The 72,089-nt window shown below is 42.8% G+C and overlaps 1 protein-coding gene across 1 annotated transcript; it reads left to right on the top strand.

Annotated features, from left to right (window-relative positions):
- The first annotated feature begins 21,518 nt into the window (after positions 1-21,518).
- Positions 21,519-62,957, top strand: DUSP10 (dual specificity phosphatase 10). The gene is made up of 4 exons (XM_069545390.1): positions 21,519-22,935; positions 25,129-25,982; positions 57,684-58,055; positions 61,692-62,957. The coding sequence occupies exons 2-4, from the start codon at positions 25,172-25,174 to the stop codon at positions 61,955-61,957; spliced, it is 1,449 nt and encodes a 482-aa protein (XP_069401491.1). The 5' UTR covers positions 21,519-22,935; positions 25,129-25,171; the 3' UTR covers positions 61,958-62,957.
- Positions 62,958-72,089: the final 9,132 nt, after the last annotated feature.

Genomic DNA, 72,089 nt, shown 5'->3' with positions numbered 1-72,089 from the left:
TGATCACCCCACATGTAAAGGGGCGTGTGTTCAGTGAAAAATGAGACAAAATCCCTGACCTCATGCCGTCAGAAACCCGTTTCAGTAGAAAGAAACAGTACAGATTATTGACAGGTAATTTCAAAATTTTATTTTCCATGAAGAAAATAAACAGGGGGCTATGATGCATAATAAGAGGAGGGCCTAATTTTTAAAAAAAACCTGCAAGTGAAGTGATATCTAAGCTCAAACTAGAAGGAAGAAAAGGAGTTCAGTATGCAAAGAGCTGAGGATGAGCCTTCTGGGAAGGAAATGGCTCACAGACATACACTCAGGCTGGAAAGAGATCAGCTTCCTCCCGGATCTGACAGGCTGGAGTTTAGTGGGAGAAAGAAAAGGGACATGGTTGAGGCTGTGCAGTAAAATGGGAGCCAGACCCTACAGGGCATTCTCTGTAGGCCCAGGGAAGAATGAAAGTGAAAGTGAAAGTGACCCAGTCTGACTCTTTGCCACCCCATGGACCCACCTCATGGACTATACAGTCCATGGAATTCTCTAGGCCAGAATACTGGAGTGGGTAGTCTTTCCCTTCTCCAGGGGATCTTCCCAACCCAGGGATTGAACTCAGGTCTCTTGCATTGCAGGCAGGTTCTTTACCAGCTTGCCACATGGAAAGAATAAGTTGTATTCAAATGGCAGAGAAAGCGCTGAAGTATTGGGTTGGCCAAAAAGTTCTTTCAGATCTTTTCACTGTGTCTTATGGAAAAACCCAAAGGCAATTTTTGGCCAACCCAATATTTTTAACAAGAGAGGACTGCTTGAGACTTTCCTCTTTTAAAGAAAAGGAAATTCTTCTTTTAAAGGAGAGTTCTGTAAGGGGAATATATTGGGAGGGGAGGTCATAAAGGAAGCTGGGAGACCAGTTATCTGGGTGGAGAGCTGGTTTCACCATTTCCAGACCAGGTAGGCTTGGGTAAGCTATTTAACCTCTCTTAGCCTCAGCTCAAAGTTGGGGTGGGGTGAGAAGCTGGCCCCTCAGCCTGCCCTTAGTGTACCCATGGAGTCCTCTGCTGAGACACAGACCGCCCAGGAGGCAAAAGAGTGGTGGGAATTTCTGATGTTCCAGGTCAGGGTCTGTCTCAGCCCTGACTTTCGTCAGTGAGCCAGCCTCGGTATCGAGTGAACAAATGAATAGGAGGCCATCTCTCAAAGAGAGGTCAGGAGAATAAATGAACTTTTATTTACTTTGCTGTTCTTGTGTTCATAGCAAGAATAGCAAGGAAAGGAATTAACTCCTTGAACCTCTTCAATAATTGCATTTTAGTCAGTCATTTGAAGTTCAAGCTACATGAGAGGCTAGGAGGGGCTCCAGCTTTGTATGCGGGCAGGCAGCAGTCGGCCTGCGGATGGCTGAGGGGATCTGCCAGACACCTGGGATACGCCCAGTGTCAGAGTTATGTCTGTGGTAGAAATGATAAAGTTATCCCTGTGGTGGAAATGATAAAGCTACAAAATAAGAGAAAGGCCATGAGTTCACATAGTCTGGGGACCATACCTTTGTCTGGGGGATGAACAGAGCTGATCGGGAAATTTGCTTAAAACATCCAGACTCTTCCCCTAGATTCTCTTCCCTGAGAAGCTTAGCATTTAACTCCCTCTTACTCTTCTGTCATCTCTTCCTCTTTCTCTAATTCTTCATTGTCTCCCCTCCAAACTTGCCTAATTTTCAACCACCTCCTCATCTTTACCCAGAGCCTCTTTGCTTCCCCCGTGACATATCTGACACTCTCTCAGCTTTTCCAATTTGCATGGCCCTCCTCTGAAAATAGCTCACCATTTATTTTTTTTCCACTCTCAGACACATAAACATTTAGTGAGCATGTATAATATGTACCATACGTTGAGTAACTTTTCACATTTAAGTTTCACTTCTACCCTATGAGCTAAGTCCTGGTATTTTCCAGATTTTACCAATACGAAAACTGAGGGGTAGCGAAATGAAGCAAATTGACTGGAGGAAGTAAAGTTTGCCAGACTTGACCTCGTGTTGCTCAACTGCCAACACCATATTCTTAACTATTATGCCATCCTGCCTCCAAGTGACGGTGATAAAACCTGTAACCTCTGGATGACCTTGGCACAAGGATGGATGCGTGTTCAAGGTAACAGGGGTCATGGGAAACCAAGCTGTACCTGCTCATAGAGAGGGCAGCTCCTCTGTTCCTTGGAGGGCGGAATGGGGCCAGGGGACCTGCCATCCACGGTGGAAGTGGCATTTGGACTCAGCTTTGGATGGAGGTGTTCTCCCCGAGATAAGGGATGAAGAGAGTGCCCTCATCTGTTAGGATGGGCCTGAGTGGATGGCTCGCAGCAGGAAAAAGAAAACCCTCCAAAGAAACCTGCCAGATGGTCTCAGGAGCTGGTACGGAACACAGGAAGTAGATCCAGGAAAAAGATGTGAAAGCCAGGCCATCTTAGGTGTCAGGGCAACAGGAAAGCAGCCTCAGGCAGGAGGGGCATCTAGGAAGGTGCTATGCTATGACAGAAGCGAGTCAGGGCCAACAACTTCCTTTTGGAAAATCAATGCATCTATTTAGTCATCAAATACTTGTTGTGCACCTCCTGTGTCCCCAGCCCGAGTCTCAGGACGGGGTGTTCATGAGTGAACAGAATTGATCAATGCCTCTGCTCTGCGGAGATTTAATTGATGCCACTCTTGTAGCAAAGTGACCAAAATTCGCTGGATGATGACAGTGAGAAGAGTATGCCAGGCCTGAAGACACAAACAGTTAGAGCTGTCAGAAGAATGAATCACCCAGGACGGGGGTCTGGTGGGAGGCTGCAGGGGGTGCTGGAAACTCTTACAAGTTCTGCAAAGAATTGGCTGCTGATGGAGGAAACGTGTTTCTTCTGTTGAACTGGGCTCCATGACAAGTTTTGACTGGGATGGTGCAGCTTCTTTAGCTTATGACTATCTGGGGGGGTTGTGCCCCCGGTCAAGGCCAATGATCCCTTTTCTTTGGGCCTCCCAGCTAGTGGGGCAACCTGGCCAAAGGGCCAGGGACTCTGTCCCAGGTGTCCTGGAGTTGAGCTGGAGGGAAGACTCTAGTTCTGGCCCAGGGGAATTCAAGACTGGCAATTTCCATGAAATTTTTATTTTTTATGAAAAAAAAAAAAAAAAAGAATCAGGCAACAAATAATTATTGTTGCAAACTTCTTTGCTTCACAGAAAGAGTTTACTCTGAAACACTTTCAAATACATACTAGAGAAAACTCTCATTATGTGCAAAATGGAATCTAAATAATCAAAATTGTATTTATGATCAACTTTTCCAAAATTCGCCTCAGACAGGTCAGGATGTCCCAGTGAGCAGGTACTAATAAGGTGGCCTAATTTCTGTGACTGATGCTATGATACCAGTTGAAATTACTAGTTTTGTAAGGCGTGTGATAGTAAAGCTATTCCAAACATTTAAATGAACAAATGCCTATGGCAAGGACCAAAAATTAGAGTCTCTAATATTAATTGTGTAACTAACCTCTCTTGTGACCTTGAACAAATCATTTCACCTTTGTAAACCCCAGGCTTCTTTCCTAGTAAAAGAGAGAGTACGTTCAACAATTCCTAAGTTCCCTTCCCATCCTGACGTAGCATTTCTGCAAGGTTCCATGAAGAAAATCACTAGGGGATTTGCATGAATGTAGTGGGGCTAAGATGCCTACCAAGTACAGAAGAAGAAAAGACACACATCAGCCAGAGGATCCCAGCTCTGAGAGCCTGGATCTAGGCATCCTTCTGTATCAGGAGGATTGCACAGATGATGATACTGACTGTGGGCATCACTCACTCCGGAGAGATTTTGTATTCCTCTCTGTGGCCTAAGGGACAAGTTGTGATCATGTAGATCAAGACTAGAGGGTCTTTAAGAGTAGTTGCATGTGTAGGCGGCTCTTGGGAGAATGAGGTGCTTTGCACGAGTGAATTCCCAGATAAATCCCAAGTATATTTCTGCAGCTATCAACACTACTTTCACTAGGTTTAACCTATTTTCCTCAGGGCTAGTGTGAAGAACAAGCACTGTTATTCTGTGTTACCTGATAGGCTGTGGCTGGTTTAGGAATAAAGTTCTGACTCCGGATGACTGAGTACTCTCCACCTTTAAAGCTTCTGTTTGTTCCTTTGCGTCTTTGTTTTCATTCTCTCTGCGGTCCACTCTCTGCTTGTCCTTGCTTCTTTTATCTTGATCTGCATGTGTCTGTTTTATACAGAACTACCTAGCAGAGGGCATGAAGGAGATGCCTTGCTTCCCCTATGTAGTTCATCTCAGCTTCCTGATGGCTCCTTTCTCAGAATGAGGCTTTTATAACTTTCTATCAGAATGACAGAGCTACAAGATTGATCTCCATCAGTTACTCAGGTATGAAAATCTGTATTTAGAAGTCAAGAATCAATTCATGAAATAAACGATGGTTTGCAAGGCAATGGGCATTGTGGGAAATTTAGACAGAGTCCAATCAGAAGAGGATTCTTGCTCTATGAAATGTGAAAACATCACTGCCTCTTGAACTTTATGCTCTCTTATCTGCAACATGAGACTAGGAACGCCCACTATGGAACTGTTGTTAAGTTCAGATGTGATAGAGAGAGAAAGTGAAAACACTTTGTAAAGGACAATGTGAAATTCAATTCTTACGACATAGCATTGCACTATTATTTGTGGGCCCATCTCATCCTCTAAACTGTAATTTATTTTAGGACAGAACGTTTGCCTTATATCCAAGGGTGACATGCAAATATTGAACAACTGGCAGGGTGTCAGCCAATCAGGTTGGACCCTGGCCTAATCAAAGCAGATGTTGGTTATAAACAGCCAGAGTGACTAAGCCTGCCCTTAGATCAGCCCTGCTCTAACCCATGGGAATCTTCCAAAGAACTAGTACAGTATCTTACACGTAAGAGATGCTCAGTGAATGAACCAAGCGGCTTTGTTGCTTTTTATCCACCTTGTGTAACTCTACTTGCAAAAATTTTAGAGGAGCGTTCCTCGTTAAAAGAAAGAAAGAAAAAAAGAACTGCATCTCTCTCTCTCTCTCTCTTTATTTCCCCAAGATTTCTTAGGGGCATGTGATCTGTCTCTGCCCTACTTGACTTCCCCACAGAATATTTTTTTCCAAACTCAGTTCCAGGCACTAATCCCTGAACACCTGAAGCCTCTTTTCTTTTACCTGAGTGTTAGATTCATTAACCCAGACTTTTTAGAAATGTTATTATTAGAACTTTAATCACCCATGTCCTCCTTTTAAGTTCTTTCTAAAATTACTTTCTGGCAATAATAATTATGTCAATCAGGGGCCAGCCAAATATAACTGTGGCCCTCCAGGCAAATCAAGACGGGAGTTTCCAGCCATAATCTATTATTTGGCTCTGAACGGTTGTGCTCATTTTCCTCCACCCCCACCCCACTCCCAAACTCCGTTCCCTGTCCTACCTGATATTCTTTGGCGTAAAGTGACAATAATAACAAATGGGGTCCTAAAGACTAGGGTAGAATGTTAGAATTGGATCTGCCTTAGCATCTATTGCTTATGTTGGAATCTGGGGCCAGATTCTGCCGTCACATCTTAAAGGAATGTGAAAAATGACATCGTAAGTAAATAGGGTCAAAGTCAAGGGCAGAGGCCAAAATAGTAGTGGAATTGCTGGGGGCGGGGCAGGGCTTGGAGTGTAGTGATATTTGGGTTGGAAGAGAGAGGAACCAGAGACAGACAGACATGAAGAGAAGACACAAAGTGTGCGGGTGGTAGGACTCCCATTTTGCAAGGTGGTCTCAGCCACGGGTGCTGCTGTTGTGATGCAGGAGAGCTGTGGCGAATGGATCAGATGCAGACAGAGAAGTCGCCACCAGTGGAAGCACGTTAGCCATGGTTCACGTGACTTCCCGCTTTCCTACCCTGCCATTTCTGTGGCCAAAGTTCTGTGGAGTCCAGGCTCGGAGCCCACTTTGACCATGGCCACGCGGCATTTCATGACCCGACTTTCACCACCTTTGCTCAGCATGAGGCCAACAACGTTGTCCCTTTCTGCCTTGACTTCATTTATTCATTCAACAAACAAGCTCTGGGAGCCGACGCTTTCCCAGACACTGCGCTGGGTGTTGGTGTGGCAAAGATTCTATTTCTAGGGTAAGGCATTGCGGTGACAAGACCCAGAACCAAAAATCACACTTGAAGGGAGCAGTGTGTTTGAATACTCAGAGGTCAGATAAAGGGCAGATGCCAGTATTTCAAAATGCCCAGCTTGGGAGGTGGGGTCTAGGACCATTCCAGGGTGTTTCTGTAGATGAGGAGGGACCGTTGATGGATTAGCCCAGGAAGTGAGGTGTTTAGATTTGGGTGTGGACAGCTCATTGGGGTAGCAGTGTTGAGGGGTGGCTTGCCCAAGGTTTGTGGTAATATCCAAGCCCAGTCTTGGTAGTCTGGACTAGATGGCAAACCTGAGATTGGAGAGAAGAGGGTGGATCTGAGAGCTAAGTAACAAGAGTATTGAGGAGTCTGGTGAATGACTGATCAAGGAGGGTGCTGGAGTTCTAGGATAAACTGCCCTCCCCCATGTTTCTGTCTTGGAGACCTGGTAAATGGAGGTACCAGCTCCCTGCAGAAGACAGTCAAGGAGCAAAAGTTGGTTTAGGAGGTGAGGTGATGGTGAGAGGTCTATGGGATATTAAGGCAAAACTGTCAGTAGGAGATGTTACCCAAAACTATCTGCTCTGTACACCAAGATGAGCAAGGGAACCCAGCCAGAAAGTCAATGAATACTCTGCTACTTTCAAAGACGGAAAAATTTCAGCTGCACGGAATAGCATGCTTAGTAATTTTTTTTTTTTGCATCTGACATAAGCTGCTTCTCTGAATTGAGACCAACAACAAGCAGCCTGTGGTCCTACGCTGGTCCATGGACCACACTTTGAAAAGCCTGGGTCAGAAAAGTCTGGGCTGGACACACAGGTAAAATGCCAGCATATTATCCCCTCCTCACCCCCTTCTTTGTCCTGCCTCCTGCTTCACTTCTTAAACAGTTCTTCTCTGCCCTCAATGCTTAATGGAAAGTTTACTCACATTTCCTTTTCATTTCTGGAGGAAAGGATCCCCGGGATAACGACTGTCCCCATCCTGCTGGCCCATTCCTCTATCGTCCTGCCTCCAGGGCTTCTTGCTGACAACTGCTCTCTTCCTCTCTTGTACCTTCAAGCAGCAACTCAGCTCAGCCGCCAAAACACCCAACCCCTGCTTTCTGAAACAGAGTTCCCTGGTACTTCTGCTTCCTCCATCTAGCCTTTTATCTCATCCCTTTCCTTAATCATAGCACTTCTTGAAGGTGGAGTCCTTGACACTGTCACCTCCATTGTCACCTGCCTTCTTCTTCCCTATGTCTCTGCCACTCGCTCCTAGTTGTCATGCCCAAGTGTCTTCTCTGACCTCAACCTACTAAAATTCCCTACAGCGCCAGACACACTGTTATCCTCTTTTTTTGAAAGTCCTTTCTAAGCTCCTCTTTCTCCTGATCTTCCCTCATTCCTCTGACTGCTTTTCCACAAATTCTTTCTTTCCCCACAAGTGCCTAGCAAATAGGATCAGTGTATTCTTTTTTAAAAAAATTATTTTTAATTAGAGGATAATTGCTTTGTAATATTTATTGGTTTCTGCCATACATCAAGGACCAGCATATTCTTTTCTAGAACTGCTATTGAAAGTGTATTGCTGGGTAAGTTGCTTCCACTCTGGCTACTGGTTTTTTCTGCAAATGAGGAGCTTTGTATGAGGACACTTGCACTGTCTATTTCAGGAGTAGTTTGATTCCAATGGCTATTTATTGGCTAGTTCTTATGTGCAAAGAATGGTTTGGGGAAATGTACTCAATAAGTTGGAATGACATCGGAAGCCAAAGTTACTCTACCATCTGTAATGTGACAATGACCTAACCAGCTACTGCAAACACTTAGTGGAATGAGACAGTGTTAGGGTTCCACAGAAAAACAGAACCAATAAGATGTGTATAGAAGCATATAAGAGGAGATTTGTTATTTGAGTTGGCTCATATAGTCATGGAGGTGCCAAAGCCATCCCCACCGCCACCACCGCCCCAGTCTGCAAACTGAAAAACCCGGACAACCAGTAATTCAGTCTGAGTCCAAAGGCCTATAGACCAGGGGAGCTGATGGTGCAACTCCTGGTTCAAGGGTAAAGTTCTAAGGCATAAGTCCCAGAGTCTAAAGGCCAGAGAATCAGGAACTCCTATGTCCAAGGGTAGGAAAGAGGGAGAGAATTTTCCCTCTTTTACCTTTTTGTTCTCTTTGGGCTGTCCAGGGATTGGCTCATGCCCGTGCACCTTTTTGATCCCCATCTATTTGCTATGAAGTGATGGGGCTGGATGCCATGACCTTAGTCTTTAAAAGCTTCACGGCAAACAGATGGGGAAAAAATGACAGACTTTATTTTCTTGGGCTCCAGAATCATTGTGGACTGTGACTGCAGCCATAAAGTTAAAAGACGCTTGTTCCTTGGAAGAAGCTATGACAAACCTATTAAAAAGCAGAGACGTCACTTTGTTGACCAAGGTCCGTATAGTCAAAGCTATGGTTTTACCAATAGTCAGGTATGGATGTGAGAATTGGACCATAAAGAAGGCTGAGCGCTGAAGAATTGATGCTTTTGATCTGTGGTGTTGGAGAAGACTTTTGAGAGTCCCTTAAATAGAAAGGAGATCAAACCCAGTTAATTCTAAAGGAAATAAATCCTGAATACTCATTGGAAGGACTGATGCCGAAGCCCCAGTACTTTGGGCACCTGATGCGAAGAGCTGACTCGTTGGAATAGACCCTGATCCTGGGGAAGATTGAGGGCAGGAGGAGAAGGGGTTACAGAGGATGAGATGATTGGATAGCATCATCAACTCTATGGACATGAGTTTGAGCAGACTCCAGGAGATAGTGAAGGACAGGGAAGCCTGGCATGCTGCAGTCCATGGGGGTCCCAGAAAGTTGTGACTCAGCAACATGCACATTGGTGAGGGTGTCTTCTTGACTGTGATGATTCAAATGCTTCTCTCTCCAGAAACACCTTCATAGACCTCAGATAGAAATGATGCTTTACCAGAGCTGTTTTGCTTAACATAGAAACAGGCAGCATACAAATAAGCAAACAAATAAATATGATCAGCCTTGCTCATCTTTATTTAGCTAGCTAGCAACTGTTCATTGAACACTTATTCTGTGCCAGATATTATGCTAGCTATACAAATATAGTCATTGTTTATAATCCTTACAGAGCCTCAGAAAGCATTATTATTCCTATTCCAAAAATTAAACTGAGGCTCAGAAAGGGAAATGAATAGTCACAGAGGAAAAAAAAGAGAGAAGTTGGGATGGTATTTTGTAATCTGCTTCTTCATGTACTTTCTGACAATGTCTATTTTCTCTTCTAAACTGTAAACTCTTTAGGACAGAGAATATGCTAACTCTGTTCATTCATGGATCCCTAGCAGTAGTGTCCATTGGTAGTCAGACACGACTGAGCAGTTTCACTTTCACTTTTCACTTTCACTTTTCATTTTCACGCATTGGAGAAGGAAATGGCAACCCACTGCAGTATTCTTGCCTAGAGAATCCCAGGGACAGGGGAGCCTGGTGGGCTGCCGTCTATGGGGTCGCACAGAGTCGGACACAACTGAAGCGACTTAGCAGCAGCAGCAGCATCTAAAAGAGAGGCGCGGGGTAGACTATAAGTTAAGTAATAAATTGATCAAGTTAAACTCCTGGGTCTCTTGATTCCAAAGCCCATGCCCTTTTTGTCAAGAGACATGGTCTTTTATGAATGCTATGTGTCACAGACATGTATGCATGTGTCACAGACTTTCGGGACAAAGGAGAGTCCCATTTATGAATTTGGGGGAGGGTTTCTGTGTCATTTTTGGCTTGGCCTTGCTAGAGAGTATACAGTCTAAGAGACAGGACCCAAGATGGCCAAGCAGTGTTGGGATTGACTTTAGAATGGGTGGGCAGGGGGTGAGAGACAACACTACAGGAAAAAGTTCTAAGGAGTTAAGGAGATGAATTCAGTGTCTGACAAAGAGTGATCAAAGGAATCGGAAACTCACTCCCTTACAAATGCCTCTAGGGCCAGCTCTGTTGACCTGGAACAGCATTATCCAACGGAAATGTCATGCTAGCCACATGTGCAAACGATGGATGTAACTTTAAATTATCTAGTAACTCCATTTTAAAAATGTAACAAGGAACAGGTGGAAGTAGCTTAATAGTATGTTTTGTTTAATCCTGTATTTCTAAAATGTTATTTCAAGATGTTCTTAAGAGGAAATTATTCATGAGGTATTTTGTCTATATCTCCTATTGAATCTTCAAAGTCTAAGCATGCATTTTATAAGGACAATAGGCATTTATTCATTCTAGCCACAGTTCAAGTGCTCAAATAGCCATGTGTGGCTAGTGGCTATCATATTAGACAGTGTGGGTCTAGATATAAAGCATGGTCTGTGGACCAGCTACATCAAAGTTTCTGGAAAGTGTGAGGGAATGCAGAGGCTCCAGTCTCACCCCTGACCCCATGAGTCAGAATCAGCAGTTTAACAAGATACCCTGGGGAATCTGTGTGTACTTGAAGCTGGAGAAGCTTTGGTCTAGAGAGCAGGCAGGAGCTTCCAGTCTGCTAGAAGCCAAGGAGGATGCAGCAGAGGGCTGTATATTCACAGTCAAGCGCTTCACACATTCCTGATAAAGAGCCAGGAAAACCAAAAACATTAGGCAGCTGCAAAAATACAGTACATTTTTATGTCCCATGTGGTTTTGTGAACTGTGACCTCTTCATTTTGCCAAATCCACTCCTTAGGCCCTTATGCTGAGATCTTGTAATAATTCAACTGTAGGTCGATTAACTTGGGAAAGCAAAACAAGGAATAAATAACTGCAACAAGATGTCACCATTAATTCTGGGATTTAAAACAGCTTTCTTAATACATGATAGAACACTGGGAAAGCAATCTTCATTGACTGTGGAAGCTCCTGATGGGCTCAAAATTCAGGATGTTTAGATAAAGATTAAATATGCATTTGTGGGGGAAAGCAAAAATATTCAGCTTTCTTCCTTCAGGCTAAATGGACACAAATCAGAGGCTTAGAAACTTATCTCAGGTTTATTTTTGTATTTCCAATCTCTAGATTGCTTTAGATTTCTAAAACTAGAAGCCTTACTGCTTTTTTCTGCTTTCTCCTAATAAATTATAGTGGGGGAGGGCAGGGGGATTTGTTTTCCTTCATTAATAATCATAGCTTAGATTTTCAAATTTTTTTTTTCTATCCTAGATTTATTTACTGTGTAGTCATTACCGTTTCAGAGTAGTTTTACACTCTTGGAAATGAAGGCATTCAAAGATGAGGTACACTCAATTTAGTGTGTCTTCTGTAGTGCAGGAAAGGAATGGAGCTGTGTTAACACTCAGTAGAATGCTTATTTCCCAGGTCTTGCTCTGCTCTGTCTCCAAAAACGAAGAAGGTTGTATCAGTGTATTCGTCAGGGTTTTCATAGAAATAGAACCACTAGGATGTATGTTTGTGTGTGTGAAGCAGGGAAGGGGGGAGGTTGTTTTAAGGAAACAGCTTTTCTGGTCATAGAGGCTGGCAAGTCCAAAATCTGCAGAATGAGCTGTCACTCTGGATACCTAAGATGAACCAATGTTGTATTTTAAGTCCAAAGGCCATCTGCTGGCAGAATTCTTTCTCTTGTAGGCAGAGGGGGAGATTAGTCTTGGTTCTATTGAGATCTTTAACTGGTTGGATGAGGCCCACCCATATTATGGAAGGCAATCTGCTTGACTCAAAATTCACTGATTTAAACATTGGTCCCACCCAATGAAAGACCTTCACAGAAATAGCCAGAATACTGTTTGATCATCTATCTGGGCACTATGGCCAAGTCAAGTTGACACTTGAAATTAACCATCACAGATGGAGATCACAGCAGCTCAAAAACACAAGGGAAAAGCTCTGCATCATCATGAGAGAAGGAGGCATAATCTGTTCCTCATACTATGGGATCAGAGAAACTCATCTTTGGGGTTCTCCAAGGTTTGAGTATAGTGTCTCTGGGCATGTATTAAAACTCAACATTCAGAAAACTAAGGCATCTGGGCCCATTACTTCGTGGAAAATAGATGGGGAAACAATGGAAACAGTGAGAGACTTTCTCTTCTTGGGCTCCAAAATCACTGCAGATGGTGACTGCAGTCATGAAATTAAAAGATGCTTGCTCCTTGGAAGAAAGGCTATGACAAACCTAGACAGAATGTTAAAAAGCAGAGATATTACTTTGCTGACAAAGGTCGGTCTAGTCAAAGCCATGGTTTTTCCAGTAGTCATGCATGGATGTGAGAGTTGGATCATGAAGAAAGCTGAGTGCCGAAGAGTTGATGCTTTTGAACTGTGGTGTGAAGACTCTTGAGAGTCCTTTGGACTGTAAGGAGATCCAGTCAATCCTAAAGGAAATCAGTCCTAAATATTCATTGGAAGGACTGATACTGAAGCTGAAGCTCCAGTACTTTGGCCACCTGATGCAAAGAACTGACTCGTTGGAAAAGACCCTGATGCTGAGAAAGACTGAAGGTGGGAGGAGAAGGGGCCGACAGAGGATGAGATGGTTGGATGGCATCATTGACTTGATGGACATGAGTTTGAGCAAGCTTTGGGAGCCGGTAATGGACAGGGAAGCCTGGCGTGCTGCAGTCCATGGAGTCGCAAAGAGTTGGAAAAGACTGAGCGACTGGATTGGGCATGCATTTGAACTCACTAAGCTTCCCCAAAGGCTGCTACCAGATTCTCTCATACTTGATGCCCCCTTGTCTGGCATAAAAACAATCAGCTTTTGTCTGGGTCAGAGTTGCCCCTCACAGAGATGCAGCAAGACCAGCGGCGTGACTGCTTCCCTCCCACCCCATGAGTGTGGGCCCAGCATCTGCTGGGGACAGCCAGACTGAGCTTCAGTGCTACCTCATTTTTGGCTGCAAAGATTTCAACAACTCCTTTCTGTGGCCAAATTCTGTTCTAGTCTGTTTATCTCATGAAAACAAAAATGTTTGGAATTGGCAACATTTCTTCGGCTTGACCAGTCCTTGCCCCTCTCTGCCCAAATGTACCTTTCCCAGTCTCATAATCAAAAGTACAAAGAAATAATTTATAAACAAAACAAAACCCCAGTCCTCAGAGTATATCCAGAAAAAAACTCTTATTTGAAAAGATACATGAACCCCAATGTTCATAACAGTACCTATTTACAATAGCCTAGACACTGAAGCAACCTAAATGTACATTACTGGATAAATGGATAAAGAAGGCATATATATATATAATGCTGCTGCTAAGTCACTTCAGTCATATCCAACTCTGTGCAACCCCACAGACGGCAGCCCACCAGGCTCCCCTATCCCTGGGATTCTCCAGGCAAGAACACTGGAGTGGGCTGCCATTTCCTTCTCCAGTGCGTGAAAGTGAAAAGTAAAAATGAAGTTGCTCAGTTGTGTCTGACTCTTAGCAACCCCATAGACTGCAGCCTACCAGGCTCCTCCGTTCATGGGATTTTCCAGGCAAGAGTACTGGAGTGGGGAGTCATTGCCTTCTCATATATATATATATATATATATATATATATGTATATGTATATATATATATATATACACACATATTACTTGGCCATAAAAAATAATGTCACTTTCAGCAACATGAATGGACTTAGAGATTATCATATTAAGTGAAGTCAGACAAAGGAAACAAATATCATATGATTTCACTTATATGTGGAATCTAAAACAAGATACAAAAGAATTTGTTTACAAACTAGAAGTAGACTCATGGACCTAGAAAACAAACTTCTGGTTACCAAAGGGGATAGCAGGGCCAGGGAGATATATTAGGAATTTGGGATTAATATGTATACACCACTATCTGTAAAACAGGTAAACAACAGGATCTACTGTATAGCATAGGGACCTACACTCAATATCTTTTAATAACTTATAATGGAAAAGAATAAAAAATAATGCATATTATATATCACTTTCCATGCACTTGAACTAACACAGCTTTGTAAACTAAATATGTGTCAATAAAAAATTTACTATCTAATATAAAAAAAAGGCAAAAGAAAACAACAAAAATTTCCAGTCCTCTCAGTCTTCCTTTTTTCTTCTTTTCTTCCTTCTTTTGATTTCTCCCTTATTCCTCCCAAAAGTAATCTTAACAATTGGAAGACAGGAAATGGGAAAGAAAAAATTGGAACTTAAGGGAAAGCAGTAACAAATTCTATATAGGCTAGAAACAACAATTGGTAAAATATTCTGGGTCATCTTGGAGAGTGTCTAAGTCTCTAGCTTTTCTAGTTCCTACTTTGGAGAACTCACATAATATATGAGGACTGGGATTGTGCATTGACAAGAGAATCAGAATTTTGTTGTCATTTCTGTTCTGTGCATAATACAGGGAAAACGGTTCATTGGACTGGTTGCTGTCAGTAATGCAATTTACAGTTCAAATGAGAAGTTTATCAAGTAGCAGTAGCTTTCCTAGTTCCTGAGAATGGGGGAGAAAAAAAAGCAGAGACATTACTTTGCTGACTAAGGTCCCTATAGTCAAAGCTATGGTTCTTCCAATAGTCATGTATGGATGTGAGAGTTGGACCATGAAGAAAGCTGAGTGCCGAAGAGTTGATGCTTTTGAACTGTGGTGTTGGAGAAGACTCCTGAGAGTCCCTTGGACTGCAAGATGACCAAACCAGTCAATCCTAAAGAAAATCAGTCCTGAGTATTCATTGGAAGGGCTGATGCTGAAGCTCCAATACTTTGGCCACCTGATGTGAAGAACGGACTCATTGGAAAAGACCCTGATGCTGGGAAATATTGAAGGCAAGAGGAGAAGGGGACGACAAAGAATGAGATGGTTGGATGGCATCACCGACTCAATGGACATGAGTTTGAGCAAGCTCCAGGATTTGGTGATGGACAGGGAAGCCTGGTGTGCTGCAGTCCATGGGGTCCCATGGAGTCGGACATGACTGAGAACTGAACTGACCTGACTGGAAAGAGAGGGGAGACAGTTGTTGGTTCATCCATACCCGCTATGTCACAGGTTGGTCCATGCATCAGTAGTTGAATGAAACAGAGCTCCAGCACTCCATTTGGCCACTCTTTGATCCCATCTCTCTCTTTTAAAATTCTGAATTTTTGTGAGCTGAAAGTTTATGGCATCCACTCCTCCATCTTAAAAGTTTCAACTTGAACTAAAAATGTCATCAATTCCAATAGAGACTTTTCTCTTACCTGTTTAACACCTTGAAGTGATTTGACCTGACCTGACTTGAATTCATTTGAACACCTACTATGTGGTAGCGGTGGTACTGTAGGCCTAGTACTCAGCATATAGAGAATACTTAAATTCACCCATAAAAGGACTCATCCACCACATTTGTACGTTCTTGGCCCTTGCAAGCCAAGAGTGCAAATCTACAGTGGTTGCTTTATCAATCATGTAAATCAGGGGACCTTGCTGAACATTCTGCCTGGGTAGGAAGTCTAGTGGGCCACAGGCCTCCTTCACAGAACAATGAAAACAGGGCTTCTCGGAGTGCTGCTTGCCATCTTGCCCATAATAGAGAGGAGAATTTCCTTTCAACACCCAACTCCCAGGAATGTGAAAAATGAAGTTTCCAGGCACGGGTCTTGATGAAATGCCTCTTTCTGAAAAAAGCTGTTTATTGACATCGGTCTCATGTTGGACAATAAACACTGGCCAAGCCCTCTGTTGGGCTTCCCTGGTGGCCCAGTGGTGAGGAATCCACCTCTCAATGCAGGAGACAGAGGTTTGACCCCTGGGTTGGGAAGATACCCTGGAGGAGGAAATGGCAACCTACTCCAGGATTCTTGCCTGGGAAATCCCATGGACAGAAGAGCTTGCGGGCTACAGTCCATGAGGTCACAAAAGAGTTGGACACGGCTTAGTGACTAAACAACAACAACAAAGCCCTCTGTTGGGAAGCTGAACACAAGGAAACAAATGCCTCGAATACTCTAAAATGGAAGATGTTAAAATGGAAAATGAAGATACCTTCATTCTGTTGAAACAGTGAAACTAATGAGGGATATTTTCCTAAATGTGGAAGATGAACATAATGTCAATAGTGCTGGCAAACGCAAAAATGCAACTATTGTGTGGAATATAATGAGAAAGCTAATATTTCCATAGGTGCTAGTGGAAAAGAAATTGGATCTAAACTGCAAATGGGATAATATGGTAACAAACAAACAAGAACGATGTGTAAACAACAGGGATCCCCACAGACAGATGCTTGATTAACATCTGCATGAATCATGCAGGAGAGGATTGAAGTTAGGGACTTCAGAGGTCCCTCGAGTTTCAGCTACCAGGGAGAGGGCAAAATGAGGAACTAGGAAAGTGTCAGATGAACCCGGGTATGCAGCTGAAAAGCCCAACAGTTCATGGCACATATAAGAAAAATGCTATTCATTCATTCATTCATTTGCTGACTCACTCATTCATTTATTCAACGGAGCTTCTGCACTCACCCTGTGCTAGCTCCCATCCTATGTTAGGGATGGGGCAGCAACAAGACGCAGTTGGCAAAAGAGAAGTCATTGGCCCTTCCTTGACTCTGTCAGTCGAGCCTGCAGTGAAACCCTAACGCTGACAAGTTTACAGCACTATCTGAGAGGACTCTGGAAATGAAGTAGAAGTTTAATAGATCCCAAGCATGGAGGATGCAGTGGTAAGAGAGACCGCACCAAGACATAGTGGACTCTGGGAAGTTTGGGAGAAAGTAGAGGAAAAAACAGTGAATTCTTCCAAAGAGGTGATTAAAAATTGCCTGGCAGTCTGGAGGCTGAGGGGGGTATGATAGAAGTTTATAAAATCATAGAGACCGTGAATTAAATGACACAGAATTGTTAAAAGCAGATGCTCTGGGGCCGGATTGTCTGGGTTCAAATGTTGCCTCTGCTGCTTTCCAGCTGTGTGACTTGGGTCAGATTACTTAATCCGCCTGTATTTCTGTTTCTTCATCTTTCAAGTAAGGCTAATAAAAGTACCTACTTACAGCATCCATTCGGATATGAAGATTGAAATGAGTTCAGGCCTGTGAATCTCTTTCAACAGTGCTTGGCACAAAACAAAACACTAAAAAATGTTACCCACTATTATTTTTTTTCCCTTAGAATCAATTTAATCAATGTTTAATTGTGAAGGACATAAAACTCAAGACACACTCAGTCACCTAAAGGGAACTGTAGTATCCAGAAGTGGTACTGTCTTAATCCACTAGGCTATGCTGAGAAGGTTAGATTAATTCCTTCATGTTAGACCTGCAACAAGTCCTACGGGGGTTTAAGAATGCTAAAGTTGTGTGTTTATCTCTTATCTTTGCTTCCCACAATATGAACTATGAACAACACAGCCTGACATAGCCTCCTGGGGCTGAAGGCCTCTGGGCCTGACAGCATTTCTTAATGAGAAAATGATTGCTCAGTTTGGCAAAGGGGAAAATGTTAAGTTTTTGATGTAGCAACACATAATAATAATAAGCCATCCACTGCAGAGCAAGGCATTGCCAGAGACCTAGGGCCAATGAGTTAGTGTTTGTTATTTTCACAAGGAAATAAGTTGGTGTCAAGATCCACACACTTGGGCCTAGTCAGAACCCTCTTGACAAAGAACAGGAGGCATGTGTGAGCCCACAGATGGTGTGGAACATGGGGGAGGAGTAACTAACTACAGAAAGGACATTTCTCACTGCACTTGAGACAGCTGTTGGTTAGTTGCTAAGTCTTGCCTGACTCTTTCGTGACCCCATGGATGGTGGCCTGCCTGGCTCCTCTGTCCATGGGATTGAGAGCTTCTTAATTCCCAAGCCAACAGGTCAGTTACCTCCTCTACTGCCAGGCTGGACTTTGAAATGAGGGCTGATGTCAAGCCTGGTGTTGGGCCCTGCCCTCTGCATTCTCTGGGCCTCAGATTGGTTTGCAGGTAAAACAATGGACCAGGATTAAAAAAGAAAGAAAAAAAGAACAAATAAAATAGCCAGAATCTGCTGTTTCCTTCCAGTGAAATCTTACTTTGGAGTTTCAGGAGTAATATATGTAGATACATCTTAAGAGTGGAGCAGTCGGGGCAGGGGTGAGTGGTGGTCTTAGAGCGCCACCAGCTCTCTGCTGCCTTGGATTTAGTCACCCCCACTTGCATCACATCCCTCCTCCCTCTGGCTCATCCTAACACAGTTTGAAAACCACTGGCCTAGATAAGCTCTCAAGTCCCCTCCAGGTCAATGTTAGACCAGCTCTGTGACTCTGGAGCCTTTGGCACCAAAGTGACCTCAAATCAAAGGAGCCATTTCAGGTTCTAGAAGAATACTGTCCAATAGAAATGTGTAAATGGCATAAGTCATCGAACATCTTCTAATAGTCATATTCTAAGAAAAAAAATAGGTAAAATGAATTTTATTAGAATATTTTATTTAACTCATATATTCAAACTATAAACAATTGAATATTGAAATGTGTAATGGACATAAAAGTAACAGAGATACTTTACCTTGTTTATATGAAGTTTTCAAAATCCAGTGTAAACTTAGAGCACATCTCCAATCAGATTTGTCAAGTGTTCCACAGTCACATGCAGCAAGTGGCTATCACACTAGTACATGCAGATAAAGAAACTTCAGTGCCTCAGAACATTTTCCTGAGTCCCAAGTGCACTTACTTGTTTCAGTTGCTAAGTCGTGTCTGACTCTTTTGGGACCCCACAGACTGTAGCCCGCTAGGCTCCTCTGTCCGTGGGATTTCCCAGGCAAGAATACTTGAGTGGGTTGCCATTTCCTTCTCCAGGGGATCTTCCCAACCCAGTGATCAAACCCGGGTCTCCTGCATTGTCAGGTGGGTTCTTTACCACCGAGCCCTCTGGGAAGCCCCAAACTGCATTTTACCCGTGATTTTAATGGGAAAGATCTGCAGGCCTCCTGTGTTCAAAACTCAGAGACAGTGAAAAGTGTAGATGGGCCCTCTGTTTCTGTCACCCCCACAAGCCCTGCGGTGGCCCACTCTTTCAGGGGATCCTTCTTCTTAGCCTTCCTCAAGGCCCAGAAGTGTCACAGGATATTTCAACAGGCTGGTCTCAATGGCTTCTGCTCGTCACCTCACTTTTCTATCCCACTGCTCATCCTCCCCTGCTTATTGATTTAACGTCACCTTTATCCTGCAATTTCCTCTTTCTAAATGTCCTCTAAGCCTTTCTCTGCCTTAATTCTAGTATCTTCAGGAATCCACTTCAAACTTGAGTATTTTGAGAACCTAGCTCTCACCAGTCCCAACCTACTACCATCACCCCACATAAATTAACCATTTGTATGCACATAAAAGCAGTCATTTAATTAATACATCCTTTTTTTCTTTTGGTCAAGCTGCACAGCATTTGTGACCCTAGTTCCCCACCAGGGATAAAACTTGTGTTCCCTGCAGTGAAAGTGTGCAGTCTTGACCACTGGATCACCAGGGAAGTCCTTAATACATTTTTCAATATTATCCATATTATGTCTTATATACTGGCTTAAGTTAGCTTCACCTTTTTGCTTTAACACAGTGCTATGCACTGAAGGAACTCATATTTTTCTCACAATGTTTGTCAGAACAAAGATACAGCTCAGTAAAATCATGTTAGAACACTCAAATGCAGTGAAGATGCTTCACTATTTCTTTGGGACTAAAATTGAACATTAAGGCTTTGCCAGATATTTGTATACAGATCAGGTTCACAGCCATTGGTTGGCTGGTATTACTAATTTAAGGGTAGTACTTCAGGTACTATTTCCTCACTTATGACTCAAAAAATGGAACAAAATCAACTCTTTTTTTGTACAAAAAAATCTTTTTTTCCCTACCAATATGATTTGAATATAAACTATACACTTAGAGATGCTTAATTTAAAAAAATTACATCTTTGTATATGTTAATGACATGTTTATTCCAAGTTTTAGGCTTGATAGCTGATGAGGAATTTTGCCATCTTTCCCAATTTTGCAGTAGAACTGGCTTAGAGTCTTAGTCAACTAAATTATAATAATCCACTAGTTTGAAACTATAATAAAATAATCATGTCATTAAATGAACTGCATTTCCTTTTGAAGTTACTTTCCCCTCTGGGCCTTGTAGAAAGGCTGTTAAGAAGTATTCCTCAATTGCATAAATTCCTGCTTTGTTTGGACTTAGATACTGAGGTGTCAGCAATGGATTCATAGCTTATAGATGGTGAGTACTTTTAACTAGAGGCACAGCATTTCCTGAAGCAAAGACAATACTTTTTTCCTAAATGCCCTTGATCTGCAGAGAACCTCTCCCCCCCTCACCTTCCCCCCTCCTCCTACCTCCCCACTTCCCACCCACAAACTGCTTTACACTAGAACTTTTTCCTTTTTCTTCTGAGCTGGAGTTTTGCTATTTTACAGACATATAAATAAACATAGTGTCTCTGGATGAACAGTATAAGAGATGAGAGTCAGAATCAGGACTTATAGTCAGAACCCTCCAACCCTGGATTAGTCAATATTTTTTTCAATAATTATCTACAGTTAGGAAAAGGCAAGTTATTAAAGCTGCAAATAGATCCAGGGTTAGATCCTCTGGGAAGTTTTCTGATTTCTGTGGAAATTATCCAGAACCCATCTTTCTTGGCCAGAATCTGCTGATCCCCAAATATGTAAGGACCAAATGGTGTCCCCAAGCCAGTCACTGGTTATCATTAAAGGGTAATGTGTATGTGTGTTGGTGTGTGAGTGGAGAGGGGGGCTACAAAAATCCTTTCCTGTTTAAGATGACTGCATGCATTCACTTCAGTTTGAAACACCTCTGTGAAGCCTAGACTGTGTGCATATGTATATATGGGATCTCTCAGCTCACTGAACATAGCTGGCCAGCAGGCCAAGGTTTGGCATCTTCAAATTTCAGGTCTGTACTTAAGGCAATGATGTGAATATGTCCCAGGTCACTTAGCTTGCCTATCAGGCTTGCAACCTCAAGTATATCTCCAGACACCTTCAACGTGGTAAGAGAAAAATTCATAGCCAAATAGTCTATAGTGCTCATAACATATTATTCCACTATAATTATTTCACTCTTTCACCCCTGCCTCTCTCAGACAGGAGACGGAAGAAAAAAAACCTCTATTTCTTTAGGGTTCCTTGATGCAAACTCTCTGCAGTTTATCTCATCATCTCCACTTCTTTTCCGACCCCACGACTTTCCAGCAGTTTCTCTGATTTTTCCTGACGATAAACAGGCCAGCTGGCAACACACCCGCCTCCAAACCCCCTGTTTTGCTCAGATGGTCACCTCTGACCGCGACCCCTCCGGCGACGAAATACAGGAGAACCTAGAGGGGGCGGCGCCGCCTCCAGTTCTCCGTCGGCTCCACTCAAGCTGGTTATTTCTTCTCAGCTCCAGCTCCTTTCCTCCAGCCGCTGCTGTTCCAGAAGCTCCGGGCTGTTGGGTCCTCGGCTCCCAGGGGCCCTACACGGTGGCGGGCAACTGAGGAGGGGCGAGGGGAAGGCGGGCCTCGGGCCGGTAGCGCGCAGCTCTGCGGAGCGCGGCGCGGGGACCTTGCTCGCTGGGTGGAAGAGGGGGCGCTAGCGGGCAGGAGGCCTTGCCCGGGGGCCGGGGCGGGCGCGCGGGCTCTGGGGTGACGCCTGTGCAGCCCCTCGGGGACGCGCCCTCTGTAGCTTCTGACTGGGAACCAGACTGCCGCCTCCGAGCAGCCCTCCGCATCACTGCCTTCGAGCTACGGGTGGAGCCCCGGGAGGCAGGCGAGGGAAGCGGGGGCGTGACTGGGGCGCTGAAGTAGGCGAGCCACAGGGCGCCGCGCCACAGCCGCGCCGGGCAGCAGTAGGGCAGCCGGAGGGGCAGCGACATCTGCGGGCGGGCGGTCGATGCTTTCTGTCGGCGCGGAGCAAGCGGGGCGGCCCCGAGGACTCGGGCCGCGGCGAGGCTGGCGGGCCTCACTGCCGGTGGACGGACGGCAGACTTGCCAGTCCCGCTGGAGCCCAGGGCTCCAGCGCGTGGCCCCGGGCTCAGACTGTAGAAGAAGCGATGTCCCTGGCCGCGCGCTTACATTTATCCCCCTGCTCGGGTAGCTGGGCGACGTCCGTGAATCTTCGGTTTATCAGGTCACCTCGAGGGACTCAGGGAACCCGTTTTTCCAGCTGGGGATAGTGATTATTGTCGTTGCCTCTTGCCTTCAGAAAGTTATTCTAACACGGTTGATCAGCCAGCCAGAGTAAGAAGGGAAAATAAACAGCGTGGTCTGTCCCTTGGTGAGGCGATGTACAGGGATCCCGCCAAGTTCGCAGAGCCAGTTTTAGGCGGAGCGGCAAACGCAGCCCATTGACAATTCAGCCCCGGAAAGGGTTAACTGCATCCTGCGGGTTCGGTTTACATGTAAATAGAGAGCAGCTGCTCCGCGCGGGCCCCAGTTGGCCCTTTTAAGTTTTTGATTGGTTGCCAATGACATCACCGTCCGTATTATAACACAGTGGACCCAAAGCGGCGTCGGATAAACCCTCCTTAAAGAGCCATGGCCACGCCCCGGCTCCGCCCCCTCCAGGTGCCCATTGGTCGCGGGCTGCAGCGAAGTAGCGGTCAGGTTTCTCCGGATTCTTATTGGTTCAACACGCCGTCGGTCGGCAGCCGGCCCGCCCCCTCAGAACCTTACATTTACAGTGTAGCAAAAGAGAAAGTAACTATGTTGCTGCTGGAGATCAATGAAGCCTAGTGAATGAGGGCTGAATGTGCGAATCCCTTGCTGAAGCGGAGCGCCAGATGGTGGAGGGTTACACTTATTTATGAAGTAAGTGGAAGTCACCGTGGCTACTCCTGAGAGTCCAGGGGTTTGAGGCGGTGTGAGTGTGAGTGAGTATGTATGTGGTGTGTGTGTGCGCGTGTGTGTTGCGATGTTTACGGAGGAGCCACAGCAGGTGAGGTTAAAGTGTTCCCGCTGTTGGCTCACGCCGCCCTGTGCGTTTACTCTCTCTGCAGTCTACTTGGACTGGGGGCGAAGGAAAAAATGAGGTTTGTTGGGATGCTTTGCGGCAGTTTTAAAGGCCAGGGACTTGTTAGTGCGCTGTGTTGCGAAGGAGGATGTTAAGTGCCCCGAAGTGGGGAAGCAGCATTCTCTGACCACTTAATTTTCTTTCCAGCCGCTAACTAGAGGTGGAAGGGCGACTAGAGAGGGAGGGGGATAGCTCAGTGTTTTTCGGGGAGGTTTCCTACAGGCTGTCTGGATGGTTTCACGGGCAATAGATATGCCCGACCCTCTGCTGCAGGGATGCAGGTCTCTTTATACACTCCGTGCGTGTGTGTATGTGTGTGTGTGAGAGAGCGAGCGTGTGTGCGCGCCGCGCACTCTGTGTGGAGGTGGGGGTCCCAGCTTATGTCTCCGTGAGCACGCTTCTGCGTCCCTCTCAAGGGAAATGGACTGTTGATCCTGGGACGTACCCTACCAGGTAACACAACAGCAAAGACTTTTCACCTCTGGGTCCAGCTGGGAAACAGTTATAGCTTCTGGAATAGTACTCGCTCTTCAAAAAATACTACGCAAGGGAGGAAGGGGCGGGGGAGGGAGGGAAGAAAGGAGAAAGGGAGGGAGAACAGGGGTTGGATTCTTCTTGCCCATCCAAAGGTGGTGAGAGAAAGCTGAGGCCAGCGGGGGGATCTGTGGATGTGATAGGTGCGTGCCCGTGTGTGTGTGTGTGTGTGTGTGTGTGTGTGTGTGTGTGTGTGTATTCTGCCTGTGACATTTTGGCTCTGTGTCTGAGAATGGTGACAGTCCTGTGTAGAGGGATGTTGGATGACATTTTTCCAGACATCTCTTAAAGTTGGTTTAGTTGAGCTCCTCTTGCATGGCGTTTGGTGTCTCCTCTGTGTGTATGTCTAGCAGGAGAGGAGCCAGCAGGGCCCGGGAGTGGAGTGCCTCTATGCCCGTGGGGAGGAAGGAACTGTCCCTTTGCAGGTACCCTCTCATGAGCCAGGACATAGACCCCTGTGGGCGACTCTTCTCACTGGGAAGTCTTTATGAATCCATCCTCTTGAAGAGGGGGCACGTCTGTGTGAGATCAAAAGATTATGCATAGTGGCTGCCTTCCGCTGAGAGAAGCTCTAGGATGTTCCTGTAGGGAAAGGAGGAGAATGGAGGGTTGAAGTGGTCCTTTCCTTAAAGGCAGGAGTGGAGTGGGTGGTGCGGCAAGGGAGACATCTGAGGGATGGATCTGTCAGGGTCAGGGTTTTCAAACCTGCTTCCCTAGCTTGAGGCTTCATTTTAGGGGACCAGTATGTAATGAAAGAGGAAATGCAGATTACTTTATAAATAAGAGGGCAATAGGAAACAAGGGAGGTTTTACTATGACTTTGTTGTGCTTTTCAAAGGACTTGGGAGAAAGAAAAGTAAGAATAGCTCAAAATTAAAGAGATTCACTTAGAGGGCTACTTTCATTCTGATGTGCAGAAAGTTGACATCTGCCCCTGATGTATATTTAGCTGCTGTATATTCCCATGAGCCTTGCCAGCACTCTTGGTCATTCCTTTGCCTTTGCAGTGGCTGAAGGAATTACATGGAAAGTATGCAAGGGTGGACGTATGGGTCCTTCTCAGATGATTGCAGTATATTTCTGCCCTGGAGATGAGGCCCAGAAGAGATGCCTCTTAAGAACCTTCCCTTCCATCTTGAGCTTTTCTGATCCTTTGTGCTTGTACTTTTTCTAAGGCTGAACTTGGATGTGGGTCCATGAAAGGTTGTTCAACATTTGCATAGACTACATCTAACCTTAGACTCAGCAAGGACAGGGGGTGGGGAGGGGGATGGTCCTCAGGCGTGCATCCTCTTTGAATCCATAGTGGTGAGTGTCAAGCTTTGAGTGACAGGATACTGGGCACTTAGGACAACTTCACTAAGAGGGATGCAAAGTCCTTTCCTAGGGATTGGATTCGACTGCTTTTTGTGTCACATGACTTTATTCTTTCTTTCCCCCCCTCCCCTTCTTTACAGACTGTCTTGAGTTCTTCTTGAATTGCCAGTTTTCAGCCTCCTCATGCCTCCGTCTCCTTTAGACGACAGGGTAGTGGTGGCACTGTCTAGGCCCGTTCGACCTCAGGATCTCAACCTTTGTTTAGACTCTAGCTACCTTGGCTCTACCGCCCCTGGCAGTACCAGCCACCCTCCTGTCATCGCCACCACCGTTGTGTCCCTAAAGGCTGCGAATCTGACGTATATGCCCTCATCCAGCGGCTCTGCCCGCTCCCTGAATTGTGGGTGCAGCAGTGCCAGCTGCTGCACTGTGGCAACCTACGACAAGGACAATCAGGCCCCAACCCAGGCCATTGCCGCTGGCCCCACCACCACTGCCATCGGAAGCTCCACCACCTGTCCTGCCAGCCAGATGGTCAACAACAATGAGAATGCAGGCTCTCTAAGTCCATCAGGTGGGGTGGGCAGCCCCGTGGCAGGGACCCCTAAACAGCTAGCCAGCATCAAAATAATCTACCCCAATGACTTGGCCAAGAAGATGACCAAATGCAGCAAGAGTCACCTGCCAAGCCAGGGCCCTGTCATCATTGACTGCCGGCCCTTCATGGAGTACAACAAGAGTCACATCCAAGGAGCTGTCCACATTAACTGCGCCGATAAGATCAGCCGGCGGAGACTGCAGCAGGGCAAGATCACTGTCTTAGACTTGATTTCCTGTAGGGAAGGCAAGGACTCTTTCAAGAGGATCTTTTCCAAAGAAATTATAGTTTACGATGAGAATACCAATGAGCCGAGCCGAGTGGTACCCTCCCAGCCACTCCACATAGTCCTCGAGTCTCTGAAGAGAGAAGGCAAAGAACCTCTGGTGTTGAAAGGTAATGCCCCCGCCCCCTCCCCAAGCACAGCCCTGGGGTCACCCTGGGTTTTCTCTGAGAAGTACCAGCTTCCTCCTTCCACTGGCTGCAAAAGACCAGACTTGCTTTTCTTCTTGTCTTCCCTTCCATGCCCTCTCTTAATTATTTTGGGGTTGGGAGAGAAACCCAGCAACCTTGAACTGAAAGCCGGAAGACTTGGGCTCTGGTCTTTAATTCACCTTCTCATTTGCATTGTACAAGTCATTTCCCCCTCTCGGAGATGGTTTTCTCATCTTTCTAAAAAGGGGCTCTATGACACCACATGGCATCTGCAGTCATGCCTGCTCTGGTAACTCTGTTCCATTCAAACTAGCTGGAAAGTTCTTGTCTCTCAGACTTAAACAAAGCTGATGGAACAGAGAAAACCGCAACTGTGGTGAACTGCAAGTAAACCTCCAGGTACCAGTTCTTTCTGTGGGAAATTCTTCCTCTTTCTCACCTCTCTGAAAGTAACCTTCGAAAAGGGTCAGAGATCCTTATTTTAGGGCCCCTCTGAGAGTTCACCCCAAACATCCATTCCTTTGCCCAAACTCCAAGGGACTCCAAGAGTCATTTTATGAAATACCCTCCAACACACTGTTTCTTCTGGTGTCACCTGACAGCCGTTGACATCATAGCTCCTTCCAAGATGGGGTGGTGGGTCACTTGCCCCAGGACGCTGAGCGTGAATAACTGGATGTCAGTGTCATTGAGCCCTGGCAGGAGGAATTAATTGCCCACCCATCTCTGGGCTCTTTCTGCACAGCGTTGCCTAAGCTAGAGGGAGTTTGCATCCCCTGTCCCTCCCAGATGTGTCTCTTTGCCCTTGGATGCCATTCTTTGGGACCCTGTACACCACACTTCATCTTTAGTGTTTTCTATCAGGTGGTGGTGGTGATGGTGGCAGTGAGAGACAGTCTTCTTCTTTCTTCTCTTTCCTTGAGTGTTGAGTCAAGGCACACAGTCTGGGCCACATTGCCAGCCGGTCTCCTGCACTGTGTAGACCAAAGGCATTGCAGGGTTCCTTTGAACACCTTGCATATTCAAATTGCAACAGGCCGTTGGAATGAGCAAGGTAGCTGGTTTTCCTTTGTGGGCTAGCTCTGCCATTCTGCTTGTCTTCCCAGTGGCGCATTTTGCCTTTTGTTGAGGAATGTTCTTAGAAATCTAGTTCTGAATTTCTTGGACCTCATCTCCCCTGCCCACCCCCACTGGCCTCGACCCTACTTTTATTGGGCTCAACTAGCACAAAGGTACAGCTTCCCTTAAGGAAGGGCTAGTGGACTCTTAGGGGAAGGAGAACATCATGGAAGTTACATCCAGAGTGTTCCAGCAGCACCCAGGCATTTTATGTTGTTTTTGATGGGTTTTCTTGTGGTTGTTGATATGCTCATATTTCCTCTGTGTATCCTTGTATTTTGTCGTTTTGTGTTCTTGTTTGGCTGACTTTGAGTGATTCCCAGTAGGTTTACCCAGCTAGCGTTCTGTCTCTGTGATCCTGGCTTGTCTCATCTTTTTCAGAAGAGAAAATACCCTCTACAAAGTTCTCATTTGTTTGTATTGGGGAGCGAAGAAGTGGAGAACCAATGGAGTGATCTTCAGAGTGGTCTCTCGCTCATGTAGAGTAGATGCCCAATGAGGGAAGGCAGGCCTTTTGTGTCCTAATGATCTGAGAACAGGCATCAAATAATCCACATGAAGATGACCTTGGACTTAAACATTGAGGGTGTTAAGGAGGAGCTGTAGATTCTACTTTCTACTTTGGAGTGGGCATTATTGTGTACACGCGTGGCTTGTCAGTTGCTGGGAAATGAATCTCCTAGGTGTTGCTGATGGGGTTCCTCTCCCCATTTCCTGTGGATGCAGCTGAGAGCCCAGGCAGCCTGGGCTTGTTCCTCAGTGTCAGTAAGGTTGCCTTAATGGGGCGGGGCCAGGCAAGCTGCTGATGTCACCGCTGGGCGCCTGCCGCCACCTCCAACAGGGCTCATCATTTTCGGGTTGGTGAGACGCAGAGGCAGTCGATCTGGAAGTTGCCTGGTGGTAGAGGTTGTATTATTTGTAGTTTGAGCTCTTTCTTCAAATATCTGGGGATTTTGTTGAAGATATGTAGTTTGGGAGCAGAAGGGTCTGTAATGTACTTTATTATTGTCATTGTGATTTTGGTCTCTTTGGGGGGGGGGAATGGCCTAAAATTGGGACCATGATGGTACAGAAGGGAAAGAGATCAATATTAGAATGCCCCTCTAGCTGCCCTTTCACCTGGGTAAACCAAAAGTTAATACCCTAACACCACTGAGGTGAAAATGGGGTGGATACCTCTGAGAAGACATGGCCAGCAAACTTCGCCTAGGTTCTTGAGTGGGTCTATCAGACCATTCTGATCTGGCTTTTCTGCTGAGGTTTATTTTAGTAATCTCCACCCTTGGTGATGTAAGATTTTATTTTAGCAAGAGTAGTAGCGGTACCATTTTGGAAGGAGTGGTTTTCGCAGGAAGATGTGGTGGGGGTAGGCGTGGGGGTTGGTTAGCATCTGGGGTAGATGCTTCTAAGGCTTCGGGAGTTTATTTTCAGAGATTTCAGTACAATCCCGGGTTAATTTATGGCTGACCCATCTGACGCTCTGGTTTCTGTTTGTAAACACTGGTTGCTGCCGTCCCTGTCCAAGTTTTACGTCCCCCTGTTTCACTGCCATGCTCTCCATGTTTGGTGCTGCCTGTCAAGTAGAGCGGCTGCTCAGACACTGTTTTAGTAATGCTGTGTCAGGTTGGGAAGAAATGGATCAGAGGCGCAGAAGCCCCTGGGATGAAGGGACTGTTCTAATTTACATTCCCCTCCCCATTGGGACCTTTGTCTGAATTTGTATTTTATTCTCATCCTCCAAAGAAGAAATGGCATCAGATCTGTGCTTCTACTCCACCTGGTAAACCATGGTCAAATGGATACATGTGTAGAGACTTGCAAAGGCTTTGAAAGAATTATAATCTGTTTTACACAAAGTTGATTTTTAATGTGATTTTGCACCCAGCTGAATAAGGAGGCTAGACGATTCTGGGTTTTCCATAATGAGAGCTACCACCTTTCCTATGATGTTTGTAAGGTTCCCTTTCTTTTCAGCAAGGCTGGGTTCAGGGAAGTCATTTGTCATTTACCTATGTAGGAATGGATAGTCTATTATCACCTCTTTAAAGACAATCTGTGTCTTTAAAACTTTTATTATAAAAGCTTTCAAATACAGAGAAACCTAGAAAAGAGTGTCATGATCACCATATACCTAGTACCCAGATTAAACAATTGTTAATGTTTTCCCTCTCTGCTTTTCTCTTCCTTTATTGGTTGTTGAAATATATTAGAATATAGATAATGTTTGACTATATCTCAGTATGTTTCATGTTTAAACTTAATGCTTTCAAATTAAGAAAAGATGGGGATATTTTACAGTACTGTACAAACAACATTTTCACTCCTAAATATTGGTGTCATGTCCCTGTTGTTGACTTTTTCAAGCTTGGAATTCCATTTTGACTAACTGGCTACTGTTGAATCTATAGGGCAGCGCCCCCTACCCCATCAACACCCACGCACTCCCCCAGACTGGAAGGGATCTATAGCATTCTCTTCCACAGGAGTCTATCGGGTCCCATACCTGTACTTGCTCTGTGCTGTCACGAAACAAAGAGTTACTGACAGGTCTGCCTCTGAGTCAGTGGTATTTACTGGGGACAGGGCTGGCAGGGGATGAGTGAGTACCACTTCAGGAAGCTGATTCAGTAGCAAAAATCTGATCACAGAGAGAGGTAACTTTTTATGCTAGAGAACTTTCCATCAAAACTCCTGAAGTGAGCAACAAAGATGGTACATCCTCCCATAGTCACAAAGGGCTCTGAAGTCAATACTTGTAGGCAGTACTGAGTCTGATGACAAAGTGAAGGGCTGTGCTTAGACATCAGAGACTCTGAGGAAGTGTGTTTTCTCTTCTGCATTGTTTTGTGGGAGAAACAAAAGTCTTCCTCTTGTCTGTCAGGGATGTTAGGATTTTTTTTTTAAGATGTGTGAAACAAAGGCATAATCTATTTTCACAGGTTTAGCGTTGTGATTCCAAGCTTCTGTTTAACATCCAGACATACTGAATCTTAGCCGTGTAGCAAATGGGGGAGAGATGCAGGCAGGAGCAGGGGGCCAGCCTGTCCGAGCATCTTGGCTCATGCCTTGCTAGCTATGTGCCCTTGGCCAAAGGCTAATTCCCTTACTTCCTTATTTTCCTTATTTTCAAAAAGGATGTAACAGCAGCAGTCTCCTGGTGGTCGTTTAGGTAGTAAATGAATTAATGTGTACAAAGTGTCTAGCACAGTTCCTCATACAGAGTGAACTCTCCCTCCGTGTAGCCCAGTAGTATTACTGTTGGTTGAACAGAAATGATGGTGTCAGTAAAACTGCAGTTTTGGCCTCTATTCCAAAGGAGTGCAAATAACAAGTTAGGTACAGCCGTGTGTGTGTGTGTGTGTATGTGTGTGTGTGTGTGTGTTGCTATGGCCTAAAAATAACTTGATGACTGTTACCTAATTTAAGTAGCATACAGTTGGAGTGCCAAGTAATTACAAAGACATGTTGGGTCAGAAGGCCAGAGTAATTTCGGCATATCCTAGAATTATTTATTCAGTGGGGAATTTGTAAAAATGTGATGATAAATCTGTCCAACGAATGTCCCTTAACTAAATAATGAAAGTATAAAACTATTAAGCTTTGCTTTTTCTGGCCTCTCATCATGCTGATTTATTTTTGGAATAAGGATTGTAGTCTGACTATAAAAGGGGAGGTGGAAGGAGTGGGGAGTATGCTTCATTTTGAAAAGTTCTCGAAGCTTTGCGTTTTGATGAGATGAAAGGCCAGGGAAAAGGAGGGAATTCATGGAAAGGCCTGCTCATTTCTTTCAGTGAGTCTTTAACCTTCCCGCGAGCTGGTTCCGAGTTGCCTGTATCTTCCTTAAGCTTTTGAATATACTGTGCTGCTTCCTAGTTAGAATGTAAGTGAAAAGTTATTCACTGTGTGTTCAGCAGAGTTTAGCTCACTTTCACCTGAGCTCCAATCGGGACTTTGCCACTGACCAACTGGAGGTGTCCTTAGGCAACTCAGGTTACCACTCCAAGCCTGTTTCTCTTCACTGTAAAACAGGGATAATTCCAACATCAAGGATGAAAGACGATGTAAATAGAGTGTCTGGCACATAGATAGCTGTCAGTAAATTAGGCACCTGGGCTCTGCCCCACTACCCCCACGCCCTTTCAGAATCTCATCCATGAGACTGGGTGAGGGGGCAGCGGGATGGGAAGAAGGGATGTGCCCTTTCTAAGCACAGCCCTAGCTGCTGCTGCTGCTAAGTCGCTTCAGTTGTGTCCGACTCTGTGCGACCCCATAGACGGCAGCCCACCAGGCTCCCCCGTCCCTGGGATTCTCCAGGCAAGAACACTGGAGTGGGTTGCCATTTCCTTCTCCAATGCATGAAAGTGAAAAGTGAAAGTGAAGTCTCTCAGTCGTGTCCGACTCCCAGCGACCCCATGGACTGCAGCCTACCAGGCTCCTCCGTCCATGGGATTTTTCAGGCAAGAGTGCTGGAGTGGGGTGCCATTGCCTTCTCCAAGCACAGCCCTAGAGAGCATGTTAAGTAGGAACCACTGTTCTCACCCATTCAGATCAGTTAAGTTAATCATCTGGCTTGCCAAGGACAAGTTCAGGAAACTCCTTTTAGATGAGAAAAAGCAGGGTAGAGGAAGGGAGATTTGGCAAAATTATAGGAACTGAAACATTCTCTAGACATAGCCTTGTGGTGTTCCTGCTCTCAGGAGCTGGCATTAACCTCTGACCAGGAGCTGGCCCTGCTTCCTTTATTCTAGTGTTAGCACCGACCAGACTATGCCTGGCCCAGCATCTCTGGGGAGCGCTAGTTTGGGCATAGTAATGTGTTGGTTTGCAGTTCCGAAGCAATTTGGTTCAAGCAGCTACAGGACACAAGAGGGGCAGCAGTTCTCATCCCAGGAGAAGCCGAGGAGAAGTCATCTCACCTCTTCTGAACTCAAGAATCCCAGGTTATAGAAGAGGAAGGAGGCTTAGAGGTCACTAGTCCAGGAACCTGCACTGCAGGCTGCACCTTGAAGTCATCTGAGGCAACTTAAAGCCTGGGATGCTCTGTTCCCACCCTCAGTGATTCTGATTAAATTGGTCTGGGGTCCAGCTGAAGTATCAAGACTTTTAAAAGCTCCCAGGTGATTCAAACACGCAGTGAACTGGGACACCATCGATCTCATCGTCTTATTATGCAGTTGCGGAATTGGGGCCTAGAAAGGTTTATTGCTCGTCCAAGGTCACATGCATGATTAATTTCAGAGCCTTAGTGCAAAAATAGGTCTTTCCAGGTTGATAGGTTGATTGTGTGTGTGTGTGTCTGTATAAAATAATACATACATAATTTTAAAGATATATCTGTTTTAAAATCTTTATTGAATCTGTTACAATATTGCTTCTAATTTTTTTAACCCATCCATATTGTTTATTAAGTTCACTATGTATTTTTTCCCCAAAACTTTAATTTTTTATTTTGTATTGGGGTCTAGCCAATTTAGCCAATTAACAATGTTGTAGTAGTTTCAGGCGAACAGTGAAGGGACTCAGCCATACATATACATGTATCATTCTCCTCCAAACTCCCCTCCCATCCAGGCTGGCACATAACATTGAGTAGAGTTCCACGTGCTGTACAATAGGTCCATGTTGATTATTCATTTTAAATACAGCAATGTGTACATGACCTTCCTAAAGTCCTTAATTATCCCTTCCCCTTGGCAACCATAAGTTCATTTTCTATGTTTTGTTTTTTTGGCCTCAAGGCCTGTGGGGTCTTAGCTCCTCCACCAGAAGTCAAACCCAGGTACCCTGCATTGGAAGGCAAAGTCTTAACCACTGCACTGCCAGGGAAGTCCCTAAAATAATATGTTTAATCAAGAATGAGATGGTTGGATGGCATCACTGACTCAGTGGACATGAGTTTGAGCAAACTCAGGAAGATAGTGAAGGACGGGGAAGCCTGGTGCGCTGCAGTCCATGGGGTCACAGATTTGGACATAACTTAGCAAATGAACAGCGACACAATCAATCATTTTGAGTATTGCTACCTTTGTTCTTGCGTTTTGGGATTTCAGTCCGAAAGTATAAGGACTTAAGTCTAAGATATTTTGAAACCAGCAAGCTCATGGTCCTGATATTTACCTGGGTCCTAGAAATATGGAACAATATTAATGATTATTTGATCCCATCTTCTAGGGAATTTAATAGTTTCAGGAAGAGCTATAAAACAATTATCAAAATACACCCCTGTACCTAGATGTCTAAGGACTTATGTATTGGTTGGTTTCCCTGGTTATTAAACCCTTGTGGGTATGGGAGATTCATTCCCTTTAAAAATTTTTTGTTTTTTTTTTTTTTATTGAAGTATAGTTGATTTGCAATACAGTGTTGCATTAATTACTGCTATACAGCAAAGTGATTTTTCATCAGATATCATTCAATGCCTTCTACGTGCTCATCACTGGTCTTTAGGCTAAGGCATCTGCCATCATAACTAGGATAATTTGAATGTTAGAATGAGAGCTTGTGTGGACCAGGCTAATATTCCAAATCCATTGCACCTTGCAGCTCATGTACCTGTGTGGATTCTTCATTCTCTTCTGCAGCAAAATCTTGTTTAGGGAACAGTTTATCTGGAGGAAATATCATTCTCCTGGGAAATCCATGTTTGTGTGACCTTTGGCTTTTTTCTCCTTTATTTTTCCCTTTCAAGATAGAGTCTGGCCTTTTCTAAGCATATCTCCTTGGGCCAACACAATTTATTTCCAAAGTCTTAATCCAAAGAAATTATTATTTTTTTTTTTGTTTGTTTGTTTTTATCAAAAAAGGAAATGCACATACTCTGTCTCAAGAAGCTCAGGGCTGACAGGCTTCCTCTGTGCACTGGAGTGGAACTGTGTCATTTGAACCTCACTAATTTGGGACATATTGCTGATAGGAATAAGACCTGTGTTTATTTTTTCCTGCAAGCTCTCTATGAAAAGAGGGCATGCAAAGCAAACAAACATTGTAAATGGTATTTCAGAGACAAGGTTTTGGCCTGCTTAGGAAAAAAAAAAAAGAAAAAGAGTTTCCAAGTACAATTAAAAACTACTCTAAGGGACCAACTGAGCTATCAGGGAAGCCCACTCTAAGGGACAGGGCTTCGATAAAAACACAAGCATTTCTTGTTTTGAAGCCTGTGCTATTTCCCCTAAACTGTGTGGGTCCCTCTTGCACAGATTTTCTGTGGCTACAGATCCATGACCTGTAACCTTACTAATTAGAAAAATGGGAGGGAGGAAAAAAGTGTGAGTGTGAACCACAGTCTGAATTTTATTGTAGAGTATTTCAATATACATTTCATATTCATGTTGATGTAGTATCTTTTCTAATTATGAAGTCCTTGATTCTAGATGCTTTTATGCATAAGTGAGGAGGAAAGTCTCAGCATCTTTTTTTTCAGCTTAAATCTGTATAATCTATTATTACTTAAAGTTGGGAAATATATCCATATTTATGTAAATATAAGTATATTTATAAATACATTATATATATGTGTATATATATTTTTTCCTGTCCACACACCAACAAGACCCATATTTTATGTAACTTAAATGGAAAACAAGCTTGAGCCTATGCTTTTGGATACAGAAATGAGCTGTGCAGCCTGGTATTTTCATATACGATAAAGTCTGCTACCCCATGCTCTGCCTCTAGATCACTAACAGGAATAAAAGTTTTACGGATTCATTAAATTATCCATATTGCCATGATGTTTTATTTGTGATAGAAGCCTACTTATCTTTCTTTTACCACCCCTCCCCAAGACTGGTATTTCACAGACATTGAAATCAAGCTAAACTCTCTCAGAGTTCTTCAAGAAAGGGTATGGTTTGGCCTTTCTACTTCCCAGTGGACTCCTGTCAGGCATCTGTTGCCCAATTCTCAATTAAGTAAATAGATGGAGCCACCCAATGCAGGGGGCACTGTCAGGCCATCCTCCCTTTGAGGAGTGTAAGCTTTTCCCCTTATGATGTGAGCTCATATGAGCTTACTTTGTGTCCCTGGCTAAGGAGGCGGTCACCACTTTAGGCAGAACATTACTGTCCAGTTCTTGAGTACTCGGTGCTTATGCTATGGGAGAAATAATCCCACATTCTTTGAACTGTGGCCCTGGGGTTTGCTACCACTGGGCTAAATATTACCAGCTGTTGCTCCTGGAAGACAGGAAAGAAAAAGCAGATTGGGAGGAAAGGAAGGAGGCGCACGGGTGCAGAGGAAAGAGAATGCTGTGAGGGTAGGGGTTGCTGTCAGAGTCAGAGACCGGATCCTCAGTCTCCTCGACTGGAGTCCTGGGTTCCAGTTTCCAAGGCCGTGAATTATTGTCATTAGTTCTGACATGTCTGTGTCCCTCTTAAAATAATAAGACAAGACAGTCTTCTCAAAGGGGCTTCCTTGAAGGGATCCAGGACATCTTCTTGGGCCTTGTATTTCTTATTAAAAAACATATTGTTATGGTAAGATCTATAAGAATAGCCTGATGATTCTCATGGAGTGATATTTTACTCTGACAGGAGAACACTATTTAATCACATATAACTGACCATCCTATCATCCTTGAAATTAGAAAATTATTTTCCAGATAGTTTGATGGGTGGGTGGGGAAAGCAATTGAAAGCTTTCTATGTGCTGGGCATTGGGCTATCACATCAGCATCTTAGTTCCCAGCACAGTTTCCTGAGAGAGGTTTTAGATTCCTAGTTTTACGGAGGGAGAATCAGAGGAGGAGATTCAGTACCCTCCTCTGCCCCTATTATTAACCAGTGAGTTTCAGAATGAGAACTGAAACCCAGTTTTAAGGATTTCAAAGGCTCAGTTCTTTCCAGGCTGGCTATATGTTTATTTACAAGCGAGCTATAGCTCTCATTCCTTAGGGTCCCTTTAACTGTGCTTTATCTATGAAGTGTCCTTGGTTATAATATCTGCGCCTCCCCCCACATTTTCTTGTATTTCCTCAACAGAAAATTCCAGTGCTCAGAGTGGCTGACTATGTCCTCAGAGAGGAGCTGGCTGCTCAGTGACCTCATCCTGAATTATATCCCAGCTTTGGGAAACTTCAAATTTTGGTCACAGCAGAGGTTTCTAACTAGAGCAACCAATCAATGAAAGAAATATTTGAAAACTGCAATGATTATTTGTAGCATTTATGAAATGTTTGCTATCTAGTGGACTCTGACATGGAAGCACTGTTTCTCGTGATAAGGCTGCACTCTACATATGAGTGACTGAGACTCAGAGAGGTCCAGACACTTGTCCAAGGTCACTCAGCTGTACGTGGTAGAGACTGCTGGGCACAGCGTTCTGAAGCTTCTGCTCTGTGTATTTTCAACACAGAGAAGTTTAGAGTGCATTCTTCTAGTAGCCTGTGGATCTGAGGATGAGGCTTCCTTCTTTCGTCCATATGAATGTACTCACTTTCTAGAGTTGGGAATAGATAAGGAAGAAGGAAGACAAGTATGTGTACACATAGTGAGTAAGAAAGCATGTTTGATAGGTATATATGATGATATCCCAAAGACTCTAAGACCCGACAGTATTTGATTATTTATGTGTTATATTCATTGTATGTTCTATTAATATGAATAATAATATTAACTATGTTCTTTTCCCCCCTCAAGGGCGTAAAGAATTTCTTGTTGTTATCATTACCCGTGGGAAGTGAATTCTCTGAGACTAGTGAATAAGAATCTTATCAAACTATTTACTATTTATTGTTTTCCTCTTCTTTCTTTATCTTTCTTCTTCTGTTCTATAATCTAAGCTTATAAATACAGCTCAGGTAGCCTGAAAGTGTGACAGGGACAGACTCCAGAAAAAGCATAAATAACATCCTTGAAGGATGGCAGAGTGGACCCCTGGGAACCATGTGCTTGAAGTATTCATTCAGGCAGAATTACTGAACATTTTTTGACACTGTCCCATTTTACAGTTATGGAAACTAATTACTTACCCAAGAGAATGTAGTTGGTAGCAGCACTGGCATAGAATCCATATTTCCTAACTCTCAGTTTAGTAATTATCCTTTAAATCCCAGTGGGAGTATAATGCTTTGGTTTGCATTTGAGTTGTTACTAAATAAGCAAATTTTGTGGGTTCACGTGTTTGGCCAGGTTGCTTCCTGTTTTCCTTCCCTTCCCCTTTGTAAGGAGCTGATTAAGTGACTTTGCAGTGAATTGATTGGCTGATTTGCATTTGTATTCAGCTTTCCTATTAGAAATTTGCATCTTTTCTAGCAGAAGGAATATATTAATAGTAAGTTAACAGCACAGATTCTAGAGTCAGCCTGCTGAGTCTGAATCTCAACTTTGCCACTTATTAGCAGCATGAAGTTGAGTGAAATAAATTTGGTATGCCTCAGTTTTCTTTTCCATAAACTAGAGAGGGGAATGACAATTTTCTCATGGCATTTTTGAGGTTAAATTAGATTATATATATATATATATATATATATGAACAATGCCGGACACATAGTTGCTAACATTTGTTACCAATGTATCATAATTATAATACCATATATCTGTAATAAAATCTCATCTCCAAGGGATATATAAGTAATACATTCAGTCAAATGAATTGACATTGCCACTGGTGAATGTACGTAGAAATGACACTTTGATGCTTGGCAATTTTTTTTTATGTTTAAAGGTTTGGAAAAACCCAGCCTTTCTAGTGGGGTGGATAGGTAACTACATCAGGACTTTTTTCTGAATCAGTGCTACTCTGGAAAATTATATACTATTTCTATGTAAGGAAATCTTATAAAATTAAGTCTTAGCAAGGACTCAATTATATACCCACTGTTGGACTATTAAGAAAATTTTAGAAAGAAAAATTAGATGACACGCTAATCCCCGGACTGGCCTAGTTTCACTTTTACATATTCTCTGCATTCCTTACCCATATATGTGCATATTTTGCAGAGTTTTTCAGACAGAAACTGAAATTCATTTTCACTTTATATTGCATATGCTTTTACTTCCTGTATAGTCATCACAGTTTTTCTTTGAATGTTATAACGTGTCTTATTTGATAGTTGTATCACTTTTTACTTAATTCGTTTGCATACTCATGAAGTTAAGATTATTCCCCAATTTTTGATATTATAAGAGAAATCTCTGAAGGGAACCCCCTGTTTGGGAGTTTCTCCACTTTTCCATTTAGGAATGGAAGCTCCGGGCCAGTCACCTTGAGTTTCTTTTTTCCCTTTAATCCTCCTTCATTTTTTCATTCCTGTGTGTCTCTTCAAAAATAAGCTCCAACTGCCTGTTAAAGTTATTCGTTTGTAGGGAAGTCTTTATCTTTCATCACGAGGTCTTTGCACAAATTCTGTGTGTGCCACACAGGTGCCCTAAGGCATGTTCTGTAAATCTCCAATTTCTGTGTTGGTGGGCAGAGTAAGGGAGTATAGAGGCAGCCAGTCAATACTATTAAAAACCAGAAACTATTGTGGACGTGAATGATCTGGCAGGACCAACACCAGCTCTGTTTCAGAAATCTGAGTCACTGAATCAGATAGCAGTTTGATGCTATTGATAAGACATTTTAAAAGGAATATCCTTGCAAATAACAACAGAAAGAGTTAGATTTTGTGAGAAGCTATTAAGTGTTTGTGCCCCTGCCTCTTTCTCCTATTTTTTAAAACCCTGGGGTTTTAGTGCAGCTTGGAAGTCTTTTGAGTGCTTAAGCAGTTAAAGAAATACATCAGGATGGAAAGACAATTCCCATTAGTTCGTTTGCCAAATTAAGGTAAAATGCCCTTTAAATAGGAGCTAATTCTCTGACAGATAATTAGCTTGTCTTTCTTGATAAAGTATGTGAATTGGATTGAGTTTATTATAATTAATCTTGCATATTATGTAAAAATGCATTTGTCTGCCCTTATTAGGTGAATCTCTTCATTCCTAACTTAAGGATGGCTTGGAACTTCTGTCCCACTCCAGTGAGAACTGACTGAATTGGATGAATGCCAGGGTGATGGGGAGCATTGTTATAAAGTTTGGGAGAGGCTGAATGTGGGGTACCACTATTCAAAGACAGGGCTTTCTTAATAATGTGGTATGTCCTCAGTCACTCAGTGGTGGCCAACTCTTTGTGGCCCCGTGGACTGTAGCCCACCAGATTCCTCTGCCCATAGGATTCTCCAGGCATGAATTCTGAAGTGGGTTGCCATTTCCTATTCCAGGGGACCTTCTGGACCCAGGGATCGTGTCTCTTGCATCTCCTTCATAGGCAGGTGAATTCTTTACCATTAGTACCACCTAGGAAGCCCTTTTCTTATTAATATCTACATCTAAAAAAAAAAAAAAAGAAAAGAAAAATTTGATTATGTTTTGGGTCCTGAGAAATCAGATGCTACAAAGCTGCCTAAATAATCGCCTTGAAATCAATCTCCTACTCATGACATTCTTTTGCATGATTGGCAAGTACACTTGCTGAGGTCTAAGCAGTGACTCTGGGAGATGGCCTGAGGGGAGCAGAGGGGCTACTCAGTGACTTCATGAGCCACAGCCCCCCGCCCCCGTAATTTTCTTCCTCCCCACTTCCCAGCTATTCAGAGTTTGAGACTCCCCATCTGGCTGCTTTCAGGGCTTCTTTTCTCATCAAAAGCTATTGTCCACGGCTACTTGTTTTGCCAAGGGCAAATGTGGGCTGGGGAGATGGAGTTTGGGAATACAAGGACACACTGTAGATGATTCACCTAACAGCCTCTCTCCTCCAAGCTACAGGTTTTCTTTTCGGGAGAAGATGGAGGATATTTGATGTTGCATGGGAGTTGCCCGACACCGGGCTTAGACCACCTTAGGGTGTAGTCCTTGGTCACTCTGTGTGTGGGTATGCGCACACATATAGTTCAGTTAACATTTGCAAAATGGACACTCAGCATTAACTCATTCAATGAGGATAGCAATAGTCATCTCATCTGCAGCGGTGGCTCAATATGATAGCCATGAGCCACATGGGACTTGAAACGAGGTGAGTCCAAACTGAGGTGTGCTGTGTGTGTAAGACACATGCTGGATTTCAAAGACTTTGCATAAAAAGCATTTAAGATATTGCATTGATCATTGTTTTACTGTAGATTATACATTGGAATGATACTATTCTGGACACGTTGAGCTAAGTAAAATATACAATTAATGTTAATTCTACCGATTTCTTTTTCCTTTTTAAAAATACAGCTATGAGAAAAAAGATTTGTTACGTAGTAACTGGTATCATACTTCTATGGAATAGTGCTGATCTCTATGTAGTGATAACAGCATTATTATCTCTACTTTTTAGATGAGGAAACTGAGGCTCAAAGAGGTTAGGTAAATTGCCAAAGTCACACAGCAGAAAGTCAAATTCTTACTGCAAAGCCAGTGTAAAGCAATGTGATTATAGGGTAGGGATTCTGTATGCAGTTTGAGCTCTACCCAGGAAGAAATGGGGGCTGGAGATTGAGTTCAGTCGTGTGACTGGCTCACTCAGTGGGGCCTAGTAGTGAATCCCTAATGAAAACTCAGCTCCAGAGCTGCATTCAGCTTTCTGATTCATGAACACAGTGGAAGGCTGATGAGTCCATGGGACACTGAAGGTCCTTGTTCTGGACCCTCTCAGCTCTTTCTCTGGGTATCTCTTCACTTGGCTGGTCCTGATATGTATCCTTTATAATAAAACCATCAAGCTCTTTCCTGCATTCTGTGAGCCATTTCGTGAATTATCCGACCTGAGAGGGGAGTGGTGTGGGAAGCCAAGAATTTTAAGCTGATTGGTCAGAAGTGCGGGTGGCCTGGGAACCCCTGGGCTTGTGGCTGGCATCAGAAGTAAGGGACAGTCTTGTTGGGTTCCATGCCCTTAACTTGTGGAGTCTATATTGACTCTGTGTTGTTAGGGGGAGTTACACTGTGGTTTTATAAGAATAGACTGCTTTCCATCGAGATGTCTGTTTTAGGGGTACGGTGTCCAGGAAAACAGAGTACTGTAGCTTAACTTGCTTGTTTCTCTAACCCCCCATCTCAGGTGACAGTGGCCAGTTATGCTCTAGGCTTGTGAAATGACTCAGCCTTCCGGCAACTGCTGTTGACCACGAGACTTGGCCCTGAGACAGGGTAGCCTCTGATACCACCATGCCCAGCAACCTTCCAGCCTGCAACTCTTGGGGTCCCTCTGCTTCTTCATGTCCAACAATACCATGTAAAGGGTGATGACATATACATTACCTATCACTTTGATACCAGAGATTTTTAAATATTGGTGTTGGGATTAAGTTCCTTACTGGAAACTGTTGTAGGGTGATAACATAGGTAGGAGTGTTTTGTAGTTGTAGTTGTTGTTGTTGTTGTTGTTTTTTAAGTAGTTTGCCATGTCTGGGGCTTCCCAGGCTCAGTAGTAAAGAATCCACCTGCCAATGCAGGAGACTTGGATTTGATCCCTGGGTCGGGAAGATCCCCTGGAGAAGGAAATGGGTTGCCAGTATTCTTGCCTAGAGAATCCTATGGACAGAGGAGCCTGGTGGGCTAAAGTCCGTGGGGATCACAAAAGAGCTGGACACAACTGAGTGACTCAGCAGCAGCAGTGTTTTGAATCACACTTTTGTCATACGTGTCCTATTGACATCTCCTAAATGCTATGTTCAGATCTTTTCTTTGGGGGCTTTGGTTTGGATTTTTAAACCATCCTTCCATGTGTTTTCTTTTTCTTTTTCAGTTTGGTTTCGCCTTCCTTCTTAAAATAGACACTGTCTTCCCTGTGGTCCTGCTAACTGTCACCCTTCTGTTACCGCTGAGGTCTGGCTCTCTTCCTGAAGGCCCTCTTAGGTCACCAGCTCCTAGAAAGTGGACTCCTACAAGGGCATCTTGGGGCTGCCCTAGAAGTCTCATTTCTAAGAAAAGACAAACTTAAGCTGTGTAGTTACTGCAAGGGGAGATTCCTTTACCAGTGAAAACAAGGAATGAAACAAAGACTCTTCTAGAATTGGAAAAGAAGTCTCTTGAAATGCCCACAGTGACTTGATTTCTACCTGCTTGGGCCAGCTCTGGGCACTCTGCATACTACCACTATGCCAGGCTTGCTCTTTAGAACTGTTCAGCTTTGAGGTTGCAGAGAGTTAGGTAACTGCCACTCTCAGCAACTGTGGGAGCTAACCTTCTAGTTTCTAGGAAGGTTAGAAAGAGTTTGTGAGAACCAACCAAAAAGACACAGAAAACAGCGTTCTCTGCTGTGTCTCTGAGATCCTCACCTTCCAGACCACCAGTGTCTCTGAAGCCTTGGTTTCTGTCTTTCGAGAACACCGGTAATGTGACCCCTGTGAGAGAACCAGGGCTGGAACAGTCTTTTTTAGAGAAGAGGAAACTCCTATGTTTGAAGAAAAAGCTCTTAGGATATGATTATATTTTAAAATGGCTGCTGAGTTAAGTAACTTGCTCAAAGGTGCAAGGTTGAGAGAGAGGGATGGGAGGAACCTGGAATTGCTGATTTTACATCCAGCCTCTGTCCCTTCAACAGGAGGCAGAAGAAATGGCCCTGGGGCTGGTGAATTCATACCGTGTGACTCATCTGTCTGTTAACTCAGCTTGTCTCACTGGGCAAGCCAGTTAGCTGGGCGGGGGCCCAACTAGATCTCAGTACTGTCCCCCGCAGCTCACATTTCATGCTTAATAAATGAGTATGTAAATAGACTTGGGCGGGCGGGGGTGGGGGGAAATCTCTCGCCCTGTTCCCTGACATCCTGCAGGCTGAGTGCTCCCTCCTAAGTAAGCTTCTACTTGTTCATGGCTCTTCTAATCATCGCTTATATAGAATATCCAATGAGGAGGCATGGAGAGAGGAGAAAAGGTTAAAGGCCACCAGGAATGATTTGTCTTTGACTCCAGTCATCCTCAGGCATGGCTGTTTGTCACTCCTACAGGCTACCTCTTCCCCATGAGCCTTTCCAGCCCTCCTTCCCAGTCTAGGAGAGTGACAGGATTTCTGTGTCCTCACGCTAAACTCACCTGGCTGGCCCTGTACCTGTCCTACACAAGTCTCAATGGGATGGCATCGTTTCAGTTTTTTTTTTTTTTTTTGTATTCAAGTATAGCTGATTTACCATGTTGTGTTGATTTCTGCTGTATAGCAAAGTGAGTCAGTTATATCTAGACAGACACACCTTCTTTTTCATATTCTTTTCCAATGTGGTTTATCACAGGGTATTCGAGGAGTCTTAAAATGTTTCTTCTGCCAGGCCTTTTGCTACATTTCCTCGATTTTTCCTTCATCTCTTTCTTTCTCTCATCTGATTTATCTTCAGAGACTATATATTCTTAAAAACATTTTAATCTTTTAAATTCCTAGCATTATGCTGAGCAACATATAGTACATCTTTACAATGAACTGGATCTTTCTCCTCTCACTCCAAAGCTCATTTAATCTAGAAACCTTTTTAATAAATATGTAACCACACTGCTTATTGTTTGTAATCAATGTGTCAAGAAATTCTGTCATTCATAGTTAATGTTTCTATTCTTTACAAGGAAGCTACAAGTTTTGTTGCTGTTTAGTCACTAAGTCCTGTCTGACTCTCTGTGGTCCCATGGAGTATAGCCTATCAGGCTCCTCTGTCCATGGGATTTCTCAGGCAAGAACACTGAAGTGGTTTGCCATTTCCTTCTCCAGGGGATCTTCCTGACCCAGGGATCAAACTCATGTCTCCTGCATTGCAGGCAGATTCTTTATCACTGTGCCACCTGGGAAGTCTGAGATATAAGTTAGGAATAGCTATTTACCTGTAACTGACACTCAGAGAAGTTACAGTATAAGGACGCCCAGCTAGTAACTGGCAGAGATGGGATTGGAATTCAGGTCTACTGACTTCAAACAAGTTACTCTTCCACCCTCAGTGACATTTCCTATCACAACTAATGTGTCTCTTCTTTAAACTCTAGAAACATTCAATGAGTATCTACTATAAAAAATCAGGTATGGCTCTAGGTGCTAAACAGTGCATACTTCCAATTTCTATGAATAACTCCCAGTATTAGTTCATTAAATCCTTGAAGTGACTCTATTGTTGCCTGCTGGAACTGTTATTAGCCCAGTTTTGCAAATGAGGAAGCTTGGGTACAAGGAGGCTAAGGAACTTCGCTGAGATCATGCTGCTGGAAAGTGCAGAGGCCGCCTGAGCCACAGGGCAGTGATGCTGTGTTTCCTCTAAGATGCACAACAGCTCGGCTTTGTTGGGATCCACACTTTAATAATAATAATAAACAAGGGAAGAAATTAACATGTGATTTCAGATAAGCGATCAGTGAAGACTATGAAACTTCAAAACTTCACAATATAGTGAAAGAGATCTGTGGGAGAGTTGCTGTAAATAAAAGGAAGACCTTTATGATGGGATCCTGTTTGATCTGAAGTATGAATCACCTACACGAGGACCTAGGGGAAGGGAGTTCCTGGAAGAGGGAATAGCACGTGCAGAGGCCCTGAGGTGGGAAGCAAGTCATCTAGGGTTCACAAATCCCAAGATAATGTCTCTGTTGGTTGTTCATTGATGTCCAGTTTGACCACACTGTGCTGAAATTATAGAATGCTGAAATTTTGGGGAGAAACTTACTGATGATCCAAACCCCTGGTTTTCTAGAAGTGGCAAGAGGGGTCACAGAGCTAGCACCCAGTATGACTGAAGCATGGAAAGGGGGGCAGTGTTCCAAGTCCCTGCTGTCAGGACTTCTGTTCCCTGAGCAATGCTAGGCCTGGCTTCATACAAGGGCGCTGGGCAACCTGGCAGTGCCAGATGTGGGGTGCCTCTCAAGTCACCTCTCCTTTTCACCCATCCCAGGTTGAACCAACCATGACTTGGCCGACCTTCTACTGAACCTCAAGTCTACACTGAAAATATATGATCCCAGTCCTCCCTGCCAGAGATGTACTGGCTTCCTGGTTTATTTTTTCTTCCGTTTCATCCCAGAAGGTGATCCATGACATGGAGACACACCAGCTTTTGACCTGGTGCAAATGCGTGTATCTCTCGGCATACAAAGCCCTCTCACCTGGCTCTAGGCTGATCTTTCCAAGTTTAGCCCTCATGTGGGGCTCGGACCACTGGGCACAGCTGACTCAGTGAATCCTTAAGCCAAGAGAGCTCATGCCTGCTCTTTCTGGCAGTTTATCCTTAATGCTCAGACTTGCTTAGTATTCTTGCCAAATATAGAATTCAGCTCAGTGGCTTGAGGAAGTTGTTGCTATGCCTTTTGTGAACTGAAAACACTGGTTCAGTAAAACGACTCATGGTTTGATGTTGACACTTGATCCTTTCCCCTGCCACTTCCTGAATTCCCTAAGCCACAGCCCTTTGACCCTCAGATCATATGAAAACACATCCTTGTAAAAGCTGTTTGTTTGGACATGGGAGTGTCACCCACAGCTAGCGGAGAAGCTCGCAGCACTCTTTGCCCGGTGCTTCCCTACATGATAGTAAGGATGGAACCCACCCTTCACTTGCATGACCCTGTCTTGCTTCCTGCCTTTCTTCCCCTCCTCTTGTTGTGGATGTTTGTAGATGACCTTTTACGAACATGATTTCCAATGGGAATGTTTCACAGTAGAAATATGTTCTCTCTTGAGGCCTGCTCTTGATATTTCTAGAGATTTATTTAATTGGACTCTACTTAAATCCCTCTGGGAAACATACTTTTGCCGTGAAGTTGTGATGTGTTTAATTTGGGGTCTAAGATAAATGCTGGTCCTCAGGGGAGGTGGATCATTAAGCAACAGTTTTCCTTTTGTACAGTGGGCTTGTTTAATGAATAACTTTACTGGGCTTTCCTCTGTTTGTTTGTTTAGCAATGCTTCATTAGTTAAACTCCTGCGCTGCAAAGCAAAGAATGCTTTCCCCTCTCTTCAGAGACCTAAACAAGCATGGAGAGTATCTGCTTGAGCTCTTGGGGAAAACATGGCTTTGTGTTTTATAGCTCTCTTCTCCTGTTAACATTCTTCCCTCTCTAGTCTTCCAGCATGATCTCATGGATTTTTTTTTTCCGCCTTCTTTAATCCTTCCTGATGGATTAACCGGTATTGAGCTTTTTAGTGAACAGAGGAGAAGCCCTAACATGGTATCGAGTGGCCTCCCTGATATACAGAAAGTCTCCAGCTAAACCTTTCTTCAACCCAGAGAGAGGCTGCAGGAAGGACAGGGGTCAGCACTGATCCACAGGGAGAGTATAACTAATGAGGAGACATGTGTTTTGGGGAAGAAATGGGCTCCTCTGCTTGTAGCTGGCTTGTGGCATGAAGGTTCTGGAAGATTCCACAGGTATGCTTTAGGCAGCTTTCCCATCTTGACCTTGGACCGCTTCTGGCTTGAATTTGAGATATGGTGCCTACTTGAGCTGGCTCCCAGGAGTCAGATTCTTAGGCAGTCCACAGCCATGGGTGTGGTACTTCAAAAGTAAGCATTATAACTTACATTTTCAAAAAGTAAGCTATATGGGAGTTAAAAGCATTGCTGTGTTTGTCTGCTTGGGCTGCCATGACAAAATACCATAGACTGGGTGCCTTCAAGAACAGACATTTATTTTCTCACTATTTTGGAGTCTGGAAGTCTGAGATCAAGATATAGGATGGTCAGGTAAGGTCTTCCTGGCTTGCAGATGGACACCTTCTTGCTGTGTCCTCAATCTGAGACACACACAGAGGGACAGACCAAGGTATTTGGTATCTCTTCTTATAAGGTTCTAACCCCCTTTATAAGGACCCTACCTCATAACCTCATCTAAACCTAATTATTTCTTAAAAGTCCCATCTCCAAATAATATCACATTAGGGATTAGGCCTTCAGCATGAGAATTTGGGTGGGGACAGGAGGAGACAGTCCATAGTGGGTACAAAACGTGTATTCTGCAAAAGGAAGGGTACAAATTTTGCCCAGGTTTGGAATGTAGATAAACTGTACCATCTGCCAAATTATTAATAACTTTTTTCTCACTCTTCTCTCTGCCTTTCAAACTCATATTGATCACGTATTATGGACTTCTAAACATTCAGGAGCTTCCTGCTGAACTTAGATTAACATCCCAATTGCTTAATGGCTCTCAGAGGCCCTCTGCAGACTCCTGGGCCTCTTCTGGTCACTCTTGCCCCCTCATTCTGCTTCATCACATTCTGTCCCTTTGAGTCATCGAGGCCTCATGAGTGTCCTGCCTTGGCCTCTTGTTGTGGTCCTCTCTGCCTCAACTGTTCTCCTGAGTCCCCTCCCCTCCATCCGTTTTCCAAACCAGTCAATCCCTTTTTATCCCCAGAGAGGCCTGCCCTGAAACCTGATCTAATCTGCTCCCTCTCACAGCACTGGAGACCTGGAGGGCACCTCATGGCCCTCATCATCATTAATCATTATCTTTTTATTTCTGTTTTATATGTTGATCATCCATCTCCTCCCATCGGACCCGGACTGGTGGGGAGGGTGAGAGGAGGGGAGAGGGAAGGGGCATCATCAGCCTGTCATTCAAATCTCAAAATGTCTGGGAGGATTTGCTCTCAAATAAAAGAGATTTTCTAAATATTTATTTATATATTTGACTGCACTGGGTCTTAGTTGAAGTCTCCAGGCTCTTAGTTCCCTAACCAGTGATTGAATTTAGGCCCCTTGCACTGGGAGAACAGAGTCTTAACCACTGGACTGTCAGGAAAGTCCCTAAAAGATATTTTAAAAGTTGTGTTCATCAGGTGTATCTGTTTAGAAAACCCATAGGCCTGAGCTGTGTGTTCGAGATATGCCTTTCTCCCTAGGAACTGGTTGGCCTGGGATGAAATAGGTAAAGTTTAGATGTGGATGGACCAGAAGGAAATCTGAACTTTCATGTTTTCAGGAACGGGAGGCTTGAACTTGGCTGTCTTGCTATCAGCCCCTCTATATACTCAGTCTGTAGTTTGATAGGCATACTTTGTAGCAGAAAGCTGTTCCCTTGATTGAATCCCAAAGCTCTGTCTTGAAAAGAAAAACTATTGCATTAATTTCTTTAATTGGCATTTTTGTGAGTGGATGTGAAGCTCAGTCTCATGGCAGATGAACTCCCAATGAAAATAAGGACCATAACATGGGACTTTGGACAGACTGGGGGAAGAAGGGTACAAGTAGACCCATAGACGTCAGCTCGGACCAGTCCAGGCTTGGCCTAAGAGAGCATGGACAACTTCTCTTGCCCCTCAGGCTGAAGAAGCGACTTGGAAAAATCAATTATGCCTACCTGCTGCCTTCCAGGTTGCTGCTGCTGTTTGTCAGTCCCTAAGTCATGTCCCACTCTTTGCGACCCCATGGACTGTAGCCCACCAGACTTCCCTGTCCTTCACGATCTCCTGGGGTTTGCTCAGATTTATGTCCATTGGTGATGCTATCTAACCGTCTCTTCCTCTGCTGCCCTCTTCTCCTTTTACCTTCAGACTTTCCCAGCATCAGGGTCTTTTCCATTGAGTCTGCTCTTCCCATCAGGTGGCCAAAGTATTGGAGCTTCAGTTTCAGTCCTTCCAATGAATATTCAGGGTTGATTTCCTTTAGGATTAACTGGCTTGATCTCTCTGCCTTCCAGATGGTGCTTCCTGAAACTTTTAGGAGGCAGAATGGGGAGGGTGATGTAAAGATGGTGTTCTCTACACTAAGGGGTCTCATGGTGTGTGTGTGTGGGGGGGTGGTGGAGGACAGGAGGGAGGCTTGACCACTTTTCCCATCTTCACTTCAACTCTTTAAAAATAAGTTTCAAAAATATCGTGCGGATTCATTGGACATTTAAGCATCAAATGTGTTCCAGGTAGAAGCTCCCTTTGTTTTCTTTCCAAAGTGTTTTGTGAGACAGGCAGGGGGAGGGTGGGGAGGGAGAAAGAGAGACTTAAACAGGCAGGCTGGCAGGACCTGGGCGGGGGGAGCCAAAGGGTGTTTTTCCTTAAAGTCACAGTGACTTCTGCCAAACCTGAGGGGTTCCTGGCTATGGGAACTCAGCGATCTTAAGTTTGAAGCCTGCGCTCAGAAAAGTCATCTGCTCATTAAAAGAACACAGAGCTGTTTAATTGTTGTCTTTGTGGAAAATTGTATGACTGTCATCAGCTGTTGCTTCTGGCAGTGCTTTCTGTTCTAATGTAAATAAATGAGGTAACAGATTTAAAGAAACAGGCTGTATTTACATACTTGGAGAGCGAAGTATGCTCTCAAACAATCTGCCCGTGTTCTTCAAATACACACAAATTAAACTGCTCTATCCTAAACACTAGTTACTCATTAAAGCCTTAAAGTATGAATGCTAAGAAGGGGGCAACACAAGTGCACCGCCCTTCAAGGGTAGTGACAAGAAGCTGCTTTTTTGTGTGTGCAGTTGAGAGCTACTTCAGCAGGCTGAAATTTAATCCCCAGCTTTCTTCTCCACCAATTCGGTAGTGAGGTAACTTTTTTAAAAAAATTCATTTTATTGAAATATAGTTGATTTACAATGTTGTGTTCATTTCTGCTGTACAAAAAAGTGATTCAGTTATACCTAGACACAGAGTCTTTTTCATATTCTTTTCCATTATAGTTTATCAGAGAGTATTGAATTTACTTCCCTGTGCTATATAGTAGGACCTTGTTATTTATCTGTTCTATGCAAAATAGTTTGTATCTGCTGATCCCAAACTGAAAATTCATTCCACGTTCAACTTCAGTTTTGTTCCTTTTTGTTTTTGTTTTGTTTTGATTTGTTTTTAAAGTAGCTTTATTGATCTATTATTTAAATACTATAAAATTAGCTCACTTGATGTTTTGTTGAATTATAATCGACATATATTAACGTTAGTCTCAGGTGTATACCATAGTGATTCAATATTCTTATACGCTGCAAAATGATCGCTGTGCTAAACCTCGTTTCCATCTGTCACCATACAGAGTTATTATAATATTATTGATATTCCCTGTGCTGTGAATTTCATCCCCATGACTTACATATTTTATAGTTGGAATTTTGTACCTCTTCATCCCCTTCACCTTTTTGTCTATCTCCTAACAAACCAAATAAACAAAACCAAACTGAAACAGACTTATCAGATACAGAGAACAAGCTGATTATGGCCGGAGTGGAGGAAGCAGGGACAGCTTCTGAGCTGAGGGTAGGGTGATAGGGTTAGAAGGAGAAACTTTTAAACTTGTCAAAAACATGCCAGCGTCAGCATTTCTTGGAATGCATACAATTAAAGCTTCATTTTCAGTTTTTATAAATCAAAGATCCTAAGTCATTGGATCGTTCTGACTCTGTTTGCTTTCTTGAGGTAAATATTTAGGCAGGAATTAACAACAAAAAAATTCTTTTCATTGAGGGCAGTACAAAGATTCTATCTGTTAAAGAAGGAAGTGATACATTTTAAAACACAAGAAGTCAGAGCCCCCAAACAAGTTAATAATTGGAAGTGGTTGTAGAAGTATGTAGAACCAAATATTTAGCTGAAAGCACATTGCCTCTTACATAAAGATTAGGAAAGGGCAAAAATTATTGTTTTTAGCTCTTGATACATATTATAGCTAAGTATTAGCTGATTCAGAGTGCTAGATTTTATAATCTGCTACTGTTGTAGTAGAAAGGATGGCAAATGATCTGGAAAGTCTATTTCAGGTAAGCATTAATAGTCTAAATTATGATTTTTGTCCAGCAGAAAATTCAATGAAAGGACCATATTATTAACTCAAAATTTGAGAATATTCTGGCATAAAATTTTGAAGACTTTTCTGGGTTTTTTTTTCCCCTCTCAAAACATCACTAAATATAACTTTGTTAAATTACTATTAGCTGTAAAGATAGCGGTAATATTTATTCTGGAAAGACAGTTTTGTGAGGGACATTCTTAAAGTAATTTCCAAGTATGATTTGTCACTAGGTAAAATACACACCAGAGAGATCCTTTTATACATATCTTTTAACTTACCTAAATTATTTCCAAAAAGAGATTGATCACCCATCCATGACTGAGAGATTGATCTCTTACCTATAGTTATTGGTATCAAACATATCAACAAATCACCTATCTTGCTATAACATGTAGCTAAGTCCTGCGTACAAAGGGATTTAAATCAGGTTATTCCTGCACTCTTTCCCTGATGCCTGATATATTACAGACTACCTTCTACAGTTGGCTTTTAAAATACATCTGTGGAGAACTTGTATCTCCTATTAGAGAGACCAGACACTAAAAAATCATGGAGGCAAGGGACTAACAAACGAACAGATATATCTTCCCAGAAAACAAATATTGCCCAAATAATAAAAAATGTGCTCCTTTGAATTCAAGATCCTAACTTTTCTTTAAGAGTTTTAACCTTTATGGTAACTTGTTGCTTGTGTTTTTTTCACACATTGGACAGTTCACATGTAAGCAATGAAAAGACAGCATGTTAAGGGTCATAGAGGTACTCTTCTCTGACTCACAGTCTCCACCAGCAACACTGCTGGACTCAGCCTTCTAAGTTTCTCTCTTCCCCTGGTAACAAAGTCGTTTCTTTTATCCCTTTTGTTCTTACCTTACACCTGGTGACACAGTGCTTTTGACTCATTCTCCCTCTTTAATGCCACCTCCCTTAGGAAAGGATATGCATTCCCTGGGGACACAACTGATTATAAAACAGTTTAGGTGATACCTTCTGGTATTGAATTTGAAACCATTCCTACTATAAAATCCCCTGTTGCATCTATAAATTATGAAGACCATTTCTTGGAGAATAAGAGGTAGAAGTAATCTTTGTGGATCTAGATTATATGCCTAGTATCCTATAATATTCTAATATTCCTCTCTCCTATTAAGGTGGGTGATTTTCTTCCCTGAAAAGTATGAAACAATCCCCCACCTCTACCCCCACTCCCCTCCCCACCCACCCCATCTTCTGTCTTTGAGACTTTCAAATCTGGAAGCCTGACGTCAGCTCCAATTTATTCAGGCTTTGTGAGAATAGAATCTTGAGAGTCTGCTCAGATGGACTCCAGTTTCCACAGCCCACAAAATAGTATCCATAAGGGCCCATTTTCTAACAATCGCTTTCTCATTTATAGTGTTAATAACTCATGTAGTATCTTATCCATATTAAGGGCTCTATGACATAAACACTACTGTTAGCTCCACATAATGGGTGTGGAAGTTGAGGGGCAGAGGTGTTAAATAACTCCCCAAGGTAACACAGCTAGTTAGGAGGGAAACCACGATTCTCAGCACAAGCAGTCTGGCTCCAGAGTCTACATTCTTAACCACTATCATCAAGCACCACTTTACTTTAAAAAACTAGTTACCCAGTAAGAAAATCTAGACAACAAAAAATGACAATGAATATGCTCACAGCAGGCTTGTAGCAAAGCCCATCTTACAATCTCTTCCACTTTTCTTTGGATGTTCATGCCATTTGCTGACCTTCAATGCGAGCATTTTCATTAGATTTCTGGAAAATGCTCTCTTTTCAACTTAGCGTACAGCCAAAAAGCTGGTGTGTCAAAGTGCTGGTCATCTTTGAAAGATGGAAATATCTTGCTTATAGATTCTGCATTTGGATGCAGTTTCTTTAATTTGCCACCCAGAGCATTGCTTCTGAATCACATTACAGAGGGCTGTTGTGTTTCTCGGGCTGGGATAGCCAAAACAGCTACAGGAGCTAAAATGCATCTATAAAGAGAGGTTTCCCACTTCAGCTGGAATCCACTGCTTCCGTGGTACTCTCACCTCACTGACCTTCTGCTGGAGGAAATGCGCCAGTTGCATTTTTACATGTTTTGCGGGGGTGCTGTGTGTTCTTTGTTATTGCCATTCAGAATCCACATGCTGACCATACTCATTTTGGCAGAGAACCTGGTTTTGAGATAAGGTTTGAAATGTTTGCCCCCAGTTCTGTTGCTCCTGCCTGGAAGTATTTGCACTGATAACTGCCAGCAGTTTTGTGTCTATAGAGATCACTCAGCCCGTGGGACTTGGGGGCACAGGAGAGAGAAGGGGAGGGAGCGGAGAAAAGGGATTTTATTGAAAACACTCAGTTCTCCTCTGGCAAAACCAGGAATCCAAAGACATGCAGACTTTTCTTGGGAAAGCTAGGACAAAGAAAATGAAATCAGATTTCATTGTTTAGGAAAGATAGGATGCTGTTGGTTTTGTTATAATAAAAGTATATTATTTAAACTATAAAATTACTCAGATACCTTGGTTCCTAGTTCTTTTTCAATAAACTTTTAAAATAAAAACTCTGGAACATTAGCTTATTTATCATTTAGAGTCTTTATATTAAGCAGATTTTTTTTTCTGGATTATAACCTCATATCTTAAAGCTCTTTTATTCATTCAGTTTGTACTTTATTTTTTCTCCTCTTCTGGCTCCTTTAGAATTTTTTTGGGGGATATCTAGTTTTTTTTTTTTTAATGAAAGTATAGTTGATTTACAATGTTGTATTCCTGGTGTATAGCAAAGTGATTCAGTTACACCTATATACACACTCTTTTTAAAAATTTTCTTTTCCATTATGGTTCATCATAGGATATTGAATATAGTCCTCTGTGCTATACAGTAGGACTTTGTTGTTTATCCATTCCATATATAAAAGTTTACATCTGCTAACCCCAACCTCACACTCCACCCCTCCCCCAAATTCCTCCCCCTTGGCAACTGCCAGTCTGTTCTCTATCCACGATTCTGTTTCTGTTTCATAGATCAATTCATTTGTGTCATATTTTATATTCCACATATAAGTGATATCACATGGTATTTGTCTTAGACTTTTTTTTTAGATCTTTAAAATGGTAGTTTTCCAAAGTAATGAAAAAAGTGCGTAATATGTGCTATATATTGTTTCAAAATACTTTACTCTTATAAATCAGTTTAATTCTCAAGACTGTCGATAACGTAGGTGACCCTGTTTCATCTGCGGGGAAATGGAGAAGCTGAGAGGTAAGGACCTTATACAAGGTCTCATTGCCAGTGTTTGGCAGTGCTGGGATTCAGGCTGAGCAGTCTGGCCTCAGAATCACTGCACTGCGTTGAGGGTTTTCACAAACTTCAGAGTCAGCAAATCTGCTGAAGGTGAGGGCAGCAGCAATGATGACATTGTAGTAATGAAATATTATTTATCAAATGCTAGATCATATGTTTACATAGGTATCCTATACCACAATTCTTTGGGTAGGTGATATTATGCCCACTTCACAGATCAGTAAACTGAGGCTTAATGAAGAAAAGAGATTTGTACCAGGTCTTACAACTCTCATGAGACAGAATCACAGTTGCGGTCTGTATTTGACTGTCTCTCACTCTTCTCTTAACTACCATGCTATACTGCCTCCTCTTCAGTTGTTAGTTGTCATCTTGTAATGTTCCTATGTTGTCCTAATCAAAACTCCTCATGAAGTGACCAGTCTGTTCAGCTTCTGTGAGATGTAGTGAGGTAGGGTGGAGGGAAAGTCATTGGAAGAGAGAACCACATGAGCCCTCCTCCTTCCTTTCACTTCCAAACCCCTAAGGACGAAAACAGTCCTCCCTACAGACATCTCTCTCAAAGCCACTACTATAAGATTCTACTGGTTCATTTTGCTGTAAGCACCATCCTCAGAGTTCTTTAACTGCAGTATCTTGCTGTGCATGACCCTTAGGGAGAACTGATGCTGACGCTGGTCAGCAGACTGGCAGTTGAACAGACTGTTTGTTCATATCCCTCAATGAGCATTTCCTTGTCTAGTTAATATGTGTGAATTAGAATATTTCCTTTTCTATCTACTCTGCCTCCAAAGATTCGATGAACAGAGTTCCCGCATGGCTTAAACATACACATAATTTCGCATGTGAACACCCCCTGGGATCCTGAGCATTTTGTGTCCGTCTGTCTCCAATTCCCTCTCTTCCCCTCCCCCATGGGCTTTTTCCCCCCATTAGGCAAATGGAAGGCTCATGCCACCTGTTAGCATTACGTCATTGGCTCCCCAGAACACAGTTGCACCAAAGGCCTTAAACAAAGTAGTTCTTCTTGTATTGTTTGCACTCAAAGAGCTGATATCATGCCAACTGATGTCATTGTATGTCTTTGTGTAACTGCTATGGCAACTGGGCAGGTGGGGAGTCTCCAGCTGATGTCACTGGGGAAGGAGGTGTAGAGACAGAATTTTAAAAAGCTCTATGCTGCTTTTTTTCTGTGTGTGTGGTTTTCTGGCGTGCAGTTTTTTTTTTTTTTTTCCAAACTAGCTGCTTTTAAGACAAATTACAGCTTGAGTACCCTAAATAAGAACACAGAAAAGTCTCCCCCACCACTTACCCTCTAAAGGCTTCTTTTGAGTTTGTTTTGTTGTTCTGTCCTCTCATCTTATATGGAAAAGTGTAACAACTGTCTTTTTCTTAAGGAAAAAAAAAAAGTGAATTAGGTTCCCATCACAGAACTGGTGTGGAACTGTTTACTAGGATTTTATGGAGCCAAAGCTGAGCAGACTTCTAAGTAACGTTACGGTCTCTTTCGTGGAGCTTATGTTGGTGACGGTAATTTCAAATTCTTGTTTAGGTCTATTCACTAATGAAGTTTTTTCTGATAATCTCCATTTCTTCCATTTGCTTGAAAAATGATCCCTTTGGATCCAGACAAACTTTTTATTTTAATCATTATTTCATAGCAGAATAAACTAATAATATGTAAAGGCAGAGTTTAATTCTAGAAATTAATTAAAATGAATTTGTAGCTCTTGTTTTTTCTCTTCAAATAGGTTGACACAGATGGTCATGATACTCCTTTCAAATCATCTTTGAGTCATGGCTGCATCTTAATGAAAATAATGATTTCCCAGGTTTTTACAACTTGTGTGCACTGGCTGTGAACAGTGCTGAGACTTGGTCTGGGGTACAGCCTGGAGCTTCCTGATGTGGTTGGCAGAGATGAGACCCAAAATGGAGAAGGACATAGATTCAGAAACTGGCGAATAGTTCGACTTCCTTTATTTATTTTAACACAACCATATCCTGTTCACACGTATGTTTCCTCTCTTATCTCCTCAAACTATCAAGAGAGAAGTAAGACATCTGTCTGGAGGAGAAGGGGAGTGGTAAATGTTGTGTTCTGATGACTTTCAGCTTCTAGGAGATCTCCAGCTTCTGCCTGTGTTCAAAGGCAAGGCCAGAGTGTATCTGATTGATAAGAATTAGGGCTCGCTAAGTAGGTAATACTGTCAACTCTGATTTCATAGCCCTTACATGTACATTGTGTAATTTGACCTTCATAAAAATCCTTTGGGCTTACCCACAAACACATCAAACAAATATTAAAGAAAAAAGTTTAGGCCATACTTTTCCTAATTTAAACTAGTGCTCTTTTTTGCATGGTTCTTTAGCTTTTGATCATGTGGATGGTGAACATTTTTGAATCAGCCTTTTTCGTTTAATATTAAATAGAAACATAGTCTTTATTTTCATATTCCTTTCACAACTTTGAATGGCTACATAATATTGCACTTGGGTGACTGACTGACAACTTTTCTCTTTTCAAAAATGTTTTTGTTTTTTACTTGGCCTTTCTAGAAAACAGATACTGCTGTAGTGAACATCTTTATGCATCTAGCTGGATGTCTTTGGCAGATGTTTTCCTTAGGATATATATTCCCATAAATGATACTGCATTTGATGAAGGGGAGGTTTGCATACTTTGTATGGATCCCTATATGCTGCTGCTGCTGCAAAGTCTCTTCAGTCGCGTCCGACTCTGTACGACCCCATAGACAGCAGCCCGCCAGGCTCTGCCGTCCCTGGGATTCTCCAGGCAAGAACACTGGAGTGGGTTGCCATTTCCTTCTCCAATGCATGAAAGTGAAAGTAAAGTCTCTCAGTCGAGTCCGACTCTTAGCGCCCTCATGGACTGCAGCCTGCCAGGCTTCTCCGTCCATGGGAGTTTCCAGGCAATAGTACTGGAGGGGGGTGCCATTGCCTCCTCCAGATCCCTGTATACCAGATTCCTAATCACACTAAGAGGTATATGCCATTACCCTCATTTTACAGATGGGGAATTTGAGGCCCAGAGAGAAATTAACTTATCCAGATCACAGACCCAGGAAGTGGTGGAACTGGGATTATAACCAAGATAATCTGGGTTCTTCTAAGGTCCTTGCTTATAACCACTCTCTTGTTTGGGAGCAAACTTGGCCTTCTGGGTGAGGTGAGCTTACAAAGGGCGCAAGTCACACACCTCCACTACCTAGTTAGTTACTGGCAGAAACTCTACACCGGAGGAAGTCATCTGTGCCTTCCTGGGCTTCTAAAGTGCAAGGCTGTATATAGGCCACTGAGCATATGACTCTTAGGGGCAGATCAAATGTGCGGCTAATGAAATTACCTGATGCTTCGTGGAACTCTTTCCAGGGGAACATGCCCCAGTTTGTATAAAAGGCACAATTTCAAAGTACTGTATGCAGCCTCCGAAATTTGTCCTGGGTCTCCCAACAGACTTTCGTTTGTATTTTGATTTTCTTTCTAAAAATGCAATAAGCACCTACTCACATTCATTCTTCCACCGGCTCTGAAGTTCGAGGAGGGAGTCATTCTCACTTCCTGTGTTTGTGTTCCAGGTGGACTTAGCAGTTTTAAGCAGAACCATGAAAACCTCTGTGATAACTCCCTCCAGCTCCAAGAGTGCCGGGAGGTGGGGGGCGGCGCGTCTGCGGCCTCGGGCATGCTACCTCAGTCCATCCCCAGCACCCCCGACATCGAGAACGCGGAGCTGACACCCATCTTGCCCTTCCTGTTCCTTGGCAACGAGCAGGACGCTCAGGACCTGGACACGATGCAGCGGCTGAACATCGGCTATGTCATCAACGTCACCACCCACCTGCCCCTCTACCACTACGAGAAAGGCTTGTTCAACTACAAGCGGCTGCCGGCCACCGACAGCAACAAGCAGAACCTGCGGCAGTACTTTGAAGAGGCTTTTGAGTTCATCGGTAACTATCTCCCGCGGGGAAGTCTCATCTTCTGCCTTCCTTTTCCCTCCAGCTTTTTTGCTTTGATATCAGGTCCAAGATTTCTGCCTGAGTTGCAGAAAAGCTCCGAGGAAGTGTTTTTGGGCTCCCCCACCCGGTGCAGAGTATTCTCCTAAGTCATAATCCAGCAACTGTTTTGGAGCCATGGTGATCAAAGTACAGTCATTCAGCTGGGTTGGGAATCCATTCAGTGAGACCAACTCATGTCTCCAGTTCCCACTGAAAAAGTGGCAGGGGTCAGCATCGAGATGTTCTATGACATTATCTCAAAAGAATTGGTAGAAAGGAAGAAGTTGGTGGCCAAAACAGGTGTGTGGGTATATGGTCTACTGAGATTTCTTGGCATCTTGTAGGAAGTTAAATATAGCCTGCCCTCTGGTGGGCTTCCCTGGTGTCTCAGACAGCAAAGGATCCCCCAGCAGTGAGGGAGACCTGGGTTGGGAAGATCCCCTGGAGGAGGGCATGGCAACCTACTGCAGTATTCTTGCTTGGGGAATCCCCATGGACAGAGGAGCCTGGCGGGCTACAATCCATGGAGTCGCAAAGAGTTGTACGTGACTGAGCGACTAAGCACAGCACAGCACCGTATCCACAGGTTCCACCTCTGCAGGATATGGAGGGCTGATTGTACTGTGCCATTTTATATAAAGGGACTTGAACATCCATGGATTTTATCCCCAGGAGTAGAGGGATGCAGGAACCAATGCCCTGCACGTACTGAGTGCTGGGTGTATTGTAAGTACCACATGGGCTTCTAAACTCATCCGTGTCTCCCTTACCTTGAGTTAATTGCCACTGCTTGAGGTCAAGGTAGCATTTGCTGAAGGATCTTTTCTGAAGGATATTTTTCAGAAACATAGTGCTATAGTGAACATCTTTATGTATCACATCAGTGCCAAGGTGGTGGGGGGAGTAGGGAGTAGTATTCCCCTTCCGTTTGCTTTGTCTCTCCATACTTAATAGTTGTGTAGCCAGAGGGTGTGAAGTTGAGTGCTCATGAGATGATACTAGATTTTCTTAGTTCATCCAGGCTCATTGAAGTAGGAAAGATCAAATGGTATAGCCTGTGTAGTTCCCAAGGAGAGAAAATTCTAGCAGCAGCAGGCTTTAATCTCCACAGGGAAGCAGCGACCAGCCTAACCCTAATCTTCAACTTTAACTTTTGCTGCTTCTAAGCCTCAGACTGTTGCAAGGCTTAAATGATCACTTGGAGAGGACCTGGTACTCAACAATTGGTTTTCTCAAGTGACTCCAGTCTTTCTTACTACAAAAGAGTGACTCAGTCCTTTACCTAAATATTGTAGCAGGTTGTTACTGGCCTCTGTCTCAGGAAGAACGCACTCATGTTAGTGCTCCTTTGTCAGGAAAAAAACCCCCAAAATTTGGATTTATCAGCCATTGAAGATTTACGGTAGAGTTGGCAGCTCTGGTCACCTGGCCCAGGCATTTTCTTGCTAATCTTGCCTGGTTTTGTAAGGCTATAAAATGTTCAATCTGGAAGGAAATTCTGAGTGGTCACTAAACTCAGAAAAGTAAAGTGACTTCTCCTAGATTGTAGGAACTTTAGTGTTAGAGAAGGGACCAGAGCCTAATGCTCTTGACTTCAAGGCCAGACACTGGGGCCAAAAGCGTGGGCGGTGTTTACAAGGCTCTGTTATTGGGTTGGCCAGAAAATTTGTTTGGATTTTTCTGTAAGTCAAATGTTACAATAGTTCTAATGCATAATGCTTGTGGATGGAAAGATACCTTACATTCTTTATTAATGATATCTGAATCAAACCTTGAGTCCCAAGGAAGAAAAGTTTTCATCCAAGTAGATGAGGAACTTCCTGGTTGACATATGATATCATGAGTACAATTTTTTGTCTTAGTTCCAGTTGGGAGAAGTTTAGAAATTGTTTTCTATTTAATGAGTAGCATAAGATGTGCTTAGGGTCTAAGAGGATTTCAAAGCACCCACATTCCTTATAAATTATTCAGGCTCACCTGGTTTTTTAGAAAGAAAACAAACCAAAAAAAAAAAAAAGCATTAAAGCCTGGAAACAGTTCCACATCACACTCTGCACAGGCACAATTTTAAAATTTTCATTGTTATATCATTGGGTAAACTGAACTCTTACAGTCTCGCTTTAAGAAAAACACACTCCGTTTTGGAAACATAAGAGCATTCAAGGAGAGTCTGATGTAAACTAAGCAGAGTCTAGGTTTAGGATTTGATTATGACAGTCGGTTATTCCTGCGTCAGCTGATATTATTCCTCTATTACCCTGTACCTGGTTAGTAGTACTCCCATTATTCAGATAGGAGGATTGAGCCTCTGAGGAGTTACAGAATTCATGCAAGTTCCTTTGTGGCTCATTTTCTTTACCCCCATGCTTCCCACTCTTGGGATGGAGGCTGTTAAATAGTGTGCACTAAAAAGAAGAAATTGAAAACAGGAGGTGCTTTTGTAAAATACTGTTATCTATGAGAAGTAAGTCAAATCTCTGAGTTTTTAAGCTGAAAATTTGCACAATGTTTGTTTTGTTGATCTATGAGTAGGTAACCAGTAGAAGTAGTTTATGTTAAAATGTGGCTCTCCCATACATACTCCTTTCCCAGTCTTCTAATTGGTGTATTTCTCAGGGATACTCTCTTTGGGATGACTGTTTCTGGGTTGGCCAAAAAGTTCGTTTGGGTATTTGTATATTCTGAGAACCCGAACGAACTTTTTGGCCAACACAATAGTTTAGCCGTGTCACTAAGAATCCATTCCGACAGTGCCCAAGCTGTTCTCCTGGTTTTTTAATATATCTGAAAACCTTTAAAGTGTTATCTTTTTCGATTGCCCTGGATTCTGAGCCAGCACTCGAATTCCTCCATCATCCATGTCATTACCATGTTAGAACGACATGTATGGACGTGAGGGGATTGGGCAGTTCGGACGGAGGTGACACCCTGTGCCTGAGTACTGCGAGTCTTTAGTTTTGCAACAATAGGGCTTTTGGGTAAGATGCTGAACACAGTAACTTTCTAGTTTTGTTCCTTTAAACTCCTTCAGTGTTTCCTAAGAGTGAAACTCTTATCTATTTAATACTAGTTCCTGTACAGAGCAGTTCTACAATATAAAAAAAGAAGTGCTTTTTCTCTATCACAGGTGGGAGAGACATTGTTAATAACACTGCTGCTGCTGCTGCTAAGTTGATAGTTTTGATAAATGACACAGTGTGACAATGGAAATTAACATCCTTAATCAGAAGTGTCTACTTAACCAGTGACTTGTTTACCATTTAGGCTGATTATGTCTTGGCTCATTCCTCAGTTGACCACCATCACCTGGGAAGTCCGCTATTATGGTGAATGACTCTTTCACCTAGTCTTCTCTCTAAATGTAGAAATAAAACTTCTTATTCAAGCTAATGCTGCTTTTAGCCATTTCTGGAGGTTGTGACATAAACAGACACAATTAAATAGGAAATTATGCTTAGTTTCCAAACCATTTTAATGTCATCTTTCTCTACAAAATATGACAGCATCAAGTCTAGATAAACGTTAACCTCTCTCCTTCCATCTCTCTTCCCCCTTCCCTGCACCTCTTGCTTTTCTCCCTCATTCCAGAGGAAGCTCACCAGTGTGGGAAGGGGCTGCTCATCCACTGTCAGGCGGGGGTGTCCCGCTCTGCCACCATCGTCATTGCTTACTTGATGAAGCACACGCGGATGACCATGACTGATGCTTATAAATTTGTCAAAGGCAAACGACCAATTATTTCCCCAAACCTTAACTTCATGGGGCAGTTGCTGGAGTTTGAGGAAGACCTGAACAATGGTGTGACACCGCGAATCCTTACACCAAAGCTGATGGGTGTGGAGACAGTTGTGTGACCATAGTCTGGCTGGAAAGGATGACTGTTCTCCTTTAGGAGATGAAGAGGAAGGAGTATGGATTCTTTCTTTTCTTTTTTCTTTTTCTTTTTTTTTTTTTTAGATGGGGGTAAAGTTTGTGAATGGAAACAAACTTGTTTAAAAACTTTATTTTTAACCAGTGTGAGAAGAATTTAACTTTTGATGCCGTTGAGATTTACTTCCTACCAACTGACAAAGCAGGGAGTCTAAAGAAGTAATTTTTTTAAGCCAACAATAAAAATATCATAAAACCTGTTTCTTCCCCTTTTCCTTTTAAGCTATTTGTAGAGTTTACGATTAACTAGTCTGTGCAGGTTCATAGACCGAAGATACTACACTTTAAACCAATTAAAAAGAACCCAAAGTAAGTAGAAAAGACATTGAATCATGAAGACCTAGGATCTGCCTGACCTGTCCTTATAGAAAACAAAAACGCAACCAAACCAAGCCCTGCTGTGCTTACTGGTGCAAAGAGAAGACCAGGGCAGCTTAAGTGGTCTAAGAACCCTTCTCATTCTTTAAAGAGACAAAGGATACTGTTGATTTTGTGTGTTTCATACTCTGGATTACTTTTCTTCCCTCTCTGTGTTTAAGAGATTTTTTTTTTCAAATAGCAAGGAACTGACCATATGCCTTCAGTGGCTTCTCGTGCAATAATATGGTGTTTTGAGTGTGCAAATGAGTTAGAGCTGGCAGCTGAAAAATAGACAAATAGTGCAAAGTTGCCAGCTTGGAGATAGAAAGGAATTAAACAAAACCAGTTACTTTCTTTCCCACCTTTTTCCTTTTTTTTTTTTTCTCTTTGATTTGATTCTGGTTACAGTACCATAAACCTTGTTACATATGTATATCAGAATGTAAAAAAAAAGACAAAAATTTATTTAAAAATATTTTTCGCAAAAAAAACTTGGTGTGTTTCTGTTGATTGTGTAAAAATTTTATTTTCATTATATAAATGAAAATCATTTGGAAATGTGTCTTTTTCCTCTTTTCCTCAATTCAAGTTCAAGCATCTTTTACCGCATCTTTTACCTCTTGTAAGCTGTCTATATAACGTAACTGAAAATACACACAAGTTTTTGATGCAGGGATAGAGAGATGAGGAAAAGGAAATATTCTCTGGCCTCAGTGGGAAGCAGAGAGAATTAGCAAGGAAGTGAAAAAGCTCTAGTTGGCCAGGTCATGGTCCCCTCTATTGTCACAGTCCTGCCGTCCACTTCTGCCAGTGTAATTACTCTTACAAAAGGGAAACCTCAGGTAATCTCCTTGAAAAAGGTGTGAGGTTTTGCACCGGCCTTTGAGCCTTGGTGACCAGGTCACTGCCGGATTGATTGGTTAGAATTCTCTGATCTCCCCAGTGGCTCTTTGATCAATATCTGCAATGTTGATATTGTAGGGGTCTTGATATCCCCCTTCCATTGTCGTTTACCTACTTGGCATCTTTGGTAACATTAATCAGGAAGCATTGCAGGCAGATTCTTTACCATCTGAGCCACCAGGGAAGACCTGGTATACACTGCAACACACTGCTGTTTCCTACTTTTCTGCCAGCAAACTGAAGTCAGCTTCATAAGTACAGCTTCCCCATCACACTTGGTTAATACACAGTTGGTATTCCATGGGTTCCCAGTCCACAGAGGAGTAGGGAGTGGGTAGGGGAAGAACACAAATCAAATGTTTTCTATGTTTTCTTAAAAATAGAAGCCTCCAGGGAGTTAGCCATAGGGAGGATTCACAGCAAATTAAAATTTGCCCAAAGTGAGTAAAAAAGTAGAATGATTTTGAAATTTCCAATTCTATATGAGTATATTTGGACATAATATCCTTGTGAACATTTGCCAACCAGTGTTATAATGAAATATTTTTGACATTTTAAAAATAGCTTTTCTATTAGAAGTGATTTAACTTTTTGTTTGATTAGAAATTAGAGACTGAATTTAACAAGAATTAACTGAAGGTTGTTTTGACTTAGTTTGGTTTATTACAAAACATTAATAATGTGACAAGCAAATTTCTCTTATGCTGCTTTCTACTCTTCAGTCTTAACAATTTTCTTGGTGCTAGAACGTATTTAAGGAGTGGGATTGATGTGTAATTAGGGATTTAAAATATATAATGATTTACTATATATTTCTTTTTCTTTATTCTAAGTCCAAATATTAAAGTTCTGGTAGTGTGAGTTTTATTCCCCCCTTTTTTTTCTTTTTAACAAAATGAGAATTGCTATAGTTTCTTGAGCAAAATATGGAAATAATTTATGTTTTTTGAACTTTATAACTTTATGCTTTTGAGAGCAAGATTGTCCTAGGGCAGATAGGAATTCTGCCAGTGAGCATACCAAGAATTCTGAGAAACTCTTCTTTATTTTACTAATCTGTTTTGAATCACTTAGCCTCTGTTTCTTCATGAGGAATGTTAACCACTTTGTGAAATTTACATGGATTAACCAAGCCATTGCACTAGAAACCAGACTCCCCAGGTTTTGTTACTGAGTCAAACTTTGGTTTGCTCATCCTCAAGTAGTAAAGGCAATCTGTTGACACCAGGATGTGGTGAAGGAAAGTGCAATGTTTATTGCAAGGTGTCAGGGAAGGAGTCAGGGCAGCTGGTTCTTAAAACATCCAAACTCCTAGACGGGTTTCAGCAAAGGATTTTTAAGGACAAGGTAAGGAACTGGAGTCCCGAGGTATGTGATCAGCTTGTGCAATTCTCTGATTGATTGATGGTGAGGTAATAGTGCAGCGTCACAGAGCTTAACATTATCATTGCTTAGGTGCCAGTAGGTCTGGGGCTGTGTGCTTATGACCATCAAGCAGTTAATTTCTTCTCTTTGATGGTGGTTTTAGCATCTGTGAAACAACTCAGGAAATGTGCATGAATACTATCATCTAAGCACTTCAAAAAGGATCTAAGCCAAGCATATGAGGGAGGAGTTTACCCTGAGAAGGTCCCATAGGGTTCTGCTCTGTTACAAGTTCTGAGCCTCATTTGTTGTCTGGGAGCTTTGGACTGAGCTGGGAATTCACTGTTGTCTTCCTGAGAAGCAGGGTCTCTGAATTACCAATTATTACCAATTATTCTCTGAGTCCAGCAAGAATTGTTTCATGCTGGATTAATTTAACAATAGAATGAATCTGTAACATATCTAATAAAAAAAAAAGGCATTGTTACTTTACATTAAATAGAATAGCAGCTTCAGCTCCTCTATAAGCACTTCCTGCCCCAGTTAATATGTTTCCAATCAATGAATATTAACCCAGATGTAGAGTTCACATTTCATGGAAGAGCTTGTGCTAGCAACTTTTGGAAAAGGACATGTAAGGCAGGACATGTGGCGGGGAAGCTGACAAAAGGAGGATGTGTACAAGGGAAGATATAAAAGAGGAAATGCACATGTCTGCCAAACCACATGTTGACAGCAAATGAGAAAAGACAACCCTTTGAAAGGTGATAAAATATGAGGAACAGGAGAAAATGGGAGTTTATAGTAAAACAAACAAAAAGGCTATATAGAACTAGGAAAACTAAATCTCACTTCAGAAGTTGAATAAGATAGAATGCTTGTAAATTGCTCTAGCTAGATCTTCTGGAAGATGAGAAGTTTGGCAGGTAAAACTGAATAGAAATCAAGAAATATGGGTGTCACCCTGATAGTGAGTAGGCTCTTATAAATAAACCACACACATTACATTTTATTCCCCAAGCAATCTTCTGTAGAAGATTTTCTGACTTTATGGAGATTATAGACTATGAATGCCGGTGCTTTCCATTGTTCCTGATTTCCTCCTTTGTGACAAACTTTTTCAGTGTTTGGTGGAAGATACACAGGGTTAGACAACCGTGTGCTATAGTGAAGAGGTCAATGGCAGTGTATGTTTGATGACGATGATCCATGTCTCTGTGGCTCAACAGAGCGAACAGGGAGAAAAGATGGCCATAAAGTAAAGGAGAACAAGGAAGAACTGTAATTATGTGGGAAAAAATAGTGCCCACCTTTGCCTTTTACCAAGTTCCATGATGTAGGTGACTTGGTATCCAGTACCCAGAAGTATCCTTTCCCATGTTGCTGACCATGTACCTGGTGCAGGACTTATGAAGCAAAGGAGGAGGTCTGGAAATAGCTTTAAGAGCTGCAGCCACAGTTATGGCCCTAACCCAAGGTGAGTTTCCAGGTCGGTGAAAATGTGCGCTGGTTGCAATAGTCTTTGGTGCCCTCTTCATAGTATAATGGCTGCTGCTTCACTTCTGTGTTCCAATCTCATGCAGATTTCTTTTAAAAAGGTGAACCTTATCCCAGCATGAAATAGATGAAGGAATTCTGGGAAATGCAATTTCATATTCAGCTAAGTTGATCTTGCACAAAACCACCAGAGTCTATCCTTTGCCAACTTGCTATCCATTTACACTTCTCTTAACCATATATATATAACTTCCAAAGAAAGACATTAGAAAGTGATGTTTCCACCTAAGAAGAGGCAGCTATCACTCCCACAGTTGAAGAGATACTAATCCTCTCTCCAAATGAGAGAGCATAGTCTCATGTGTTACTTTATTCATTTGGGGGCAATCATTTCTCTTGTACTTGAGATCTATGCTCTCTTTGAAATCCTGTAATTTAAATACTGAGATATAAGGATATTGTAAATTGAATTGTGTTGGCCAAAAAGATGTTTTTGAAGTTTTAATTTCAGACCTTGTAAATGTGATCTTATTTGAAAATAGCATAATTGCAGATGTAATCAAGGTTTTAAAAGGTCATATTGGATTAGGATGGGAGCTAATACAATTACTGGTATAATTGGACCAATCCCTCTTATAAAAGGGTGATTTGGACACACACAGAGGAACCAATGCCATATAACTAGGGAGGTGGAGACTGGAGTGATCCATCTAAGAGTTAAGGAGCACCGAAGATTACTGGATATCACCAGAAGCTAGGAGAGAGACATGGAACATACTCTCAGAGTCTCCAAAAGAACCAACCCTGCTAACATCTTGAGTTTGGACTTCAAGCCTCCAGACTATAAGGTAATACATTCCTATTGCTTTTAGTTACTCAGTTTTGGGGACTTTGTTATGACAGCCCAAGGAGACTAATACAAAGACTAACCACATTTAATGTTAGATGGTACAATAGCTATAGGAGAAAAAAGAACTGGTTAATATAAACCAAATATATTTATATCAAAGTAAGAAACTCCAGTGCTTTGGCCGCCTCATGCAAAGAGTTGACTCATTGGAAAAGACTCTGATGCTGGGAGGGATGGGGGGCAGGAGGAGAAGGGGATGACCCAGGGTGAGATGGCTGGATGGCATCACTGACTCGATGGATGTGAGTCTGAGTGAACTCTGGGAGTTGGTGATGGACAGGGAGGCCTGGCGTGCTGCGATTCATGGGGTTGCAAAGAGTCGGACACGACTGAGCGACTGAATTGAACTGAACTGAACTGAAGAAATGTTTATAACTCTTACTGTGCTAATTTCTAGAAGTGATCATGTAGTCACAGGTGATGATTATAACTTCCTTCTTTTACTACTCATTCCATTTACCCTTTGTCCTCAGCAAGCATCTCACCTGCTCACAGTCCCTTGGCTAAATCTTCGTTTTTGATGGATCTGAGCCTTTGGTGGTCCTGCCTGCGTTGGGTCCTTTTGTGGTAAGACATGAGAGCGTAAGAGGCGCCCTTCATCTAGACTTAGTTCTTCCTGCTCCCATAGCCCTATAGTAATCCAATGTCCCCTTGGTAGTCACAAGCCATTCCAGAAATACAGCAACCCCATCCTTTGCCTGTTTTTTTCCTTTAGCATGAGGAACCCAAATTAGTCAGCAGATAGTATCAACTTGCGGTATAATGGAGCCATTGTTGGATCTCCTAGCAGGTGCATCTGTGCTTTGGAAACTAAGTCTTCTAGGCCAGTAGAGCACAAAGTTGCAGAGTGGGTAGCACATATTTTGCAAGTCGATCACCAAGAAGAACGGTGAGAGGAGTGTTTTCATTTATAGCTCTTTTCGGGCCTGTGAATCTTGGATAAGGGAGAAACAGCAACATATATTTATTGATATATATGTTCAAAAATTTACTGCATCTTGCAGGACATTACCCTGGCCCTGAAAAGTTTTCCATCCATCTAGCTCCATAACTGAAATGTCAAAAGTACTATTTTACTGCTTCAGAATGATGGATAACATAGTAAGAGTAGTAAATTCCACGAGTGTGAGCCTGTCACCCCACTTCCTGTGCTGCAAAATAAGTTTCTTCATCAGAAACAAGGCATTGTGGAATGCTATGTTGGTGAATAAGATATAAGAATTGCATAAGCCCACAGATACTAATTTTGGCAAAAGTATTGCAAGTGAAGTCTAATCCATATGAGGAGTGTGTTTCTGTAGAGTGAGAACAAAACACTGCCCCCTCCGTAATAGGAGAATTCCAATGTAATTAACCTATCTCATACAGCTGGCTGATTACCCTAGAAATGGTTCTGTTTCAGGGGCTTGGTATTTGTCTCTGCTTTGGGTGAGTTGGGTGCTCAGTGTTGGCTGTAGCCAGAGTCGCCATGGTGAGTGGAAATTCATGTTACTGAGCCCATGCATCACCTCCATCTCTTCCATCGTGGCTATTTTGTGCATGAGCCAGTGGTTAAAGACAGGTGTGACCAGAGAACCAGACTTGACAGATTTCACAGAATACATTTTCTTGTCCTTTATTAAGATCTTTCTATGCTGAGGGTGAGCTTTCTGAACATTCACATGGTACATCTTATGCGCATTCAGAGAGTTCTGTCCATTGACTTATTCCCCAGACTTTTCTATCTCCAATTTGTCAATTATATGTCTTCCAAGTCCCCGAGAAGCCATCTAAACCATTAGCTACTTCTTGGGAAGCAACGTAGATCCATATCTCTGACTATCTCCCAGGCAAAATGAATAACCAGGTGTACTGCTAGAAGTTCTGCCCACTGGGAAATTTTTCCTTCACCGCTCAGCCCTGGCTACCCACCGAGCAGGGCTGTCATGATGTAGCCATTCATTTTAGGATGGTAGCGAGATATACAAAACTCTGCAATCAAGGTCAGATATTTTTCTTTCAGTCTGCTGGTCACAGAGAACATTCCATGAAGCTGTAACTGTGAGTTCAAGGAAGTGGTGCAGCAGGAATAGATCACTTGTTTATTTAACTTACTTGAATCTGATTTCACATAGTGCAGCTCTACTTGACAATCAAATAATGTTATTCCCACCCAGTTTAGAGACTTAGTGGGACAATAACAGATTTCTTCATGAACAATCCAGGTTGTGTTACAAAATAATATGATTAAGCTTTCAATTTCAAACTGTTACTCAAAAAAAATAATAGCATTTTCCTGAAGAAGCTGTCAGAGTTTGGTTCCAAAATCCTAAATGGCTGCTCTATGATTCACCTATCAGGTGAATGGCTTCATAAACGATCCCTGTCTAATAAAGACCCTTCTAGCGCCATGGGACGTACTGGGTATAGATATAAGAGCAGCTTTCAGGGCAGCCTTGAAATATTGCAGATACTTCTCTTATTCTGGAGCTCAGTTTCTACACCCAGTTCTAATGTGTGGGTTTTTTCCCCACCATACCAAGTTATTATTGGAAACCAGTTGGGTGTCCTACAATTCAACTAGATTCTGACACTGTCTCTTTGGAGATAGCACCAGGCGCCACAGGTTAAGGATTTATTCCTACAAGAATAATACCCTCCCAGTCCAGACATCCATCACAAGTCCAGGTTATCACCAGTGTTTCTGAATGACCATCTGAAGATTGTGGGTTCCAATGATACCCTCCCTGGATTTAACTTGCTAGCATGGCATAGAAGACTCTGAGAAACACTTGACTTACTAGATTACCAATTTATTAGGAATGGCCAAGTAGAAGAAATACATAGGGCAAAATATAGGAAAAGGGCATAGAGCTTCCATGCCTTCTCAGAGCACACCATTCTTCCCAAATTTCCGTGTGTTCACTAACCCAGAAGCTCATCAAGTCCTGTCCTTTTGGGTTTTTACAGAAGTTTTGTTCTGTTGGCACAACTGATTAAATCATTAGTGATTGAACTAAATCTCCAGCCTCTTTCTCCTCTCCAGAGGTCTAGGGTGGGGCTGAAAGTTCCAAATATTTAATTACATGGTTGGTTTCCCTAATGCCTAGCCCCTATCCTTAGGTGCTTTCCAAAAGTTATCTCATTGGCATGACAAAATTTACCAGTATCACTCTCATCCATGGGAAATTCCAAGGGTTTTAGGAGCTCTATATATCAAAAGCAGGAACAAAGACCAAATATTTATTTGTTACTGTAAATCATAATACATTAAGAACCTTACTCCCTGGTGACTCAGATGGTAAAGAGTCTGCCTGCAGTGTGGGAGACCCAGGTTCGATCTCTGGGTAGGAAGATCCTCTGGAGAAGGAAATAGCAACCCACTCAAGTATTCTTGTCTGGAAAATCTCATGGATGGAGGATCCTGGCAGGCTACAGTCCATGGGGCTGCTAAAAGTTGGCCACCACTGAGCGACTTCACTTCCTTTCTGTTCTTTCTTTCTAATTAAATTCATAACCTTTCATGTTACTTGGTAGATTGGATTAGCATGCCCAGTGAGGATATATGTGTTCTGTAAAATTCAAGAAAACCTATTAGACATTGTGTCTCTTTCCTTAGTAGTAGGAAGGATTACATGTAACAACTTATCCTTTATCTTGAAGAGAATTCCCTAAAAGCCCCTTGTCTTTGGTGCCAGGATAAAGTTGAAGTCTTTATCATGAGATTACTGAGCCCTCTAAAAACATATATGATTACATAATCTTTGTAAGTTGTGTTTAAATTATAATTATTTCCTTCTGAATCATTTCATGATTGAACAAACTTGAAGCTCAAAAGAGGAAGTGAGCACTTAAGTCAACTTTATTTTTTTTTTTTCATTACCACTATTTTCATATAAGGGGATAAATATGTTTTCTCCTCAGCATAAATATCAACTGGAATGTCCTTGAACATCAAACGGTACATTCTATGCTTAAGAATTCCTCTTATATAGTTAAAAGAAATTTAGGTCTAATGGCCTAGCCACCCAGAAGGCTCAAGACCCAGCACCACCCACCCATGGAAAAGCACAGTCTGTAGAAGGAACATGTTTCAGACAAAGGAACAAATTAAAATACCAGAAGAGCTAAGTGAAGCAGAAAAAGACAATCTATATATGAGGAAGAGTTCAGGGCAGTGACTGAAAAGATGGTCAAAGATCTCGGGAGTGAAATGGATGCACAGAGCAAGAAATTCAACAGTTTAAACAGAATTAGAAAATAAAAAGAATGGAGATGAAGAATGCAATATCTGAAATAAAAATACACTGGAAGAAATCAAAAGTAGACTAAACGACAGAAAAATGGATCAGCAAGCTAGGAGACAGAGTAATGTGAATCAGTGATGCTAAGCAGAACAACGAAAAAAGCATGAAAAAGGAGGTGAGGACCATCCTGCGTTGATGACTGGCCACAGGAGGTCAAGGTGGCTCTCTCTGGACCTACTGTGGGCCCTGCTGCTGGGCCTGATTTTACTGTCCATACTTCAACTTTTAGAAAATAAAGATGATCATAAAATCTTAGAAATGGAGGTAATAATACCTGTTCTTTTTCAGCCCCTTGGCAGTCTCATGGGAAAATTACTTAATGGCTGCTAAGAGTTTTCAAATCCAGAGTGCTGTTAGTTCCTGACTTAAGAGTACCTTTTCACAAGGACAGAAAATCACTTCATAATGACCCAGTGTCCACACAACTGTTTGGCGTCAGGCGGTTACAATAAGGATGCATCTTTGCTCACCCCTGTCCCTCAAGTTGTTTGTGTTGAGATATGTTTGATAGACTTATGCAATACTCCTTCCACGCTCTCAGTTCTAAGATGAACTGCTCCTTTTAATGGTCTGGTGGCAAACCTGTGGGCTTGGCTCTTCAGGGTCCATAAATGTCAGGATGCTTTACTGGGGCTGACATGGTTTTTCACTCCTGAATGTCTCTGACAGCCCATGCGTGGCTAAAAGGCCAGGGCATTTTTAGTTAAGCAACTCCAAAATCCTCCAGGTTGCTGC

Source organism: Ovis canadensis, chromosome 12, assembly GCF_042477335.2.
Source record: "Ovis canadensis isolate MfBH-ARS-UI-01 breed Bighorn chromosome 12, ARS-UI_OviCan_v2, whole genome shotgun sequence".
NCBI classification, from domain to species: Eukaryota; Metazoa; Chordata; class Mammalia; order Artiodactyla; family Bovidae; genus Ovis; species Ovis canadensis.
The sequence above is the reverse complement of the archived record's forward strand: the minus strand, read 5'-3'. Positions and strand labels throughout refer to the sequence as shown.

Coding starts and splice junctions, on each gene's coding strand:
- DUSP10 (XM_069545390.1), top strand. CDS start 25,172: ATGCCTCCGTCTCCTTTAGACGACAGGGTAGTGGTGGCACTGTCTAGG. Junction 25,983..57,683: donor AGAACCTCTGGTGTTGAAAG/GTAATGCCCCCG, acceptor TTTGTGTTCCAG/GTGGACTTAGCAGTTTTAAG. Junction 58,056..61,691: donor AGAGGCTTTTGAGTTCATCG/GTAACTATCTCC, acceptor CCCTCATTCCAG/AGGAAGCTCACCAGTGTGGG.